Source organism: Triturus cristatus, chromosome 10 (genome assembly GCF_964204655.1).
Source record: "Triturus cristatus chromosome 10, aTriCri1.1, whole genome shotgun sequence".
In the NCBI taxonomy this organism is placed as follows: Eukaryota; Metazoa; Chordata; class Amphibia; order Caudata; family Salamandridae; genus Triturus; species Triturus cristatus.
In genome coordinates, this window is record NC_140593.1 from 822724491 (window position 1) to 822796579 (window position 72089).

The 72089-nt window shown below is 46.2% G+C and overlaps 1 long non-coding RNA gene across 1 annotated transcript; it reads left to right on the top strand.

The window, feature by feature from the left end:
* The first annotated feature begins 6640 nt into the window (after nucleotides 1-6640).
* LOC146790089 (uncharacterized) lies at nucleotides 6641-28778 on the top strand. The gene is made up of 3 exons (XR_014969895.1): nucleotides 6641-6997; nucleotides 21071-21146; nucleotides 28380-28778. It is a non-coding gene; the product is annotated as an uncharacterized LOC146790089 (long non-coding RNA).
* Nucleotides 28779-72089: the final 43311 nt, after the last annotated feature.

The following is a 72089-nucleotide window of genomic DNA, read 5'->3' on the forward strand; positions in this document are numbered from 1 at the left end:
GGCCAAGAGGATGGCTGAGGGCCAAATCTAGCTATTGATAATATTACAGGAGCCCAACCGCCAAGACTGCCTATTAATAAAATGCGCAAACTAGGGAGTATATTCTATCATGTGGAACTAACTGTGGGACCTCAACCTTTCCAGAGTCAACTATAACATTTTTATAAGCTCACAAGTGTAAAGTACCCGTTACTCGTTTTTGCTCAGTCTGTCCACTATTGGGTCCCAAGCGTAGGTTCTCTGTTTTTTCTTCTTGCCCCGAATGTGTTTTGCGAACTTCAATGCGGATTTGGCATCTGTAAAGAAGTGAGCCGTGCCGCCATGTGATACCTTGAGCTTTGCAGGATATAGCAAAGAGTAGAGGATCTGCGCCTGTAGCAATAATCATTTTGCAGGCAGGAACTCCCGGCGTGCCACGTGCACCGCCGGCGTGAGGTCGGGGTAAAACAATATAGTGTTCCCTTTATGCGTTATGGTACCTTTCTTTCGGGCCAGTCTCAGTATGAGGTCACGGTCTTGAAAGTTCAATATTCTCGCCAGAATAGGCCGCGTTGCAGCCCCCACCAGGGGTTTAGGGTCCAGGGCTCGGTGGGCACGCTCAACCGCAAATACGGCTGAAAGGTTAGGGTCAAAAAGTTCTCTGAGAAACTCCGAGATGTATACCTCCATCTTGGAGATGGCTGTCGTCTCTGGAATCCCCGTGATCCTCAGGTTATTACGTCGGGACCAGGCTTCCAAGTCCTCATTCTTGGCCCTGATCATGTGCAGCAGCTGTTCCTTTGTTTCCACCTGAAATTCATGGAAGTCTGTTTGGCAATTTTCTAGTATATCCAGCCTGGGTTCGTGGGACCCCACCTGCTGTTTGACTGCGTCAATTTGGGTAGTTAGCGCATCTAGCTTGGTGTCTATGGTACGAAGACTAGAATCTCATTTCCAGCATTAAAGTACGCAGGTCTTCTCCGTGATCTTCCATTTGTGATTCAGGGGGATGCGTGGAACTGGTTTCCGGATCTGATTCTGTGAGTCTGGTGATCCTCCTGGTTTCAAAGTTCAGCTTTGGTTGCTTTGCGTCCTGTTTACCCATGGCGTCCCACAGCTCCGCAGCATGGTGGTTAACCTTGTTGCGACTGGGACTCCTATCTCCTGGATGTCAGAGGCCCTGCGGTTGACGCAGCCGGGCCAGTGGTCGTGTTTCCGTATAACTGGACCCCTTCCTAACTGGACCCCTTAGGATGCACCCAGACTGTGCTGCCCTGTATATCTTCTCTTTGCAGGTGGGCCACGGATATATGAATGTGTCCCCCTACTACACAGAAAGATGTTCCAAGCCCCCTTGGCATTACACAATCAATATATTGCATAAGCCTAGAAAGAGTACAAGACTCCTTGTTCTGTCCCTGGGCCTATTGTAGACATTGAAAATGTAAAGATACTTTCCATCTACTGAGGAAATTAACAACCCAAGTAAATCAGGCGAATCTGAGGGAAGCCTCTTGATACTGCAGTAAAAGGTGGTTTTTCACCATACTATTAGACCACCAGCAGGTCACCCTTTCCTCTGAGAGATTGCTGCACAACAGAAATCTGTAAATGTTGACCTATGAACTGATTCTACACTCTAAAACCATTGAAATATGCAAATATCAAAAGAGTCAACAAAGGTCCCCCGAACCGGGTCAATGATTATGGGTTTTAAACCAGCAGTGTTCCAAGAGGAGGCCACAAGGTTGAAGGACCAGAGCTCCTAGGGTTAAGCTCAGGGCAAAGTGGGGTTCAAGTTAGCACACAAAGTGCACCCACAGCGGCACAGGGGCAGCCGGGTGTAGGGTGCTCTTTTGGCATCGGGTGTCCTGTTGTTTTCAATGGGGATTCTCTGGTCTCAACAAAAACCGCAGGCTCAGGGATAAAGATCTTCTGAATTTGACCACCAGTTGGAGAGTTAAGTTTGCATGTTGTGGGATGCCGGGACACCATCGGTGGGACCACCCAAGGCCGTGGGGCGTCAAGTTCGGGGATGTCTTTTGGTGTCGGGATTTTCTTACCCGCTCTGGTCGCGGTTGGGGTATCCTCCAGAAAGGGGCTGCAGGCTTCATCGGTGGACTTGAGGTAGGTCAGGGAATACCAGATCCCAGGTCAGGATCATCGGGTAGACCTCCTCTTGGTGTTCTGCCACTCCAATTCGGGCCGGTCAGTATCAGGTGCAGAGTGGTGTAGATTCGCAGATGTGGCCAGAGCCAGAGTCTTTTGGTTAGAAAATCCGGTGCTCACAGGACACAAAGTCTTGTTGAGGAAGGCAGGGCAGGTCTTCTGGGTTCTGGGGGGCCTGCTGGCTGCAGGACACACTGTGATTCTACTGAAGCAGGTCAAGGTCGGGACAGACTGGTAGGGCTGGGGCCAAGTCAGTTGGTGTCCTCCTCTTCTTCCTTCAGCATAGCTCTTCGGTCCTTCTTCTTCTTGTTTCTTATTGTCTGAGGAGGCTCGGGTTTGCCCCTAAATACTAGATTTAGGGGCGTGTCAGGCAGTGACACGTTGGGACCAATGGGTCCCTTTCTTGGGGTGGGTATGGCCCTATTATGCCACCCTCCAGTGGGAGGGGGGCATTAGCCTCACTCTGGTTGGTTGGGTCTCCTCATCTTCAAGATGGTGGGGACTGAGAGTTGTGCTTTACCTCGCCTCCCCCACCTGAGGGGTGGGGTTGGCAAAGGTGGGCACACCTCTTCCCCCATCTTGGTTTTTCCCTCTGATTATCCCACCAACTGTGGGGGTCAGAAACAGGATGTGCTTTGTTTCCAGACCCAGAGAGCGAGAGGCACTCGACCCAGGGGTCTGGAAACATGTCTGTGGGTAGCAGCTGGTGAGTAGCCAGCCAGCTAGGATACTAGAGTTATATCATTTTTCAGGATGCGTCTCTAAGATGCCTTCTGAGTGCATTTTTCTTTAAATCCTACACTGGCATCAGTATTGGTTTAATGTGCTGAGAAGTTTGATACCAAACTTCCCAGATTTCAGTAAAGCTAGTACGGTGCTGTGAAGTTCATAATGACAAACTCTCAGCCATATATTATTTATGGCTTTACTGCACTTACAATGTCTAAGAATAGATTTATGCACCTGTACCCCCACCAGAGGCATAGTGCACCCAGCTAGAGTGGTGGCTGACCTATGCCTTAGGTAGTGGGTTGTAGGCATGGCACACAGGGATGTGTGCCATGTCGACTCCTCACTTTTCTCTGCACCAGATCACTCAGCCTGCAATGGCAGTGTGTGGGTGTTAAGGTACAGGACCTCTAAGAGTGGCATAGTAACTGCTGCAGCCCTTGGAGGCCTTCTCTGGTCACAGGGCCGTTGGTACCTAGGATACCTTTTATAAGGGACTTACATGTGGCCAGAGATTTGCCAATTTGTGGGTACACAGTACAGGTTTAGGGAAAGAGCATAGGCCATGGGTACCTGGTTGGCAGGAACCCAGGGCACACTCAGTCAAAGAGCATCACCATCAGGTAAAAAGTGGGGGACAACCATGCAAAAGCAGGCACTCTCCTACAGTTGGTAATTGGGGAAAATAACTGCTAAATTCTTTGAAAGAGATCTGGCACTGGGGATCTGGTTAGTAGGGACCCAGTACACTTCCAGTCAAAATCACATCCAAAACCAGGCAAAAGGTGGGGGAGACCATATCAAAAAGGGGCACTTTCCTAAAAGTATTCACTAGATTGTTTATAAATAAATAAAGCAAATTACATTGCGCACGCTGCAAAGCCAAATGGCGATGCAGCGCGCGCAATGTAATTTGTTTTATTTATTTATTTACTTACCTCCGTTTGGCCGTATGCCACAGTTTACTACCCCCCACCCTGCCCCTCCCCCGCCTCACCGCCCGGCAGCACTCCCTCCAGGAGCCGCTACTGGTCAGGGGTAGTAAGCACTATATAAATGCAATTAAAATACAATATAATGCAAGAGAAAACTTTCTACTCATCATTGGAGAAATGGGAGTAAAATGTCTGTGATCATCCTCATTAAGTCACTCTCCACTGTTAGCAGTCTGGGGCAGAGTCTCCGAAGGATTTGTGGGGATATTGGAGACAGATTTGGTGTATATCCACCCGTTCCAAGGGGAATTGTACTTTAGACAAACATTAGTAGATGCCAAACAAGATGACTAACCCTCCCAGGCAACTAACTTGTCAGCCATATCCTGGGATCCCAGCAGAATTTCATTATAGTCAAAGTTGCCACCTGGTGCGTTACAACGGATAACCCTCACAATGTCTGAGCAAATTATCGAGAAGCATTTACGTACATTGCAGGTCCAGTGGATCACTTTGTTGGTCAATGAATCACTGCCTTCTCTTGCCCCACTGGAAAGTATAGGCACCCTATGCATATATACAACCCCACCCAGGCCATTTCTACAGGCCCATATAGCATTAGGGGAGGATTTCTTAAAGGTAGAGAAAGGATTAATGCTGTGGTTTTTAGAACACTAATTAAAAAGAATAAACCTGGAGGGAAAAAGTGAGCAGTAGGGGATAGGCCTTCTACACCTCTAATGTAGCTCAAAAGTCACTTTTGTATCATAGGGGTGCATCATAATCACGAGTAGTATGCACTTACATATACTTCTTTGTTGTATTAACATGAGACAATAGAATTTGAACTGTAATGACATGAATTGTGATGTATTAGGGACATTTCTAAGGAAACGTGAATAGATTAACATCAAATTCACATGTGTTTAGCTGAAAACATTAACGTGCAGAAATCATGTATACTGCTGACAATTATTTACGTATTTGATATGCTTATGTAACGTGTAAATATAGAAGTGCTCAGTAAGAGTGTTAATTTATATGTAAGTTCGTACGGCCTGTGTGCTATTTCTTATTTTGGCTGAGATCTGTAGGCCTCAAATGCATTTTCCCTGGAAGCTCTTGCATTGGGTTTGATAGTTGAATTTTGAGTACATGTTGGATTTGTTCTTTCTCACTTTTCTGTTGCAGGTGAAAGAATCATCCTTGTTAGTTAGAATAATGTCTTTGTTTTAGGAGTTAGGCTTAGGGAGAAGAGGATACATTGAGCGTTGATACTGATAAAGGAGAACTGTTGTACTTTCTCATCAGAGCAAGCCTGGGAATCAAGGTCATCTCTCCAAAGCTTGGGAGCATAGCTGTCTAATGTAAAGCTACCTACGAGGAGGTGACCTGACTGGATGGCGTAATTTAGCAAAGCACTCTGGGATTTTACCTGTGGTATTAATGTATTGTAACTAGGGAAAGTGTTGAGAGAGAGCATCTTAGAACAAGCTCTGTAGCTTTATGCTACTTGACCCAACAGATGTGAAGAGACTTCTTAGGAAGGCTTCACACGCTGACACCTTAACTGATCTTGCCTTGGGAAATGCTATGTAGGGATGTTACGGTAATGCTAGTGCAGAGAAAGACTAATGCTTTATACCCATGAACTTCCAATAAAGGGGGATCTGGATGTCTGGTCGATAATCTTTGTATCCTGATTCTCGAACTAATCGTTTTGTGCATGTTGCACCGCCTTGATTTCATCCATAAATTTGGATTTGGATTGGTTCCAATGTATTTCTACATCCTCACTTTAAGGTGCCTGTATGTCCAGTTGTTCTTGACTTTGTAATAAATCAGCTAAACTTAATTAGGAGTCTTTGATTCCTAAGAGTTATAGTAAATTGGAACTGAAATGATTGATCTGCTAACAATTTCTCACCCCCACGCTTTCACACTGATAAAAAGTACCATCGACATCAGGTTCCAGAGAGGATCTAGAACATGGAACCCGACACCTTCACCTCGTAGCAGGCGAGTGTGGTCTTTCACAGAAAGCAAGCGGGATAGGGTTGGATAAAGGCATAGCCAACCTTTCTCCAGACTCAGAGTCTCCCCTATTTGAAGAAGAAACAAAGGTTGATACTTGACTCCGAGGGATAGATGGTTGCTTCCCTCCAGAGCTATTCAAGAATGCTCTACAAAAGGAGCATGATTTTCATAGTGCATGGGGTTTTTGTAGTGAAGATTCAATGGAACCAGATGCTGTAAGAGAGGAGTGATTGATGAAACATGCATTGTTACTTGCATCACTTGCTCCGTAGGTTCCCCGAGTTCAGTCTTTAGGACGTTCACCACCTTGTGCATACCCCAATTCAAAGACGTGCCTTTTGCAGGGCTATCGGGGATCAAAGGATGATAGGATGACCACTGGAACTAGTCAGTTCCTGATCCGCCAGAACAGAGAAACGATTCTCACATGGCACCAAGACTTTCCCAAGAAGCCAGCACAAGGGCCGATCCATAAGTTGCTTCAATCCGGAGTGGCTCCATCAGAACACACACACCCATTAGTAATACTGGAGGAGTGATTAGTCTAAGGCCCCAAAAGCTTGCATGGCTTTCTGATTTTGTTGTAAATATTTTCACTACAGGCTTTCCTTTTGCTTTACACTTAGTGGGTGAAACAGAAGAAGATGGTGTTGGCTCAAAAAAAAGACTGGGCAAGGCAACGCGCTATCTAGCGCGTGCCGCCATTATGGCGGTCGCGCCAGACCCCGGCAGTGAACCGGAAGCACTTTAAGTGCTTCCTGTTCACACAAACGCCGGACGTTGGTGAAGACTGGTTTAGACCAGCCTGCCTGGTGGTCCCACTGCCCCCTGTTAAAAGGGGGCAGTGGGCACAGGAAGAGTCTCTTGTTCCTTGCGCCCCCACCGGAATGCACCCGGGCCATCGGCGGCCCGTAACTTGTTTTCTGCTTTGTTTTTTAGGTGCAGTTGGCGGAGCCTGAGTCCGAAGCTGAGGATCCGTGTTCGAGCCTCTGTCAGGAGGAGAAGCATCATCATAGGTGGGGAGCCGGTTTGGGGCTGAAAAGCCCTGGAGAGCAGCAGAGGAATTTTGTTTCTTCATCGGTGGGCGTGTGCGAGCCGGTTTTGGAGCTGCGGAGCCCGGGAGAGCAGCAGAGGCCTTTTTCAATTGAGTTAAGTCAAGCGATCACGCTTCATGGCACGGTGCAGCCTGCTTAACACATTGGGCAGAGCATCAGTTTCGTAATGTCAATGTCCTGAGCTCGATTCTCTAGTAGGACTTTGAGAAATAGCGCTGGAGCTGGAGCGTGTGATGATACACAATAATATGGTCTCACAGAAATAATGTTCAAATATTGATTGGAAAAATATCGCTCAGTTGGATGTCTCTATTAATTTCTCCAATAAGGTGATATTCTTGAAAATAATATTTAGGGCACAATAATTAAGAGATCCGATTTTGGGCTACGATATTCTGATACCAAACCAGTGTATCCATATTGTATGTGTGTAATCCTATAATGCTAACAGCCTTTTGTTCTGAACTGTATTTCACCTACTGCTCCCTCTGTGCCCTCTGAGGAACAGCACCCAGTGCATCCATCAGGCACATGACCCAGTGAGCCTCTGACAGGCCTCATTCGGTGCTTCCTGTGAGATGTGTGCATCGACTTTGATCCCTTAGTGCAACTTGCTCGGTGCTATCATGGTGCATATCAACCTATGGCCGCCTGGTGCACATCGCCCAGTGACCCATGGTTCCCTGATACACGTCATTCGTTGCCCCCTACTGTAAAGTGGCTGGGTCTGAGTCTTATACATATTTCTCGGATTGTGGGCATGGCTGCTTGTACGTATGTTCGATTTTCGGGAAACAGGTTGTCAGTAGCGGTGATTGCCTGTGTGCAGGTATGCATTATCCATATGTGCCCGTGTTCGGAGCATACAAAAGCTATGTTTGTTGGCTTTGTCAGTGCTTGCTGTTTTATTAAGCTAATTTCATGTATTTATGACCAAAACAAATGAGTCGACTATGATTTGCCGTATCAATATCTCTTCACAAATATCATTCACAAATTAAAACGTCACCTGCTGAACGACATCCACGCGCGCATTTAGATTAATGAAGGCCTAGTCTTAAAAGGTTGTGGTTCGTGTCATGTCAAGAATACCTCTCATAAAGGCGAGATTATGATGGATTAAATGTGAATCAAACCACGCATTTCTGCGGGGCAGCTTGTTACTATCTGAAGCTGCACAGTTGGAGACTGTATTTACTTACGCTCTTGATGCCTATGTTGCTATGGTATTGTTTAAAAATCCTATCATACATTCACAGATAAGATATACAATTCTAATCCTCAAATTGCCCCAAGAGCGTGTCTGGCATTTTACACACGGCGTTTTTATTAATATGCAAACGCATTTAAAAATAAAAACCTGTCACTTCTGTTTAGTTGCTTAGGACCAACTTGGTTCTCTGTTCCTCTTCAAGGAAGGAATGCAATATTTTATTAAAGACATATTTTTCAGTTACTTGTACTGCAGCGAAGCAAGGAGAACAAAGACCCTTTCCTCTGCTCACGCTATTGGGGTCTCGGTGACACCTTTGTGAATAGGTTTGCAGGTGGGGAAAACCCTTTCTGCTTTAGGTTTAGTGAAATTTACACCCTAAAACAATTTCATCTGTGACAGCAAGTGTTACCGCGTGGGTTTTTACCGCGTTGGTGTTACCACGTGGGTTTTACCGCGTTGGTGTTTACTGCTTTTGAACTTTACCGCATTGGTGTGTTTACCGTGGGGGTGTTACCGCGTGGTGGGTGTTACCGTGTGGCTGTGACCGTGTGTTGCCACATAGGTGTTAACAAGTGGTTGTTACTGTGTAAGTGTTGCCACTTAGGTGTTAACAAGTGGTTGTTACTGGACGAGTGTTGCCGTGTGTTATCAAAGTGGCTGTTACCGCATGGAGGTGGCTGCAGGGATGTTACCACATGGGCGTTGTTGGGTATTACCACGTAAGTGTTACCACATGGGTGTTAACAAGTGTTACAGCGTGTGTATTACCGTGGGGTGGTTACCATGTATTATCATGTCCATCTTAGCACGACTGCATCGTATGATACACTGGAGTAAGGCCGGAGTTCACTTAATCTCCCCGTGCCTAACAAATATGAATGTGTCCTCATATAATGTGATTGGGCTATGTTAAGTGCTCTCAACATAATGTCGAGTCCCTCAGCTAATTGTAACGCAGAGAGTAACTAATAGCAAAAACATGGAAATTAGAATTTGACCCGGCTAGATGGCTGTCATAAATCACTGGTGATAATGCATAGCGAACTGAGGTTCCGATATATGGGATGCCATTTCGTGACCAATTTGTCTGATTGTGATTTTAAGGAGGATATGTTTGCTGGTCAAAACAATAAGGTACAAGTTAGCAGTCAGAATGCACACTGCGATTCGGCGCAGATCCTGTGATCCAGCCACAGTTTGCATTAGGCGCGAGTGGACTTCAGCCTGTCATGGCCAGAATTCAATGTTCAGCAGCTAACGCAACTGGTGCTATGCTAAGCGCTCTCATTTGCAAGTACGATTTCAATGTTCCTCATGTAAGGAAACAGGTACAATACTTAGCACTCTCAAAGTCCCTCTGAAAATCTGATGTCAAATGTTCTTCATGTAAGACAACTAGTGCTATTCTAGGCGTTTTTTTATTTGGAAATTTTGAGTTCAATGTTGCTCACTTAATGGAACTGGTGCTTTGCTAGGCGCTCTCATTGATAGTTTGATTTTAGTATTCCTCATGTAAATGCAACTGGTGCTATGCTAGGTGCTCTCATTGAAAGTCAGATTTCAATGCTCATTATGTAATACAACTGAGGCTGGGCTAAGCGGTCGGAATTGAAAGTCTGTGATCAATGTAAAGTATAAAAGCCCTGCTTTGGGTAAGCCAACAAGGTCTATATATGGTATATTACCTATTATTCGCATTGTAGTTCCACAAACGAATCCTTCCGGAAGCGAACATATCCCTGCTTGCTAAAGAGTGATGACAGCCTGGTTAGCTCGCTCTACGTTCATGACACATTTTGTTGTAGAACTTACTCGTGGAGTAAGAATGTGTCTGGTCAATCTGAGCGCGAAGAACGCAATGCTACGCATCCATGGGGTGACCATTATTTGCCACGGAATGGTCAAACCATTGATGTTATTCGGGTTGAAACATGACTGCTTACTATTGGCGTCACATCAAGACATTCCAAGCCGTGGTGAGGTCACATCAATATATTCCAAGTCTTTAAGATCAGTCCTGCGAGGCGCCTGCCTCTGTGATGTCACTTACATACATTATCAGTACTTGTGATGTCATATTAATACATCCCAGGCCTCGTTGGCACAATTTCGAGAGTGCCATATGCACGAGTGTGCCGATACACACATGAATTTGGAGTCTGTTGTCAAATAGCATCTATGCACCCATCGCAGGTACACGTATGCATTGGAAAATGGTTATGTCACATTCTACCTCTGCACCTGTGTGCTTGTACAGGTATGCAATATATGCCTGGGGATTGTCACACAGTACTTATGCACCCTTGTGCTCCTACACTTATAATAAGTTATGTATTTATCACACAGTACCTCTGCACCCTTGTGCCTGAACGCTTATACATTGGATATCCGTGTTTTGTCACACGGTACCTATGCACCCTTGTGCTTGTGCAATCAAGCGTTGTATGCTTGTGGTTCGTCACACCCTTGGGCTCGTACACTTATACTATTAATGTATTGTGTCACACAGTACCTCAGCACCCTTGTGCCTGAACACTTATGCATTGGATGTCCGTGTTTGTGTCACGGTACCTATGCACCCTTGGGCATGTTCACATTAAACAGTCCATTCCTGTGTTGTGTCACACTGTACCTATTCCCTGTGTGCTTGGGCACATTTCGGCATTAGATGCCTACGTTGTATCAAACAGTACCTATGCACCCTGTGCTTGTACATTTTTGCACTCAATGCGTATGTGGTGGCACACAGTACCTATGCATTGATTTCTTGCGCATTTGGTGGTCCTCATTGTGTCACACTTTGCCTATGCTCCCGGGGCTGAGGGTGTGGGTGAAAAAGGGGGGGTACAGTCTCATGATGTCGTCAATGGGCTACTCCTACTACATGGCAATGGGTCACTCCGCACTATCTTTCAGTTCAAAAGAGTCATGGGTTTGGCCACCCAAGACGCCGGTCTGGATTCAGCTAACTTTGGGACCCACTCCTTTAGAACTAGGGCGGCCAGCGTGGCAGTGGCAAGGGGTCTAAGGGAGGAGCAGGTCAAGAGGATCGGCAGGTGGTCCTCTAACTGCTACAAGCGCTGCGTGCAGCTGCACATGCTTTAACCCATTGGTTCCATTGCACATTTAACTGCAAGTTCTTCATTCTGCAACTCAGAGAGAAGCTGGCGTAGGTACACGGTTACTTAGTGCTACGTGCTCTTGTGTATGTGTTAGCCTGCCAGTTGGGCAGTGCACTGACGATTGTTCTTTTCTTTCTATAATCTTTATTTCGACTACAATGAGTCATAAAAGATAATACAGGGTAACATAAGATTTCACAGTTATAACACAAGGTAACATAAAATTTCACAATTGTTACGATCAAAAGAGGGATGAATCCATCATACACTTTATAGCCAAGAAAAGAATACCAATCAAGTTAGCAAACACAGTTGATACCACTTGCCAAAAAATCAACATAGCAGAAAAAATGTGAAAACTAGATAATATCATGTTTACAAAAACTTTCTCCTAGTTTTCCACATTGCGTCTAAGAATTTGCTAACAGCGAAAACGGTTAATGGTGATAAATCCGTTTTTAGTATTCGATAAGCCTCCATATATTTTCTAAAACCCCATTTTTTGCATAGGGGAATAATCCACTTTCTTCTAGATGCTATATATAGAGGACAAAAAAGAATTACGTGGAGATCATTTTCAGGCTGAGCAGTGCAAAGGGGACAATTAGCAACAGTTGAGGGGTGCCATCTGTTCGTAAGAGCACGAACAGGGAGAGAATTATATCTCCATTGGAGATAAAGTTTTCTAAGAATTGGGGGATAAATATCATCCAGCACTATCTCAAACTTATAATAATCTTTCATTAAGATAAATGAACTTGTCATGGAGCCCAAATTATCAGAGGTCAGCCAAACCGACCGATTTCTTTCATAATACATTATTGCCAGAGCTTTACGCGATATGGGCTTGGATGCAGATTCTGGAGAACTCCATAAAGAGGGGCAACCCAACCTATCAAACTCAGCCTTGATATACCTTATCCAAGGAAGATTTTGTATAGTTTGGAACTTCAATAAATCCAAAAATTCTAGTCTGTAGGTATTAAGTTCAGGGGTTGCCCATAAACGTCGCCAAAAGGTTAGGGGCTTTAAGGCTAGTTCCTCCTTAATAGATCTAATTCCTAGATCCAACCTAAGGTGGAGAAGAGGAGTACTGGAGGGTAAAGATGATAATTGTCGTAGAAAATTATTTTCAATGACCATAAATGGTTGGAGGCAATTATTGCCCCACAGTTCCGCCCCATAAATTGCTGCCGCTCTGGCCTGCACCGTATAAATTTCTAAAGATGGACCAATAGGTTTTATGTAGGAGTTTTTCCAAAGTTTAACAATCGCCCCAATTGTCTGCGTTAATTTTAGTTGGGATTTGGTTTGGTGTTGAGTCCATAGGAAATTTTCATTTATAGTCACTCCCAGGTACTCAAACACCCAAACTCTCTCCAAACTAACTCCATCAATAGTTGGATTTGGACGGGATTTTCTTGGAGGATTCAAAATCATAAACTTTGTTTTTGATGTATTAATTTCCAGACCCCTATCCTGACAGAAAGAGACAAACCCATCCAGTACCCGCTGGATACCCATGGGGGATTTGGCGAGTAGCAAGGTGTCATCAGCAAACATAATTGCCGAAATCCCCACCCCAGCGAGCTTTGGAGCGTCTCTATTAGGCACCATATTTAGATAGGGGTTAACTCCATTTACATATAGGCAGAAAAGGGTGGGAGCCAGGACACAGCCCTGGCGCACACCCCTGTTGACAGGGAAACTAGATGATAATTTTCCCTCTCTCCCACATCTAACCTTGGCGAAGTTATCAGTGTGTAATCGAATTATAATGTCAAGAAGGGGGGGTGGAATTCCTAATTCACGAAGAACAGCCCATAGCTTGGTACGTGGGACCAAGTCAAAGGCTGATCGAAGATCTACAAAGACTGTGTATAGGGATCCACCCTCAACCATGACAGTTTTCCAATAAAGCATATTAAACCTAAAGATCTGGTCAATGGTAGATACAGATTTCCTGAAGCCAGCCTGGTAATGGCTCAGGATCTCCTCCTCATCAATCCAGTCCAATAGGCGATTGATTATCAACCTAGCAAAAAGTTTTTGGGCTACATCAATAAGGCTGATAGGCCGATAATTGATTGGGAGGAGAGGCGATCCCTTCTTATAGATTGGGACCACCTCCGCACCCAGCCAAGTAGAAGGTATCTTCATACCCCTTGCAATTCCATTGTATACAATTAAAAGATAAGGAGCCCAGACTCCTGGTTCATGTTTATAAAGGTCACCAGGGACCTTATCAAGACCAGGAGCCTTTCTCGCGGGGAGTGCAGCGATAGCAGTCTGGACTTCGAGTATAGTAAAACTAATTGGGTGAAGAGCAGAGTTATCACTCAACGGTAATTCAGATAAAAAAGGAGCTGTGCTAGGGGATTGATTGTTATACAAAAGAGTAAAATGGTCCTCCCAAACTTGCGGGGCAATATTCGGACTAATAGCGGACACCATATCAGATGAACCGGTAGTCACAATTTTCCAAAATCTAGAAGAATCTCGATCCGCCAAAGCAGATGTTAGATCGGCCCAGTTCTGACTGGCCCACTCAAGTTTAGCATGGTGGGTCAGATAGCGATAAGTGCGTCGTTTACATTTAATGAGATCTCGGTCAGCGTTTGCCTTTAATGCAGTCATTAGTTCGGCTTTTGCCAGTCTACAGGCTCGATTATACCATGAATGTTTCCTAGATTGGTATTTCTTTGAAGGAGCTAGAGGATTCAAAATATTTCCTAAACTTGCATAAAGTGCATCATTATGTGCGGCAATCTCTCTATTGATGTCCGGGGCTAATTCAGACTCAATAAGGTCAGCCATTCGGTCCAAGGTTAAACTAACATTCCCATAAACTCTGGAAATGTCCTCCGGGTTACTGACCAATTTCGACCATTTCACCCTCCATCTGTTGTTAGAGAGGGCAAGAATATCAGTTCTGTCTGAAGTCAGCGCGGATTCAGTGGGGCCCAAACCTAATAAAGCGTAGTCCAGGACTAGAGGATTATGGTCACTTTCTCTCCTGGGAAGCACCACAAAATCCAAGACTCGATTCCATTCCTTGCACTTGACAAAGATGTAATCGAGGTGGGCCTCTCTGCCTGATACATTAAAGGTAGTCTTTGGGGGGTTATCCGATTTGGATCGTCCATTGCAAGCTCTAATAGAGTGAGCCAATGATAAAGAAGTAATTTGAAGAGCCAATGGGGTCCATGATCTTACAATGGAGCCAGCTACTTGTGGAATTTCCCAAGAGTCATCCTCCTCTTGGTTTATGGCATCTAATAGTCCCTCTAGGGGTTCAAAGTGGGAGTTAAAATCCCCACCCACCACTAAAGGGATACCCTCTGGTAAATCCGCCAATACCATAGATAAGACATCCACAGCCCTTGATTCTGCCGATAAACTGGTCGGTCTAGAGTAAATATTAATCAGGGCCATTTGTGTCTTAGACTGCCATTTCAATATTATGGCTTGAACATCATCAGATCCTGTACTCAGGGCGGTAGCGGTACAGCCCAAATGGGTTGCCACCCAAATGGAGAGGCCACCAGACGGTCGGCCCCTACCTCCCCAAATTGCCGGAAGAAAAAAGGAGGCAAAACCCACTCGATGATGGTTAGTTCTGGCCCATGTTTCCTGAAAACAACATATGTCATGTTGATCTATAAAAAGGCCCCATTCGGGACAATCAAGCTTATTATGGAGGCCCGCTATATTCCAGGAGAGGATCTTTAGTGAAGAACGGACACAGGATGGGTCAGCAGATGTACCAACATTATCTGAGATGGATATAGGGTCATTGTAGATGATGTCATTTGATAAGGTCGCCACAGTCTGTACTGATACTAATTCACACTCATCTACATTGAGATTAGATCCAACTTGCAGTCAATCCACCTCTTCAAGAGGGCTAAACCTATTTTGGCATGGGACATCGTGAACAATAGGCTGATATAACCAGGAATTATCACGGTTCCGAGAGCTAGAGGAAAGAGGACCCACCCTTGTCCAGCCTTCTACGTTCTCAGCATGTACATTATTGTTTAATGGGGGATAAAAATAGGAGAGTGGTAAAGGTTGAATGCAAGTCTTTCGCTGTTTCCCCCTCCAATTAAGGATATATGATACAATATCAGGATCTCTAAAATTCACCAGAACACAATCGCCCTTATAGTGTTTAAATGAATTACACAGCCAATTAATCCTCCTAACCATCAAAATAGCCGCAGTTACAGATGGCGGGAGTGGCCTATGGATATTTAACCAACTGGTGACTTTGTTTTTAAGAGAGTCATAAGTTTCTAAATCAGAGTTGGTACACTTGGGAATTCCAGCCAAAACTAGTACATAGGGGGCCGCCTCGGGGGGGTAAATTAACCACATCCTTCCAGCTTAACTTCCCCTGAGTATTAGTGTTGGTTCCCACCTTGGTACTATGGACATTTAATTCACCAACATTATCCATAGGCCTAAGTTGGACAGATGAGCAATTCTGTATTGGGTGAGGAGGAACAACAAAAGCCTGTTGGGAGTTCAAGGATCGAGACAAATCCTGTGACTCGGAAGCCACCCCCACTCCTACATGTTTGGGGGGGGCACCTGAACTAACCACACTCAGGGACGAGGACTCTGGGAGTTGTATTTGAGGGACATTATCCGTTTTAGATATAGAACTACCTTTTTTTATTAAACAATTAGTAATAATTCCTGTTGCTTTTTTTATTTCTATGAGCGTCTCCTTAATAGAATCAAATCTAGCCAACAGAGGGTCGAATAAGAATTTTAGCGCATTTACTAAGGCGCTAGTTAACAAATCAGTCTCTCGCCCTGGTCCGGCAGCACTACTGGGAGGGGAAGGGTGTTGAGAAATTTGGTTACAACTTGGGGTGGGTGATAGAGTATAAGTTTCAATAGTGCCTGGTAATACGATAGGAGGAACCTCAGTATCTAACCTGGCCTTTTTCCCACCCTTCATCTTCCTCACACTTTTCCTTTTGGATATCGCCCCCTCCCGTGAGCCATGAACTGATCTTAAAGGTATATCCTTCCCCAACTCCGTAGCAACATCTGGTACCAAGGTTGAGCTAGTTCTTAGATCCTGGAGTACAGAATCAATCGTTTGGTCAATACTGTTCATTAAGGCAGTATGAGAGTTATCCAATCTCTCCGGAGTTCTTGCAGATGCGAGTAAGCCGAGGGAAGATCTCCTAGCACTTTCGATACCTTCCGAGAGTCGTTGCTCCAACATTAACAGCTCATTATTGACCACCGAATTAGCCCTAATAAGAAAATTGTCCAGTGTACCTGAAAGCATCGAAGTTGATGCCTGTGTTTTCGACCGTGTGGCCATTTTTCCTCTACAAAGGCGGAGCAGGAAAGAGAAGGGGCCCGGTCCGGTCTTGACCGTGCTTGAACGGGCTTAAACGGGCCCGCCCTTTGCCCGGGCTTCGCCCCGGACTGCGCCCCGCACGCGTCCCGCTCACGCGTAGACTAGTGTCAATTAAATAGCGGTAGAAGGTGTGTCCGGGAAGAGGATCAGGTGCGTTCAATGATTGTAAACCAAGGCACCCTGGGCCTCGCAGTCCCTGCACAGTAGCAGCCTCCCGAGATGACCACGCTTTTCAGTCCCCCCCCGCAGTTCCAAAGCAGCTCCTCGGGGATGGGTGCAGGTAAAATTAATTTTTTAAAAACCAAGTCCGCGCCTACGAGCGGCTCCCGCGAAGCGGGGGCCGCGAGGCGTTTTATGGCGATGCAGTGGGAGGTGTGTCCGGGAAGAGGATCAGGTGCGTTCAATGATTGTAAACCAAGGCACCCTGGGCCTCGCAGTCCCTGCACAGTAGCAGCCTCCCGAGATGACCACGCTTTTCAGTCTCCCCCCGCAGTTCCAAAGCAGCTCCTCGGGGATGGTGGCAGGTAAAATGAATTTTTAAAAAACCAAGTCCGCGCCTACGAGCGGCACCCGTGAAGCGGGGGCCGCGAGGCGTTTTATGGCGATGCAGTGGGAGGTGTGTCCGGGAAGAGGATCAGGTGCGTTCAATGATTGTAAACCAAGGCACCCTGGGCCTCGCAGTCCCTGCACAGTAGCAGCCTCCCGAGATGACCACGCTTTTCAGTCTCCCCCCGCAGTTCCAAAGCAGCTCCTCGGAGATGGTGGCAGGTAAAATGAATTTTTAAAAAACCAAGTCCGCGCCTACGAGCGGCACCTTCTTTTCTTTTCACGTTTGCGTGTAGTTTCTTCACCCTGTAACTCAGGGGAGAAGTCTGCACCGGCCCATCATCGTGACAGGAGGAAGTCACCTTGTCACACATATGGACGGCGATCAACAGTTCAAGAATGATCAGCTCAGGTGATGGCCCAAGTGCATTCCTGGGCCCCGGAACAGCAGGAAATCTGGGTAGACGGTCATTCATATGTCCGTCGTTAAAGGAAAATGTTTTTTGAGAAGCCCGCGAGGCCAGGGTGCGTTAGTTAGGAACAAAAAATAGTGTTTCATGGATAGGGTGGATTGTGGATGGGGCAGTTCAGGGAGCTGGTGAACCGCACTTTACGAGAAAGTAAGGGACCACCAGAAATCTGGATCCTGCACCTAGGGGGAACGACTTATCTACGGTACTCATGGAGGAGATTCTCACTGAGGTGGGTTGGTTGGCAAAGAGGTGCCCGATGCCGTAATCGTCGGGTCTCACATGAAACCAAGTTTCCAGAAGGAGAGGGGGGGGAGTCAGTGCAGGCGCTGAATCATGCGGTAAAGCGAATCAACAACAGGTTCGATAAGCTGTTCTGGTCCCGAAACTGAAGTCAATAGGGCATAGGTACATCCGGGAGAGCATTTTCTTTTCGCAAAACGAGTTTTCACTTATCATCCAAAGGGAATCAGGCATTTATGGAAGACATCTTAGCATGGTTGGAGAGCATGAGACGCAGGGCATGACCTCCTAGTGAGCGCAGGGGGAGGCCAGATAGTTGGGCAACTATGCTGACCTGTGGCGGTAAGGTCATGATTGGTAAGCATAGTCTTCAGCCCTTAGCGGCCAGCACCATGTAACACCAGGGGCAGTGACAACCGGTCAGTAGGACGTCGGGGTGCGGGGGCCAGGGGAGTCACTCTTTCCAGTAGGCCAGTGGTCACCATCGCAAGCAAAAAGTAAAGTATCTACATTTGTAGATTACGTTAGGAGTGGAATTTGTATTAGAGCATGTTAAGGTTAGACAAGTGACATGTATCTATCAATGTATCTGGACTTTCTGCGTAAAGTGTACATATTAAAAATTAATAATCAATGTTTTTAATATGTAATAAATACGTCCGGGGGGTCACTCCCCCTAATCCTAGAACAGTGTGGTTTGAAATGCTTGCCCTGGGGGGGGGTGGGGTATCCATCCATCCAAGGGCGGATTTGGGGGTTTCTTCTATAAGGGGTCTTAGGCAAGTACCAGGCCATATTGGCTTCATCATTTGATTTTTTCATTTCTTTCAGCTTGTTGGTATTGGATGGCTGATTTGTTGATTTCTTTGAGAGCGACATCCCATGTGGAATCTCTTGTGGCTTCCTTTTCTCATTATGATGCAGGGAAGGGAGGCAAAAGCTTTACACTTTAACCCAATTTGTGATAGCAGGGGAGGTGTTACATGTAAAAGAAAAAGAATATAGAATACAGAGAGATTCCGCAATGGCCGGGAAGCACTACTGCTATTACACCACGTACCTTTAAAAAAGGATAGCAACTGCCAGTCTGTGGGCTAAAAGGGGTGGCCTGGGCTGTTTTGGACGATGACGAGTTGTGCCCGGTCTTTGTCCGGGCACATCCCGAGCTGCTGAGGTGAGTTCCAGTAGCGGCCTGTGGAGGGAGGACCGTGAGGCGGTGGGTGGGGGTGGGGAAGGGTGGGAGGTAGTAAATTCCAGCGCACAGCCGACCAGAGTAATGTAAAAAAATAAATCAATAAAACGAATTTCATTGCGCGTGCTGAAACGCCAAATGCTTTTCAGCGCGCGCAATGAAATTCGTTTTATTTATTTATTTATTTACATTACTCCAGTCGGCCGTGAGCAGGAGTTTACTACCTCTGCCCTGCCCCGCGGCACTCCCTCCACGGGCTGCTACTGGGTGAGTTCCCACTAGAAGAGTTCCTGTGGCCCTCCTCTAGGGCAGGTCCAGTCTGGACCATGGAATCCACCCGCAAACAAACTTCCAAAGTGTTGTGCTCATATAGTTGACTTTCACAGTCACTCTGGTCAATTTGGCACACACTGCGTGGCACAGGGGGCAATGTGCTTCAAGCCTCCGCGAAGTGTATACAGTACTTGGTAAGAATAATTGTGTGTGAAGTTCAAAGGCAGCATAAGTGCAATGCAATTATATCAACTCATTATTTTTCCAAGGAGAACTTTGAAGAAAAATATAGTGAACATTTTTAAAAATGGTTAAAAACAGAGGCATTATTATTTTTAGGTATTCACAGAAGTTCATGTGTTATTTACATTCACATTGATGGTAATTGCAAGTGCAGTTTGTGATGGACGGACCTGCAGACTCACTTTAAAATCAGACCATTTGGTGTTAATGATGACGCTTCAGTTAAAATTTCCTGGAGTTGTAATACAGGAGCATGATTGTGTGATTATCAAAGAAGCAATATTGGCCAAAAGGTAAAGTATTATGTATTCGGGTTTCTGGAGTCTGTTCTGCACTTTTCTGATTTTTGGGTGCAGGTCTCTCTTATTTTCCCTGAGTGTTTTTTCACTTGCTGAATGTAGCCTGTTTTAGGTAATGTATTGTATTCATAAAATACTTTATATTTTGCACGGTTTGCGCTAATTGACAGGTCGCTTCCAACAAGGAACTTTTTCAGAACTTCCATTTAGAATGGAAAAATACAGTAAGGTATAAGCAACTACCGCTATGGGAAAATGTGTTCATGCATAGGGCTCTAAATTGTTTGTTTTTTAAAGAATGTAAAAAGCACAATAAAGCCACGTCCAAAATGATATTTAGAGGTCTGAAACTTCTTTGAGTTGGTGGAGAGTTGCTTCTACCCAGCAGCCAACCCACACCCACACGTTTGACGTTTCAGCCAATAGATCTGAGAGTTAGAAAAAGCTTGCTTTGTAACAGCATTTAAAACTTTCCGAGCAGGTACATTCATCATTGGTCGACTTTTGTAGAAGACCTCTGAAGTAAGGACCAACGCTTTGGTTACGTTTAACTTCTTTATTTAGTAGCAAAGTTACTGCAACCTCAGCTTGCTTTTCGTGCTAGCACATCCCCTGCGAAGTCAGCCACATCAACATTCAAGGCAGCCTTCGTGTCAGGGTTCTATGACCGTACCATTATGCGAGCATGAGGGAGGGGTGCTGGGAACATTCCAAGTGGGGAGATTACAACACATCTTCCTCCCCTTAAAAGGCCAACGGGGTGAGTACCCCAACAAGTGGAGGAGAAGAAGAAAACATTAAAGTCTCCCGCAGGATCCCGTGCACAGCTGAAACCCCGGAGTGGGTACCTATAGTTTAACATGAGCCTCCCATACTAAAATCCTTGTGCCAGATCGGAGCGTTCTTTTGCCGGCACCCTCTCCTCGTTAGCGCGTTCCCCGACCCGGCCCCCTGTCCCTGAGCCTTGTTGTCCTCTCTATGGGACCCATCCCTCACATCCAGCGCCACCCTGTCCATACTCCATTTTTTCCCATCTTCCAGGATTACCACATTTCTTTTGAAATCCTTTATTCTTTCTGGAGAGTAGTATTTTCCCCCTTTGCCACCCAAGATCTCTGGTTTCCTGATTACAACAACCTCATTGTCATCCTACAACACCTGCCATTCTATTTACAGGTGATGAGAGGAGAAACATCCATGACGTCTGGAGCAAAGCTCATGCTGAACAAATACGAGGTACATTTCTTGAGAGGTAAGCCAAAAGCCTGTGAATACGTATTTAATAGAACTATTGTATTGACCAGAATCTCTTTCTCTCTCTCTCTCTCTCTCTCTCTCTCTCTCACTCTCTCTCTCTCTCTCTCACACACGCACACACACATTTATGCCATGGTGGTGAAAACAAATGTAGGCAAATAACACATTATTTAGCTGTTTACCCTGCCCATTGAGCTCAGCCCCGGCTAGCCGTGGTTGTGCATTACATAACTATGCAGGTGACTCTCAGCTCGCCCTCTTGATTGAGGGTACTTCCCAATACCATCAGGAATTTCAATATACCCTTAGACCTGGATGGGCACTACCGCCCTCAAGCTAAACTCCGATAAGAATGAGCTGGTTATTCTTAATCACAGTACGGATCGCTGGGCTAACACCTACTGACCTTCTGAATTTGTTGCCCCTCCTGTTCCGGAGGCCTCGGCCAAGAGCTTGGGCATCAGGGTAGACCATTGATTGTCCATGATCCTCCATCTCAAGGCTGTCACAGCAAAGTGGTTTGGCCTATTGAAATCCATTAGGAAGGTCACTCCACCTTGGCCACTAGCAGCTTTGAAAGCAGCTACTGCAGTTGTAATTAAGTCTCACTTGGGCTATGCAAAGTTCCTGTATTTGGGTCGCCCTGCAACATCTTTACACAAACTACCAATCATTCAAAACACAGCAGCAAGGATCATCTGTAAACTGCATAGACATGCACATACCTCTGCTGCCTTAATGAAGCTTCACCTTCTCCGTCAGAGACCTTTTCTTTTAAAACGCCTTGTATTATTTACAAATCCATTCCTGCCCAGGCTCTATCTTTTGTAGCAAGCAAAATTAAGAGTTATGCTTCTGCTTGAGTTCTCAGATCCTGTCTTGCCAACTAGTTGAGGATCTCTTGGTTCAAGCAACAGAGAGCAGGTGCTGGAGCTTCTCTCTCCTGGCCCCCATTTTATGGAACTCTCTCCCTTTCTCAGTCAGGCTGGAACCTGACTTCTTGAGGTTCAGGAAGCTTTTGAAGGCCGGGCTGCTGAATCAAGCTGTTCATTAGCCTAAGGCCTCTCTCTTTTCCCTCCTGGTTGTCACAGCTCCAAGAAACCCGTGGGTGTACATGTGCTCTATAAGTTTTCCTAACATATCATAGCACAATACAACACAATACAACATAACATAACTGTACTAATAAACGCACATTCCCATATTTATTACCACAGTGCAAAGGTTTAATTCCAGTTCATTACCAGAATACAGCAAAACTGAACAACGTTCTTGAGGAAAGCACTGTTTCCTGCCTCACTGATTACATGCCATAACTACTAAACAGAGGGAAACTACTCTCTCACTAGCCTTTAGGATTCCTCTGTGTGATTTGACTTTACTGAATTGTAGTTTTGAGTATATATGCTTTTAAAAATACACAAAACACTGTACACATATGCAGAGTGTAATATGCTCTGCATCACCTTAGTTGATGGAGGGGCGGGGCATCATGACCCACTTGACGCTTTGACTCTCATGAGTCATTGTCCATCCAGGACTCATTAGAGGTAATAAATAGCATATTACCTAGTTGGTTAAAAAACACAATAAAAATGCAGTTATGGCTATGATATGGAATCGAAACTCCCTCCACAAACTGTAGCATGCACATGTACCATTCAAACCATAACTTACATGCCGAAAACTATACTATGGAGACACAGCAGCACTGAAATAGCACAAAGAGCAATCAATCAATCAGGGGTTTGTATAGCGCAGCTACTCACCCATGAGGGTCTCAAGGCGCTTAGAATATGAAACTTATTATTGATTTTTAATAATGCTTTTGAGAGGTTTGTAAAAAATTCTGTAAATGTCAGCAGAACCCTGAAATGGAATTAGTTGATAGTAATCATGATTCATACTGCAGACTATTGGTTTTTAATATTTTACCTGACATGTCTTTCAAATAAGAGCATTGAAAGCAGAACTACAGATTTTTATAATATAGCATACTAATTTATGTATAGGTTGAGGCTTCTCATTGGTTAAAAATGAGAATTCACATTTGTTTTATGGGAAAGTTCTTTTTTCCATTTCCACAAATTGTGGATTGAAGCAATAACAAAAACCAAACACGTTTTACACAAAAGTAACTCACAAACATACACATAAGCAAACATCAAGAAAACACTGTAGGCTGCAACTCACAAGTAATATAATTCTTAAAAGCGTAATTCATAAACTATGTCACAGTCATAAGTTAAAGCCTTTACCAATGTATAAAATAGATAGATAGATAGATAGATAGATAGATAGATAGATAGATAGATAGATAGATAGATGCTGTTTGCTCTTCTATTTCAAGATTTATTAATGCCAATCCATGGACAAAGATATACTACAAACCGTTCAGCAATATTAGACACACGACGAGAGGCAACAGAAACAAGTATGCATGTAGAGTCAGGCATGAGACATCCAAAACACAAAAAGCACAATAAAATGAGAAAGTCCTTTGCTTGTGTCTCTCTTTTTAATCATGTTCTTCTCTAGGAAAAATCACACACACATGCAGCCAACATGTTTCGCACAATCAAGGTCTTCCTCAGGGCAGAAATGTCAAGGGCAGTATTTTGGACGGATCTGAAAAGAACGGCATCACAACGGAAAAAACTATTATTTGGAATGTACTTCTTGTACGATTCAGAATATAGTAAGTCGTCAATATTGCAAAGTGGTCCAGGTCACATAATCGTTCGTTTTGTTGCTGACTACAATTTTTTTCAAATATCTTGAAGGTGATAAAGTATTGCTTCTTTAAAAAAATAAGTTAATGAACATTGAATCTCAGGGAGGGGCGACTTAGGAAGAGATTTTGGTATTAGATATTTGTAGAAGATTTTCTACTGAAAAACATAAAATGTCTAAAGTGATTATTTAGAGGTGTTAGGCTTCTCTGAGACTTTTTTCTGTCCAACAGCTAGGCAACGCCCACAGTTTTGACATGGAAGCCAATAGATATCACAGGATAACTGGGTGTGGCTTGCTAACAACATTTAAAGCACCCTGGAGCAGGTACATTGATAATTGTTCTACTTTTGCAGAATAAATCAGTGTATTACTGGTGCCTACTGCTGCTGGTTTCTCTGTGAGGACTTTTAATCATCATTCCATGGATAAACAAATATTAGGAATCTTTGGCAACCTAAGTATCTGTGAGGCGATCCTGCACGACCCCATTACTGCTCCACTAGGTACTGAGTTGATGCAGTCTATTATTGTGGCAACCAAACACCTGGATTAACAGAGGAGATACTATGCCGACAAGAGTCAGCGTTGGATTGGCAGGGCGGGCATTGCCCGAGGGGCCTGAGGCAAAGACCAGCTGGTGGACCGTTTTTTCAGCCTTAGATAAAATCACATTTTCCTGCACCGGAGCTTAAAGATCATAGCTTCTTATAATCAAGTACAGAGATTGGCTGGCTCATTGTCTTGTGGGGGAGGACAATGTGCCAAACTGAGCAGGCACAGCATGTCATAGGTCTCCTCCCATTCTGAGTCTCTCAAAGTGACAGTGAGGCCACTGGGAGTGGCTGGGCTCTTTTTGAGCGTCGCAGCCAGCTCTAATGTTACCTGAGGTGGAGTGAAAGGGGGCTGTGCACAGTGAAAGATGAAATGTGGCGGCAATCTAAAAGGCTCTAGTTTCGTTTCCAGCAGCAGCACTCTGCCACCTTGTTATCTGGGAGGGACTCCGGTTCACCACTGAACAAAAATAAATATTAATGCATGCAAAAAAAATGAGAAAAATTAAAAATAATGTGTGATAAACGTTCATTTGGTGCTAAAGAACAAAGGGAAGGGGAATAGACATGGCAGGACAGTAACAAAATGGAATGAGTGAGGAGAGCAATGTGAAGAGAGACAAAAGGAGAAATGAGACAGCAGAGTAAAGAATGACAGATATATGGGAAGGGGAAGAGGAAATCAAGTGAGGAAGAAAGAAAAGGTAGAGGAGAGAGTGGTAGAGATGCAGATCGATGGAGGAAGTGAGGGGGAAGAAATTAGGGAGAAGAAGTGATAGAAGGCAGTGGAGAGAAGGGCAGAGATTGTTAAAGATAGAGAGAAAGTGGAGAAGGGGAAGCCAGGAAAGTGGTGATGGAGAATGTGGTGTAATGGCCAGAGCTGCTGACTTTGGAACTTGAGATCCAGGTTTGTGTCTTGGCATCGGCTCAACATTTTGTGATTCTGGGCATTTCACTAACCCAGTGACTTAAAAAAATGAATGAGTACATGTAAAGCACTTATATACCTTAGGGTAGGGTGTGAGCTATATAAAACTACAAAAAAGGGAATGGCGAAGGAATTGATGGAGAGGAGAGGAAAGAAGACGAGGATGTCAAATATTTCCTGGTCTACGAGAAAAAAGGAAGGATGGTTACTGCTCATATGCACCATCCTAATTATCTCCCTCAGTCTAAGGCTTATTTTAGAGATTGCTGGCATTCCAGGAGGCAATGCTAAATGTAGGCTACACTCCACCAGTGGAATTACCTTCATCAAAGGGATGGAATGGTAAAGGAAATTCCACTTGTGCATTCTCCTTTGGTTTAAACGCTGCCTCCAGGTACATGAGGACTTTCTGTTACTGTCTGCAGCAAAGCAATAAAGGGCACATATAAGAATACAACATTAAGTATAATACAAAGAAATTCATGGAGCAGAGAGATGTAAATGAGGCTGACAGGAGATAGCAAGACAGGAGATAAAGGAAAGGTTTGCAAGACAGAGAAATGAAATAAAACTTAAAGGAGAGTTACAAAATGACAGGAGAAATAAGGTCCTGAGAGATATCCAAATAACTAAACAAGAGCCCACAGGGGAGTCAGGAGTGGGAGAGAGAGGGGGATTTGTAGACAGAAAGAAAGAAAGGAAAAGAGAGAGGGGAAATGTGAGAGACTGAGTGAAGCACATATGTAGATTGAGAGACATCTAGGAGAGGAACATAAATATCAAAGAAAAAAGAAGAACGTGGAGAGGGGCAAAAACTGAAAGGGAGAATGAGAGATGTGAACACAGCAAATAAGAAAGGGGTATGGAGAAAATTAAAGGCATTTGAGTGAACTTTTGCAGCTTTTCCAGATGCAGATCAAGACTCTACCCACAATACAAAAGACATCAAGTATGAAGTTGTTTGCAATCACCAAATACATTGCTTGCAAAGAGACTCCTGAGTGACAACCAAAAGAGGAATACCCCTGGTTCTTTGAAGGTGAACAGAAGCCTCCAGACACAGCGGGTGCGGATGGTTCTCTGACTCATGGCCTGATTCAGGTCTCTTTAGGGGAAGCACAGACCAAGAGACCAAGAGGTGAATAACACATCCAGACACCCAAAGTAGAGAAATGTATAGGCCTGAAGATCAGGTGAGGAGACCTGCAGGTCAGGTGCAGTGGAGTAATGGTATATTTAGTGGTGCGTGTAGTCTTGGCCAATGCTACCAACCGCACAAGCTTAGAACGCTTAATTTATCAGAGATTTCTCCCAAAATTACTCCCGATACTAAGCAATGTTTTATCAAAGGTCATTATCAACAAATGTGGGCCTAATTCTCTTCCCATTCCAACCTTGATGAGAGTTCCAATGCTTATGCCATATTAACTGTAGATCCAAATATTTTACTTTTTATTGGTGTTGCTTTATGGTAGCATTTAATTTGTATGCTTTCCATTTAGTGTGGCTAAGCTACTGATTTGTGTTAATTTCTTTATAAATAAGGTCCGCACAGGTACGTTTTATGTGTGACTACAGCTGCACTGATGCACAAAGAAGCGCATGCTCAAACTAATGCTTCCCTGTTGGCCATCTCGTTTGCACCTTTTGGTGGCATCTCTAGCATTGTCCTGGTCAAGACCTCTGGTGAGGGAGTAGTACACACCTCAGAGGCAGGCGGCTGTTGAGAAGGTCCTGCGACAAGTTGGCAAAGGCCTTACCACTAAGTACATAGGTAATTTATAAGGAGTCCGCAACTATAGGACGAACACCATGAGATATGTTGATCAACGTACGTGAATTCAGTATTTTGTGTTGATGTGGAGTTGTACTTGTAAGAGAATAACAAGCAAGCAATAAAACAAACACTGGCGACGACGATAGTTTAGACCTTTGTATGGTGTTTGACTGAAAGATCTAGAAATGCTCTCCGATCTATTGCCTTTCAAGTGTTTTATTGGCTTCCTTACTGCTTCTGTGAATCGAAGATGCACACTTGGCACGAGGAACGTTAATGCTGCTCAGTTTGGGGAACACCGGGGCTGCAGTGAGCAAGCATGCATATGTATTTATACGTTTGTATGTGAATTCACATCTGCTCACTTGGAATACCTTAAGCATGGCGAGCCATACTTGAGCACAGGGTGGTATAACCAGTCATATGAGACTGCACTGATCGCATGAGGCTACACGTGAGCATTCGGAGTGAGCCTGTGGCTATGTAGAGGTACAACTGACTGTTTTTGGCAGCACTCAAAAAATGGGTTCTGCCTGTACATAGAAGTCTTTATCGGGCATGCAATGATTAAGTCTGCCAATGTTTGCCCACCGCTGCCTTTAGAGCTTTAAAGCTGCCCCTGAGTGTTTGAGGCTGCACTTGACATTTGAAGCAGGGGATGACAGGGTATGTGACAGTTGTGCCATGGCTTTTGAGCTTGTGGCTTGGCGTTTAAGGCTGTGCATTTGCATGGGAAAAGGTACCTGGGTAGTTGGGGCTGTACCCAGGCATTTGAGTGTGTAATTGAGATTTGAGCCTGTAACAATGAATTCTAAATGGTCAATTGGCAGTTGAGGCGACACATCATCACTTGAGGCTCTACACAGGCACTTGACACTGCACTGTACATTGAAGGACACATCTGGCCACCTGCACATGAGATTGTAGTTCTAATCTCTGGTTCCTCACTTCAACAAGCTGTCAAACCTCTGGCAACTCACTTGGTTCTTCCTGTGCTTCCTTTCTCTCCCTTTCTGGAATTAGGAGTTGAGGGAGTGGGTGCAATGTAAAATAAATGTGGTATTTGCTAATGAAACAAATAACCTTTTTGAGGGCTCTCTATTATGCTCCAGCTTAGTTGTAAGGATGCAAGTTGGTCATCTAGGTGTTTTCTTAGGACCTAATGAAAAAGGAGCAACATGCAAAATATTGTTTTCATATTGTGACAGCAAAATTAACTTATATGTTCATTTTCAGTTTCATATGGATACTATGGAGAAATGTGCTCCGTTGAGAAAAAACGCTCAGCATAAATCCTGTTCAAGTCAAAAGAAAGAGACTTTTAAATACTGCACCAGCGGAGGTGATATCTCTCACTCTACCTGAACTAGAAAAGATGCCAACAAGGTTTCTGCCATCATATGTCAGACTGCTGCCTATAGGTGTGTGGAAATATACTGAAAGATCCCAGGATGCCACCAGTAACATCAATGTGCGCTCCAATGTTACAGACCAGCATGGGTGCTGCATATGTGCCTGCAAGGGGGAAGATATGGTTGACATTCTTTTTAGTGATGGTTGCACTTTGAGAAGAGTCACTTTATGCAAAGCTTCACTTGTTATAATTCCTGAAATGTAGTTATTAACAAGGTACTGTTTGTGGAATAAAATTAATGTTAGTGTCCTGCAACCATTGTATGAGCTCTGTCTCAGAACCCCATAGCAAGAGGGACCATAACTCGTACTCAGTCACGGGGTCCCAAGACACATGTGGTCATTACCTATATCCTAACATAGGGTCTTGTTACAGTTTCAAATATTACCCAAGGCTTATCCCAGGCTCTGACAACATCTAGCATAATCCATGTCCAGCCTCCAGGCACTATAACATCCATGATCGTCACACAAGCTCTACATTAGGACAGCACTTGCCATGATCATTTAGTGTCAGTTTTAGGGTACTGTATCATCATTATCCAAGCTGTCTGAGGCTCCCTTGATCTGTGCTATACTCAAGCACAGTGTCTTACAGGGCCACAATACCCTTGATCACCACCCAAGAGCCTAGAAAGGTAGTCACTGCAACAAGCACTAAAGCAGAAGACAGAGCTCAGCTACAGTACATCCCATATCATCAGAAGTAACTCTGCAACCCCATCTACTATTTAGCAGCTTCTGATTCAGAGGGACTCAGGATCTGAGTCAACTCCTAAATTCACCTCACTGCGCACCAGCCCGGATTGCCTCTCCCAGCCACGTCTAATCAATGGCAAGACGATTGGGGGAAAGAGTTGCCTGAAGATGTCCGATCCTATACCCATCCGCTGTCCGAAGTCAGTTACAAGGTCAGTTACATCTACATGGGCCTAAGTCTCTAAAGGTTCACTTCCAAGAGAGTAACAAAGAGAGGAACAAGAGAAGTGAATAGTGGCAGTGAACAATACAATTAGAAAGAGAGGGAGCCTGGGAGTGTTGGTGAGACACATGCATGATGGGAAGGACACAGAAAACTCTTGCAAAAGGTTCTGAAAGTGTCTTGAAATTAGCCAGTCATTACTTACCATGGGTTAAAGAATATCCATAGATAAAGTGCTGTATGAGTAACATAGCACTTTAAATATTTGGCTTGGAATCTGCCTTTAACCCCTTGTGTGCCACGCCCTTTCCCCGCCCTGTGCCGGGCGTTCCATTAGCGGGCGGGGTTCATGACGAGCTGGACTCGTCATGGGCACAGCGCAACCGCGGCCCATGACGAGTCCAGCTCGTCATGGGCACAGAAGGGGTTAAAGGCATGGCCTGAAACATGTAGGTAGACCCTAATGCTTGGCAAATACACATGCATATTTTTTTTGTACAGTGAGAATAGCAAAAATGTTATCAACACTATATGTTACTGTTAGACCTGGCATCATTGGCATGAGTCTCTCCTCCATTTTTTTCTGTTTGCCTCCTCTGTTTACGATGTTTTTGCTGGTTTATTGCTTTGGGCACTGTGCCACTGCTGATCAGTGCCACAGTGCAAGTGCTCCCTATGTTAAATTGTTACATTGATTGGTGTTACCATGATTGGCTTGGTTGACTTACTGTTCAGACCCTAGTCTAGTGCACTGCGTGTGCCAAGGGCGTGTAAGTTAACTGCTGCTGGTGGGCTTGCAGCACTGGTTGTGCCACCCACAGAAGCAGCGTGTAAAATGTGTCTCAGGCCTGCCACCGCAGCGCCTGCGTGCAGTCCCTGACTGCCATGTCGACTTGGCAAGGAAACCTACTTGCCAGTCTCTAAACCTTCACTTTGCCACATTTCAGACACCTCTATGGTAGGCCCTAGGGCAGGGTGCATTGTTGGTAAAAGGTAGGTCATGCCCTGATGTGTGTGGCATGACCTAATAGTGAATTACAGCCATTTTCGTTTTTCACTATTGAAGGGCTACCTGCCTCCAATAGGCCAGACTGGGCAGACTGATTATTAACTCCATTATAATCTATCTGACTCAAGGAGCATGGTAGCAAGTCGAGTTTAGTATCCCTGAACTCAGAATTTAATAACACACCCTTTAGGATGGATGGTTTTTAAATTCTATGTTTGAAAATAGCCCTTTTAGAAAGTGGCTATTTTCTTGTCCAACTATCCACCGGTCTCTGCTGGTTTGGTGTGTGTGTCAGGGGCTGGGTGGCTCCAGAGGTCTGAATGAGTCAGTGTGGGGTGAATGAGGCATTTACACATAGAGTGAGGGAAGAGTAGCCTGCCCTGCCTGACACAATACTGGCTCCACCTCCTGCTGGGCGACTGATAGCCCTGCTCCTGCCAGTGACAATACGGGCTCCGCCTCCTGCTGGGCGGCTGAGGACTCTGCCCTGCTCAGTGAATAGGCCAGGTGCCTCTGCCTGGCAACACCCACAACGAACCTGAGATGGGGGGAATTTCCCTGCTTGGACAAAGGGAACAAAGGAGAAAAGGGGTATAAGAGAAGGACCCCTGAACCAAGAACTCAGATCACTTCTGACAAGGAAACCTGTACCAAGGACAAGAAGCCTGCTGATCTAAGGACTTGCCTCCCCTTTCTGCCAGAGTGCTGTTTTGCTGTGGAGGAACCTGAAAGCTGCTTCTTTATTTTTGCCAAGGAACAAGGAGAGAGGAACTTGGTGTGTACTCTCTGAACACTTGCTAGGAAATCTCCAAGGGCTGGAAGAGTGCCAGTCTCCTGCTGAAGTCACAGGGCCAAAGGAGTTCACCATTTGCTGAATTGCTGGAAAGTGTTGTTTCCAGTACACAAGGGAAAATCTGCAGTCTCGACGCCGCCGACGCTGCCGAATCCAGCTCGACATCGTGAGTAACTGCTCCAGTGTCCCGAGCCTTCGACGCCGGCCGCCGGGCCCGATCGACGCCAGCAGCAACGCCAGTGAGCAGTGGGTATCGGCCCCGGCTCCAAGTGACCCCGTCTCGACGCCGGTATCGACGCCAGTGAGGAGTGAGTATCGGCTCCACCTCCAAGCGACCCCGTCCCGACGCCGCTGCTGATCGCATCGACTCGACGCCCTTCTCGACGCCGTGAGCGCTGCTCCGGCCCGACATCCCTCGACGCCGCTGCAGATCGACCCGACTCCGAGGCACGATCGACGCCGACCTCGACGCCGACATCTCGACGCCGTGGATCATCATTTTCTTCATTTCTCAAGGTACTGTACTTGTGGGGTCTGTTGCAACTCCAGGCTCGACGTAGCGCTCCTCGCGGTCGACGCCGAACCTTGGGAATCCTGTAGACTCGAAGTCGTGTGACTCCTGTGGGGGTTACATTGTTGCCAAAGAACTGTGTTTCAGAAGAATACTTAATTTCGTTGCTAAAGAACTATTTGCCAAGAAGAAACCTTACTTGAACTATTATTTTTCCTTCCAAAGAGTATTTATTAAGACTGTGGTATATTTTTGTCGTTATTTGGTCTTGTGCTAAACCTTATATAAAAATACTATTTTTATAATAACTTCTGTGTCGTGTCCATCTGTAGTGTATTCACTTTATTACTGTATGTGGTCATAAATGCTTAACACACTGCCTCTGAGATAAGCCTGTCTGCTCTGCCAAGCTACCAAGGGGGTAGCAGGGGTTATCTGAGTGTGTAATCCCCTTTCCCTGACTAGAGTTGGTTGGTCCCTATTTGTCAGAAGTGTATACCTCTGCCAACTAGAGACCGCCGGTTCTAACATTGGTGGCAGCGGTGGGATTCGAACCCACGCCTCCGAAGAGACTGGAGCTTATATTTTCTTAATCACTGCCAGTTTTGACCATGGAGAATGCCGGAGCTGCTACACCTGTGGAGATTGTTGTGGGGGAATTTGATAAGGAGAAGATAGATTCCTACACGCTAAAAGATCTAAAAGGATTTTGCAAGCAGTTTAAAGTTCCTACCACAGGTGTCACAAAGAAAGACGGCTTCCTCAAAGCGCTGACGGCCTGGTTAGAGGCCAGAAATCCCTCTGATCCGGTGGTGGTACCGGAAGAGGAAGAAGAAGAGGAAGAGGAAGAGCCCACTGGTGGGCCAGTGTCATCTCCAGGCAGTAGTGCGTCCTCTAGGAGCCTTTCCCCTGAAGAATTAGAAGACAGGGAGAGGGAGAGGGGGTACAAGTTAGAAATGGCAAAACTTAAATTAGGAGGGCAGTTGGAATTAGAAAAAGCAAAGAGCCTGAGAGAAGCTGAGATGGAGAGCAAAAGATTAGATTTTGAGAGAGAGAAGTTAGCATTTGAACGTGAGAAGATGTTGAGGGAGATGGAACTTAAAGAAAAGAGTTTAGAGTTGAATCCCTCTGGTGGCAGCGCTCCATCCGTGCCTGCAGAAAGTAGGTTTTATTTTCCTAAAGATGTGATCAAAGATTACAGTAAGAATGAAGATATTAGCCAATGGTTTAAAGCGTATGAGTTAGCATTGTTGGCCCACGGGGTCCCTGAGAAGGATTGGGGAACGGGGTTGTGGAGCCGCTTTACAAACGAGGGGAGAGATACCTTGTTGAGCATGCCTGAAGAAGAAAGGGCGTCTTATACTCATATGAAAAATGCTTTAATGTTGAGGTATGGCTTAACTCCAGAAAAGTACAGACAAACCTTTAGAGAATGTAAGAAGTTGCCTGGTACTACGTGGGTTGAATATGTGTCTTTTTTTTGCAGAGCCATGGATGGTTGGATAAAGGGTAGCAAGGTTGATAGTTATGATGCTCTTTATGATTTGTTTGCTTGGGAGCACTTGTCTAATAACTGTTTTCCAGAGCTACGCCAGCACCTTGTTGATAGCAAGATATCTAACCCTCGAAAACTTGCTGAGGAGGCGGACCGCTGGGTCAGTACCAGGGTCCACAAGGGTCCAGTGGGAGACTCAGCCAAAGGTGGGCAGGGTCCCCAGCAGAATAGTGGGGGGGACAGGGGTAAACAGAGGGAGTTCCAGAAAGGGCCCCAAAGTAATCCCCAAGGGAACCAAGGGAAGGGTTCCCAGCCTCCCCCTGTAAAGAAGCCAGAGGCCCCGACAGGTAAACCTGTTCCAAGGGGCCCCATGACCTGCTACGCTTGTAAGCAAGTGGGACACCGTTATTATGATCCCCAGTGTCCCATGAAGGATTCCAATGCACCACCACGTGCACCCCCTCGTCAGGTGACGAATGTAGCCCTGGGAGGGAATGAGATGGGTGCCCCCGGTGGGTGGGGTCCCGCAGAAATGTCCCTGGTCTCTTTAGGAGACGTGGAAATGGTCCCTCCAACCCCTCTGCCTAATAACACTAAAAAATATAGGCAGTGGGTGACCATTAATGGCCATAGGGTGGAAGCTCTCAGAGACACCGGAGCGAGTGTGACAGCTGTCAAGTGTCACTTGGTGTCCAGAGAGCAGGTGGTCCCTCATGCATTCTACCCCGTTGTAGCTGCTGACAACTCACAGAGTCAGTGTGAGGTAGCTCAAGTTCCTTTTGAGTGGGGGGGGGGTCTCAGGTACTCTTCAGGTTGCTGTGAGGCCCGCCATGCCTGTTGATTGTCTCCTGGGCAATGATTTGGAGGACTCCCCTTGGGCTAAGGTGGAGAGAAAATCGCATCTGGAAATGTTGGGTCTGCCTGAGTGGGTGTGTGCGACCACCCGGTCCATGTCAGCTAGTAAGGGTGTTGATGGGGCCCTGGAGCCTGAAAGTATGGCCCAGGTCCCAACCGTGAAGAGAAGAGGCAGGGGGCGCGGGAAACCGTCCCCCATCGTTCCCGCGGTCCAGGAGGGAGCAGACCCTGAGGGGGATGCCCTGGAACCGACAGGAGAACAAGTGGCCGAACTGGGAGACCTGCCCGAGCTGACCCATTGGCAGCAGGATGGTGGTCCCTCCAGGGAGGAATTTTGTGCTGAACAGAAAGTGTGCCCTTCTCTTGTGGGTATGAGGCAGCAGGCCTCAGCCCAAACGACAGGTGATCAGTCAGGGTCACATTGGATTTACTGGGAGAACGATCTCCTGTATAGCGAGCCTAAGGCTGCTGAGCCTGGGTCAGCCCGTGTGCTGGTGGTACCCCAGCGCTTCAGAGCCTTCCTACTGGGGTTGGCTCATGACGTTCCGTTAGCTAGACATCTGGAGCAGGACAAGACCTATGACAGGCTTGTCACCCATTTTTATTGACCCCAGATGAGAAGGGATTCAGATATCCATTGTAGGACCTGTCAAACTTGCCAGGCAAGTGGGAAAAGTGGGCGGAAGCAGAAGGCTCCCCTCCAACCTTTTCCCGTCGTCAGTACCCCCTTTGAGCGAGTGGGAATTGACATTGTGGGGCCACTGGACCCCAAGACAGCCATGGGCAACAGGTTTATCCTGGTCTTGGTGGACCATGCCACCCGGTACCCGGAAGCCATCCCTCTCCGCACAGTGACGGCCCCCGTGGTGGGACGGGCACTGATGGGTGTTTTCTCCCGCATGGGGTTCACCCAGAGAGGTGGTGTCAGACCGGGGCACCAACTTAATTTCGAATTATATGAAGTCTCTGTGGAAGGAGTGTGGGGTAACCTACAAGTTTACCACTCCTTACCACCCTCAAGGTAATGGGCTGGTTGAGAGATTCAACCGGACCCTCAAAGGCATGATCATGGGTCTTGAAGAACCGATGAGGCGTAAATGGGACGTCCTCTTGCCATGCCTGCTGTTTGCTTACCGTGAGGTGCCACAGAAGTCTCTAGGGTTCAGCCCATTTGAGCTTTTGTATGGTCACCCGGTAAGAGGACCTTTGAGTCTGGTTAAAGAAGGCTGGGAGCAATCTCCCAGGAAACCTCCCCAGGATGTATATAGCTACATGCTGGCCTTTAGGAACCAGACTCGGCGCTTCAGAGATCTTGCTCAGGCAAATCTGGAGGCCAGCCAGGAAGAGATGAAGCGGTGGTACGATCAGAATGCCACTCTGGTTGAGCTTCAACCTGGTCAGAAAGTTTGGGTCATGGCCCCTGTGGAACCTTGTGCGCTCAAGGACAGGTGGACTGGACCATTTGAGGTTGTGGAGAAAAAGAGCGATGTCACCTACTTGGTGGACTTGAAGTCTCCCAGGAACCCCTTAAGGGTCCTGCATGTCAACCGGTTAAAGCCCCACTTAGAAAGGTCCGAAGTGGGCATGCTCCTTGCCACAGATGCTGGGATGGAGGAGGAGAGTGAGCCTCTTCCTGACCTCCTGTGTGCAAAAGAAAAAGATGGGTCAGTGGATGGTGTTGTCCTCTCTGACACAATGACCCCTGAGCAGCAGCAAGATTGTCGCCATCTGTTGGTACAATTCCCTGATCTGTTCTCCTTAATCCCTGGTGTCACTCAGTGGTGTGTCCATGATGTGGACACTGGGGACAGCACTCCTGTGAGGCACAAGGCCTACAGGGTGACTGACAAGGTCAGAGCATACATCAAGGAGGAGGTCTCCAAGATGTTTGCCTTAGGGGTGGTTGAGTCCTCTAGCAGTCCTTGGGCCAGCCCAGTGGTCTTGGTCCCAAAGGCTGCAGCGCCTGGTGCTTCACCAGAACTTCGGTTCTGTGTGGATTACCGAGGACTCAATTCAGTCACCAAGACTGACGCGCACCCCATCCCCAGAGCTGATGAGCTCATCGATCGGTTGGGGGCTGCCCGGTACCTTAGTACGTTTGATCTAACGTCTGGGTACTGGCAGATCGCCTTGACTGATGGGGCAAAAGAGAGGTCTGCATTCTCCACACCAGATGGGCACTACCAGTTCCGTGTGATGCCCTTTGGGATGAAGAATGCCCCTGCCACATTCCAGAGGTTGGTTAACCAGGTATTGGCCGGGCTGGAAGATTTCAGCGCCGCCTACCTGGACGATATAGCAGTGTTCAGCGCCAGCTGGGAGGAACACGTGCGCCACCTCCAGGAAGTGTTGTTGGCCCTGCGCAGAGCAGGCCTCACAATCAAGGCTAGTAAGTGCCAGATTGGGCAGGGTTCAGTGGTGTACTTGGGGCACCAAGTAGGGAGCGACAAGGGGGCCCCCCTGCAACCCAAGATAGATACCATCCTGGCTTGGGTACCGCCCAAAACCCAGACTCAGGTGAGAGCCTTCTTGGGTCTCACGGGTTACTACAGGAGGTTTGTCAAGGGGTATGGCAACATTGTGCACCCCTTGACCTCGCTGACTTCCAGGAAGCAGCCGAGACTTGTGATCTGGACTGACGCCTGTCAGAACGCCTTTGACACCCTGAAAACTGCAATGTGTACAGCACCGGTCCTCCAGGCACCCGACTTTTCAAAAGAGTTCATTGTCCAGACAGACGCTTCAGAACATGGTGTGGGGGCTGTTCTAGCACAGATGTATGAGGAGGGCCGAGACTTACCTGTAGCCTTCATCAGCCGGAGGTTACTTCCCAGGGAACAAAGGTGGAGTGCGATAGAGCGTGAGGCATTTGCTGTGGTCTGGGCGCTGAAGAAGCTAAGACCCTACCTGTTTGGGACTCACTTCCGGGTTCAGACAGACCACAGGCCCCTCAGATGGTTAATGCAGATGAGGGGTGAGAACCCAAAGCTGTTGAGGTGGTCCATTTCCCTACAGGGGATGGACTTTACGGTGGAACACCGCCCTGGTACAGATCACGCCAATGCTGATGGTCTGTCCAGATTTTTCCGCCTTAGTGATGAGGACTCCCTGGGTGAAGGGTAGTTCTCCCCACATTTCAGCTGGAGGGGACACGTGTTAGACCTGGCATCATTGGCATGAGTCTCTCCTCCATTTTTTTCTGTTTGCCTCCTCTGTTTACGATGTTTTTGCTGGTTTATTGCTTTGGGCACTGTGCCACTGCTGATCAGTGCCACAGTGCAAGTGCTCCCTATGTTAAATTGTTACATTGATTGGTGTTACCATGATTGGCTTGGTTGACTTACTGTTCAGACCCTAGTCTAGTGCACTGCGTGTGCCAAGGGCGTGTAAGTTAACTGCTGCTGGTGGGCTTGCAGCACTGGTTGTGCCACCCACAGAAGCAGCGTGTAAAATGTGTCTCAGGCCTGCCACCGCAGCGTCTGCGTGCAGTCCCTGACTGCCATGTCGACTTGGCAAGGAAACCTACTTGCCAGTCTCTAAACCTTCACTTTGCCACATTTCAGACACCTCTATGGTAGGCCCTAGGGCAGGGTGCATTGTTGGTAAAAGGTAGGTCATGCCCTGATGTGTGTGGCATGACCTAATAGTGAATTACAGCCATTTTCGTTTTTCACTATTGAAGGGCTACCTGCCTCCAATAGGCCAGACTGGGCAGACTGATTATTAACTCCATTATAATCTATCTGACTCAAGGAGCATGGTAGCAAGTCGAGTTTAGTATCCCTGAACTCAGAATTTAATAACACACCCTTTAGGATGGATGGTTTTTAAATTCTATGTTTGAAAATAGCCCTTTTAGAAAGTGGCTATTTTCTTGTCCAACTATCCACCGGTCTCTGCTGGTTTGGTGTGTGTGTCAGGGGCTGGGTGGCTCCAGAGGTCTGAATGAGTCAGTGTGGGGTGAATGAGGCATTTACACATAGAGTGAGGGAAGAGTAGCCTGCCCTGCCTGACACAATACTGGCTCCACCTCCTGCTGGGCGACTGATAGCCCTGCTCCTGCCAGTGACAATACGGGCTCCGTCTCCTGCTGGGCGGCTGAGGACTCTGCCCTGCTCAGTGAATAGGCCAGGTGCCTCTGCCTGGCAACACCCACAACGAACCTGAGATGGGGGGAATTTCCCTGCTTGGACAAAGGGAACAAAGGAGAAAAGGGGTATAAGAGAAGGACCCCTGAACCAAGAACTCAGATCACTTCTGACAAGGAAACCTGTACCAAGGACAAGAAGCCTGCTGATCTAAGGACTTGCCTCCCCTTTCTGCCAGAGTGCTGTTTTGCTGTGGAGGAACCTGAAAGCTGCTTCTTTATTTTTGCCAAGGAACAAGGAGAGAGGAACTTGGTGTGTACTCTCTGAACACTTGCTAGGAAATCTCCAAGGGCTGAAAGAGTGCCAGTCTCCTGCTGAAGTCACAGGGCCAAAGGACTTCACCATTTGCTGAATTGCTGGAAAGTGTTGTTTCCAGTACACAAGGGAAAATCTGCAGTCTCGACGCCGCCGATGCCGCCGAATCCAGCTCGACATCGTGAGTAACGGCTCCAGTGTCCCGAGCCTTCGACGCCGGCCGCCGGGCCCGATCGACGCCAGCAGCAACGCCAGTGAGCAGTGGGTATCGGCCCCGGCTCCAAGTGACCCCGTCTCGACGCCGGTATCGACTCCAGTGAGGAGTGAGTATCGGTTCCACCTCCAAGCGACCCCGTCCCGACGCCGCTGCTGATCGCATCGACTCGACGCCCTTCTCGACGCCGTGAGCGCTGCTCCGGCCCGACATCCCTCGACGCCGCTGCAGATCGACCCGACTCCGAGGCACGATCGACGCCGACCTCGACGCCGACATCTCGACGCCGTGGATCATCATTTTCTTCATTTCTCAAGGTACTGTACTTGTGGGGTCTGTTGCAACTCCAGGCTCGACGTAGCGCTCCTCGCGGTCGACGCCGAACCTTGGGAATCCTGTAGACTCGACGTCGTGTGACTCCTGTGGGGGTTACATTGTTGCCAAAGAACTGTGTTTCAGAAGAATACTTAATTTCGTTGCTAAAGAACTTTTGCCAAGAAGAAACCTTACTTGAACTATTATTTTTCCTTCCAAAGAGTATTTATTAAGACTGTGGTATATTTTTGTCGTTATTTGGTCTTGTGCTAAACCTTATATAAAAATACTATTTTTATAATAACTTCTGTGTCGTGTCCATCTGTAGTGTATTCACTTTATTACTGTATGTGGTCATAAATGTTTAACACACTGCCTCTGAGATAAGCCTGTCTGCTCTGCCAAGCTACCAAGGGGGTAGCAGGGGTTATCTGAGTGTGTAATCCCCTTTCCCTGACTAGAGTTGGTTGGTCCCTATTTGTCAGAAGTGTATACCTCTGCCAACTAGAGACCGCCGGTTCTAACAGTTACCCCATGTCTCCGTCTCGCTGAGATGCTTGTTTTCCAGACTGGACTTGTCGTTTAAAATCAATACATTCTGGGAGTTGAAGTGCCACTGTAGGTACAATTGCACCAACTGGACGAACACAACTGAAAACAGTGTCTGATCTGGGGAAAGCTTATGACTGAAAAAGTTGTGTCCGGTGACACGGAGGCATTAGATGACCCTACTTCTCTTAGTTGTGCTGCTTCCTATATTGTAATCAAATCCACACACTGGTACACAACTATCAAATGATTGATTGTTGCTTGATGCTTTGAAGACAGTGTTTAATTTGTGCCAGTGGTTGAAGGTGTGGGGGGGGGGGGGGTGGTCGCACCAGCACTCGTTATTAGGAACCATGACTTATTTTTCATCATCATAGTTTCACTTAGAGCAAGGGTTTGAAAAGCAGACAGGAGAAAAGAGAGGAAGAAGAAATAGGAAAACAGTGGTTAAGGCAGCAAAAACGGATGAAAGAACCTACAAGGGAGAGCTGGGGAGACATGAAAAATAGGGAGGTGGAGGTAAGAGGCTAAAACTAAAATCAAATGTAGGCAGTATTTTATTCAGCAATGCCACCACTTGGAAGTGAATGCAAAGGGCTCATATGAAAAAAATGCGGCCCTACTGGTTAGAGGGTTATAACTGAACTGTTGTTGCTTCTTTACCTGATGCTTTCTGAATCTGAAATGTTACATCATGTGGGAGAGGATTACCTTTGCAGATGTGCTTCCATTAAAAACACACCGAAGAAGGCGCACAGGGCCTGTTGCCTTCTGCCCTCACATTGCTACGTTTGGCTGTAGTGTTGAGAGAATATGTCCCACCTACCCCTCTCCGCCGCCCAAGGTGTGGTTCTCCTGCGGCATGAAGGCCCAACCATTGGCACACAGGTCTATTCCACACTGCTCATGGAGCCCTTTAGGCTTGTCTCACTGCAGCAAAGGATCAGACTGTGAGATCCTCCCAGTGAGTAGAGTGGAAGAGGAGGAGAGGGTGGCAGTGGTATTTACTTTGGCTCCCCTTCTTCTGACCCACACATCACTGTAAACACCTTACTGACTACTTAGCTGAACCTACTGCAATGCCAGGCAGAAGATTGTATGGAGCTCACTTCAAAAGGTTTTTGTGGGGTGCCACCATGGCTTTTAACCCATAAATAGAAAAACATGTTGTCTGGGAAAGGGAAAAAATACCATGTGTCAGCATTTACTGGTTGTGTTAGCTGCCTCATCATGAATGATCAGATCAGGTCTGCTTTTTTTTATTATTATATACATTAATTTTATTGAAGGAGAGCTGGGCTGATGGCAAGGATCCTCAGTTTCCCTCTGCTTGTGAGGGCCCACCGTGCTGCATTTCTGGCTTCCTAAAGCGTTCAAGGCACTGGAGTCAGCAGACTGTCCTGCTCGTCAGAACACTGTACCATCCCAGGCAGCCCAAAGGCTGGATTTGTGTCACCTTGGTCCATAGGAATTATGCTATGGAGAAAGCAGTTGCACAGCTCTACTTAGCTGGTGTTCGCACCAAAGTGTACAGGAACTCCATATCAAGCGACTTGTGTTGGAGGTCATGGCTCTTTAAAACACCCAGCACACACACACTGTGATAATGGACACATGCCTGTTTATACATAGCTGAGACTATGAGCACTTTGCCCAGACGACACTCAGCAACTTTCTTATGATGAGCATTGACTGACAATTCTTCCATTGCACGTCATCGAGGATAGACATAGAGGGTCCACTAAGGGCAAGTTTCAGCCACCATGGTTCTTCTTTGCCTTCAACCTTATATATCATTTTCTTTTAACTTACACTGGTAAGTGCACTTGGGAAGCTGTGGATTTATCTTGGCTCTTCAGTGGACCACTTGGAAATAGGTGATTACTCAAACAAAAGGATCAGCTGGGTTTTCTACTGATAGTGATATCAAATTGTTGTCATTACCACTACGTTCCTGATCTGGTTACTCACCAGGCATCAGTTCTGCTACTGTGGCTCAGGTAAGTGGTCTCCTACATCCATTCATCTGTAGCCTCTGAAGTCAACATTTAAGTTGGTCCCACCATTAGTTTCACTGCTCAGATTTTGTACTGCAGTTGTGTCACCCACACTATTAACTCTTCAGGGTAAAAAGAAAAATGATAGCATGTACTTTAGTACCCAAATTTACATTTCCTCGCACCTCATAGACATTAGGTGGCTTCTCTGGAGAAGAGATGACTTCCTTTTTAAAAAGTTACCAGCCATTGAAACAATTCCGGGTTGCACCCTAAATGAAATCTCAGACCATATTGTTCAGAACCTACACTGCCACAGTTACAGCCGTTTAACCTTGTTGTCTACGCTTGGCAGATGGTTTGAGAGCCCTGTACCTAAATAGGATACCCAGGAGATAATAGGATGACTATAAGGTAGATAGGGTAACTATGAGGTGTTTGCATGGAAACCTGGAGCATTATGCTTCAGATGTATGCATTTGATTGTGTTTTTTAACTGTGTTCCTTGATATCACTTGGAAAGATCATGAACCCAAAAGCATGGCTCTGTGTTTCTACTCTGGAAATAATGTTGAGGGGGCGCTAGGTTCAACTTGTGAGCCCCCTTACCTCATTGTTCCTCAACCGTTTCTAAAAGTAGCCATAGCTGGTCATTCTCTTGAAATTATTAGGAGGTATTGATAATAATATAATCAAAATATAGCTTGAATGCTTTGCATTCCCTATCTACAGTATGTGCTCCGTAGTGTGAGACTTGTGTTATCTAGCAGGGGTCAGTAGAGTGGTCAGTTAGCTGAAATGTAAACAATGCAGAATCTTTTAGATAGTGGCAATACATAATTTGCTTGGTGTATTTATAGAGAGAACTCTATCAGCTTGATGTAGAGGAAGGTGGACACAAAACATCTGTCAAGAAATGGTAGATTCTTCAACCACAGCTCTGCTTCTAAGTGTCTTAATATTGCAGATTTGTCCCCTGCTTCACCATTAGGTTTGCAAAAGTCCACACCTAACTCCACCATAGACAATGACTGATCAACAATCCAACCTTGAGTCACAGTTATTATTATTATTATTATTAATCGGACTTATAAAGCGCCTGGTTACACTAAACAGTGTGTCCCCGCGCTACGGTGTGAGGCGCTATGGCAATCTACAGAAACCTATCCAGGAGGAAATAGATGAGTCTTCAGTTTCTTCCTAAATATGCCCTCTGTGGGCTCCAGACGAAGACTCACTGGAAGTTTGTTCCAGAGTTGGGCCGCCAAAAAGCGGAAAGAGCGTCCACCCATCCTGGCTTTCTTTACAGCCGGGACACAGACCGACCCTCTCCCCTCAGACCTCAAGCGGCGAGTTGGGACATAAGGGGTAAGGAGGTTCAACAAGTAGACAGGCGAGGTCCCATGAATAATGCGGTGGCACACACACAGCGCCTTGAACCGGACTCGTTCCCGAATCGGTAACCAGTGGAGGGAGGCGAGAGCCGGTTTGGAGGGAGCTCTCCTGGGATGCATCAGGACCTACCAACATACACAGTTACATAACAAGACAACTATTAAAAGAGTGGCATGATTGCAGAGCAGAATAAGCGTTGTTTTGCTAACAGAACAAGCTGAGAAACACTGCCCAACATTTTAAGGAAACCAGATAAAGGTCCTGCTTTAGTGCTGGTGGTTACCGGTGCGACTTTCTTTTTTGGCACAACCCTCCCCATTACCTCCTTCTCCACTAAGTCCCTCACCACCGTTCTTCAACGATGCCCCTCATCTCTCCATAGCCTCTCACTGACATATGTTACATTTTTAACAGAGCTACTCATAATTCACTCACACAATTCTGTGATCTGCATAATACACGTTGTTAGCAGCAGGCACATTAACCCTCTGCCCTACTTTATGATGAGTCAAAACTGCCCCTAGACAAAATACCCATCTCTCACAAGTAGGAACATTAATCACCAGATTTATCTTGGCATTTTTATTGCTGCCTGAAAATTGCTGGATGCACAAGAAAGTTCACATGCTTTTAAACCCATAATTTATTTATAAACCCAGCACCCCCTACCAAAGTCAGCCCCAGGTACAGCTGCACCGGTTGCATCGCCCTGAAGCCGGCCCTGACCAGATATGTGGAGACTGACAAAATACTTGTATTATGGAGGGATACATATAAGGTCAGATGAACTAAGAGACATGTCACAAGTATTGGTCACAAATGGTGCACCAATTATTTGCAATTTGTCACTGATTTTCCAGGCAACTTATGTATTAATAGGTCAGTTAAAAAAGTCTTCAATCGCAAGAGGTCTCAAAATAACCTGAATAATAAATAATCATTTAGCAGGTCGCTCTTTGAAATCTGCTGTGGCTGGCAACAAATTCAGGAAAAATGGCCTGCAAAGAACAGCAGATTACCACCTCTGTGTTTTAATTTTCACATAGAAAACATTTTATTTAAAATAAAAAAAAACTACCCCTGATCTTCAAAGGAGCAGTTGCTACTTTGATAAAAAAAGAGGTTCACATTCAGTAGCTAATCGGTTTAGTAGGCTGTGGATCACTCCCAAAGTTGCCCCCTAGGACACTTCTGCACCCCCAAGGGCTGCTACTAGGGGGAGGGGTTTGACATTTGGACAGGGGTTGACATTTGGACCACCTCCCATTGGTAAATCACTTACCACCTCATGGATGTGTAATTAATTAATTGTTTGAATCTACAATTGCAGCCATAAGCCACTGATACTTTCCTCTTTGAACTGGAACTAAGAGAGCATTCCTTCAATAGACACTCCTATTACCTCCTTGGAAAGAATGATCAAAGTTCCTTTATGTGTGAGAAAGAATTTTCTGACCGTAAAAGGACTTTGTATATTCCAGAAAGTATATTCTCAATCGTGAGTCTTGTGATTTTGCCAACTGCAGGGATTGCGATTGAAAAAAGGACTTAAAGCCTTCTTTTGAGTCCACATTTGTGGCTTGCATTAAAAACATCTTTTGTGTTATGACTTTGGCCATTCCGGAAGGAGACATTTCGTGGAGCAAAATTAATTTGGGTAGTCTTGAAGAAGGTTATTGCTTTCCAGGAACTTGCCGATGTGGCTCTAAGCCTTTCTACCCATCGGTTTTCCTAAGCTTATGGGGACTGGTCTGTAATTGGCAGATTTTGGTAATTCTAGAGTCTTCCTCTTCTTAATAGAAGCCTGACGTAGGATATCTTGAGTTTCGAGAGTTAAGTGTCTGATTGTAGAGAGATTTTAATGAAAGTCCTTACAGGGATGAAAGTAACATTGAAAGGAGGATATCTTTGATCTATAAGAAGTACAGGGGTCAGATGGTGAGTTGGCTGTGCTTCTTTTCTTGACCACTTCCTTAGACAGAAATGATGAGAGTTGATTGGAGGAGGCATGTGTCTGATATGGGTAAGTGCTAAAGTAATCTACACCTTGTAGACAACTCCTAAATACACTTCTCTGTAGAGGGTCCAGGATTGCCTCATCCAGTCACATTTACTCACTGGAGAAAAGCTAGAGGGAAATGAGTTGCCAGAAGATTCTAAATCCTAAGCCAATCTGCTGTCAGAAGACAGTTACATGGCCACGTATGGGGGATCCCAAGAACTCACCAAGATGGTGCAATCTTTATACACACCCACATACAAATCTCGCCTTGGAAAATCCTTGCAGCTCCGGAGAGGTCTACGGACCTTTTCCACTGTAGGCAAATTAGAGCTCTTTCAAAACAATTGAAAACATCAAAGACATTTGGTTTTTGGCAATTAGTCAATGATGAGAGGTTGGTGAAGGTTTCAGAAACCTTTGTTTATTGTAAAGTTAAAATCGCTAATTATCTTTATTCAGTTTAATAAGTTTGCAGAAAATAAAATAAATTTAGTTAGAAGTCAGTATTAGAAAAATACACCATTTTCCTTAAAGAAACTCAGTATGCTAACTAAAGGACCTATTCTAAATAGAGCCCATAAACAGCTCTCCTGGAGAAGAGTGAGTAAGAAATAAACTTCTCATAAAGAGTAGTTCTGGAAACCCAGCCACGTTCCTTACAGTTGCAATACCAACTGTAAATAAAAGTGTGATCCTTGCAGTAGCATTGATCACTAGTAATCCAAAAAGCAGTCACCTCAGGGAAATAGCTAAGGAAATCAACTCTCCAAAAGGAAGACTCTCAGGGCAGGGAAAGATCCAGCCACATGACCACCGGAAAAGTTGAGGGAATAAAGAGGTAAAAATGAATGAAAATGAAAGAGTAAGGGTAAGTGTGCTAGCTAGCTAGGAACACTCATTAATATAGGTTCATACTTTCACAACAATTTTGTAGGCATCTTCTGTCGATATCCCATGAAAATGCATCACACAGCGGTGTCATCAGTCATACGGTACTTCTTCTTCCGATTCCCACAGTCTGCTCCTGTCACCATGATCAGTACAATTACTACAGCACTTGTTACATGAGGGAAGGTTCTCATGAGAACTCTCTTACCTAAGCTAAAGGATGCACCATGAACTCGATGTGTGAACAGTGGCAAGTCAGTTATATGAAATCAACTATCAATGTTATTTGGAAGCAGCATTCATAAAAGTATCTAAGACATCATTTATCCTGAGCAGTTTTAATAAGCTCTTTTTATTCTTAAAATGATCTAACATGGGGTGAGGAGCTGGATGAACACATTGTTATAGTCAGCATATTTCTAAAAGATGTCACCAATGGTAAGCAATTTTACAAAATGTCAAATTCATGTAACTGTGGGCAAGAGTCAAGTTAAAAGACTTTTGGGCTTAGTTATTATACACGTTAAGAAATGGTTGCCTGGTGCATAAAAGTTTAAACGCATTAATTTGCTAAACATTCTAGGAGCATTCTTAATCCTACATGTGATTAACTAATATATTTTCACAGTTTTTACTAGGATTCTAAACATTACGCGTTTACACTTTTTGTCTACAAGTCATTTTCCAACATAAACATTTGTACTGCAATTAAAGCATTCTAAAGTGCAAGTCGGCTTTCTAAATTTGTGCTAATTTCTCCCACTTACATCTGCACTGACCTACGTCTCCCTACTACTTCAACTCTTCCAAGTGCGCTGCAAAGAGAGGAACAATGGAAGTGAACAGCAGCAATAAAAAAAATTATTAAGGGACAAAGTGAGACTAGGAGGGATGCTTAGGCACAAACATGATGGACAATAAACATTCTTGGAAAATGCTATGAAATGGACCACCCAGTGCTGTTGGTAACATGAAATAAGTGGAGAATCTCCCTAGAAGGATAACTAAGGACTTTAAATATGAGGCTTGGCTTCTGTAATTAAGGTCCTGGCCTACAACATGGGGGATTGTAACGCTGGGTAAGGTCATAACCATATGTTTTCTCTTTAAAGAAAATAAAAAATGATCAACGCAATATGTGGGCAGATGACGCTTTGTAACTGAGATAAGCATTTTCCAGGCTTGTCATTCAACAAGTCAACGTGTTTATGGGAGTTGCCGTCCAGTGCTAGTTAAAATAAAATGCACCTAATGTCGCAAAATCAGCTCTGCAAAAGTGATGCTTGCTGTAATAAAAACAGTGTTTGATGTTGGTGTCACCTGCACTCATTTTTGGAAAATCACATTATCGGGAGAAAGGCAGAAAAGAGAATGGAGGCGGAAACCACAGATAGGAAAGCAGTGCCAAAGGTTGGAAGCAAGGGCTAAAGAGAACCTACAAAAGAGAGCTGAAGAAACAGGAAGTACAGAGCAATAGAAACAAGCATTTGCAATTCAATCGGTCTAGCCATTGGGACCTTCTAAGTGTTTAGCCAGAGCTATTGGCTCTGCCAATGTGTTTAGGTTATGTTATAAAAAATGACTTAATTTAACAACAGCCCACAACCCACTCTGTACAGACTTCCCATTGCAAGGGCTACTAGAATTATATGGCAAATATATGTAAATAATCTGACACGGTTAAGGAACCTTTTTAGTGCCGACTGCCGGCTCATTGACATCTAGATTGGTCTATTTTTTTAGTTATGCTGGAATTTCCACATTAGGCATGTCCACAGAGTGTTAGAATATGGAGGAAGTGTGTGAAAATGGATATACCTGCACCGCCGGGAGTCAGGGAGTTATGCACCTCTCCACATAATAAGTACACATTTTTATTTAATTCCAAGTGTACTAAATGTGATTTAATACTTCACCCCCCAGAAGCCTGCTTGAAAATCACACACACCCTACAGTGAACATTTAGACCCAATATCCATGTACATCCCACAGCACTAACACAATGCCAGTTGATAGAATATCATGGTGCCCTCAACACAGACACCTATACAGCCAGCAACACTAGAACTAGCCTACTTCTAACTGCGGCACAAAGGGAAAGCTACTTGCCTGGGAGACAGCTGATGATGACACAGAGACCTACCAAAGATGGAGCAGAACACAGTACCCAGAACATATTATCACGATAATATTATAGGAAGACTCAGAGTCTGGTTTGCAAAGGAAGCCCCGGAATGGTGTGCTAAGGCGCCATCCAACAGCTATAAGTACATACTAATGGCAGATGGTGCACTATACAAATTCTCAAAAGCATAATACAGTACTTCCTGCGAGGTGCTATGGAACTGTTAAAGAAAATTGTGATGCCCTCATGTACCATGTCTGCTGCTATGTAGTCCGCACTTGCAGGAGTGCGATTTAAGGAACCCATTAAAATCAATTTTAAAAAATCACATTTGAAGCGCAGATGCTCCCAGTGAGATGTTTCCCTCTTGTACGGATCACTTATCCAAATCACACGTACAATTGAGTAGATTTAATAACTTGTTTAATTCCATGTTCGTTTAATTGAAGCCCAAAAACATGGTATTTTTTTGACGAAGTGGAACCTTACAATCTTTTGCACGTTATCCTGAGCTTTAGCGTTTTAACTCAATGACAACTTGCGCAAACAGAAAGCAGTAGCTGAATGGAAACGTTTTAACAATCCTTAGAATAGAAAATAATGAGAAAATAAAATGCAAATATGTCAGCTCAATCAAGGTGCTATCTCGTTTTTTTTTCGTTTTAACACAGGATTGCTCAAAGCCACCTATGTATGCAAACACAGAGTTATTTACTGATATACTAATATAAGAAACATACACAACCCAAGAGGGGTTGAGGGAGTTGTAGCGCTGTGATGACGTGAGTAGTAGTATGTCAAAGGCGGACGGTTTCACTTGTGTAACCAGAGATTTCATAACACATATTTTGCTGGCGTCCTCTACCAGTCATCTGCTGCCTTCAGCTGGTTGCTTTCATAAGTTTCACGGAGGAGTGTGTTGGGCTGGACAAAGAGCCGGCGCCATGGCAAACAAGGATGCTGCGGATGGTAGCAGGTCGCAGGTAGCACGGACGGAGAGCTCAGGAGGGTGCGCACACCGGAGGAGAGCAGTGCTTTTATTGAGTGCAGCATGAGCATTTTAGATGGTGCTTTAGACCACTTGAATCTGTAACGCCTCGAGAGGTTCACACATACTACTAGATTGTTGCCCTTGATGTATATATAGCATTCATCATTTAACTGGTTTGTAAAGTCGTTGTGTGACATTCAGGCGCGCAACACCCATTAGACTCACAGGGCTTCAGCCCCCCCCCCCCCCCCCCTCGTCGCGTGTGGCAGCCCGGGATGAGACCGCTTCCCGGGCAGACACAAAGCCGCGCCCAGCACTTCACAGGTCTTTAAAAAGACCATTTGCATGTTAATGAGGCCTCGCTGTTGTTTCACCCCTTCTAAGAGCCCCTGCAGCTCCACTTGGCCTAGATTCAGCCCCCCCCCACCCCCGAAATCAGCGCCACTCTGCCTACTGTTTAAAGATTCAGCCCCCCCCCACATTTTTGCTTAGCCCCCCCCCCCCCCCCCCCCGAATTTTGGCTCTGGTTGCGCCTCTGGTGACATTACAGCGTCACTGCACATTAGAATGCCTTACTGCTAGCAAATGGGAAGCAGCCGTAATGTGTTAATGAATGTTGTGAAGTTTTGTTCTTTATTGGAAAAGTGGATTTATAAAACGTCCCGTTAGGCTCTCGGTTTTTGTGTTAATAAAAAAACACATTAAAAAAATCTAGAAACGGAGTAGAGAGTGACTTTGTTAGCGTTTAATATAATATTAATAGTTTGACCGGGTACTTTTCTGAACGATGTTCCCGCCCCCTCTTTAATCCTTGCCGTGTCATCCTGAGACAGATCTCCCAAAGGTGTTAAGCGGACATATTGATGCTTCTCGTCCTGATGGCAGCTCACCAGTGTGATGTGATTGACATGCTTTGTGGGTAGTGACGCTCCACACTCGCCGTTATCATTATTGTTATTGTTATATTATCTAGGTTTGCAAAAGCGTGGTTTGCTCTTTAGGGCAGCTTTGAGATCTGATCAAATGCACACCTTTTCTTCACACCTCTGCCTCGCAACACCAGTCCTGCACACCAACTTTTACCTCAGAGACACTTAAAACCCCTTTGAAAAACACAATTCCACAGTCCCACGGACCGGGTACAAGCCAGTGTGCTCTTGCAGTCTCATGACCACATTGAATGATAGTGCGTGCTTCTTCATGTCTTGCTGACACAAATTCAGAATATGTGGATAGCAGCCTATGTGTTTAGATAATCCTGGGGAGAAGGCAGCCTTTCTTTAAGGAAGGGTGTACGTGGAATATTCTGTTGGGTTGTATATTGGGCTTGCTGTATGTGACTTGTCGCCGGGTCGTGCAGTCAATAACTGCTGTTGATAGAATCCCACTCAGTGATGCTGTTTTTATGGACTTCGTAAGCATGAAAGTCTGAGTTGCACTGCTGGTATTCTAGGTTAGAGCTGCTGGCTGTAGTGCGTACACATCTGTAAAGGCTTTATCCCCTGAACCACCACACTGAACTTGTATTCACTAAACTACCACACAGGAAGCGAGTTGCAGTGTTGGGTCACACAACATTGTAATACCCACATGTTTCCTGTATTGTATGTCGTTGGCCAGGTAATGTGCGTCGCGTTATAAAAAGCTAAAGGTAATCCCAGCTCGTGCACAGATTCACTTTCACAACTGTTAAAATACGAGTCACCACAGAACCAATGCACTAAAATCTTTCGGATTTTCACTTTACATGAAACCGCACTTGCGGCGTTCAAAGTGTTCACATGATTTATGTGGATAACTACATCACCAAGTAACGACCAGTTTAGTTTGATGCTCCGGGGATGCCTCCTATGATTTGTGTCACAACTGTAAGCGCAAATTAATCCAAAAATGGCCCACACGCTCACCTGTTAGATCAGCCCGCCGGGCACTTACAGATTTCCCTACAGACCTACCTCGAGCCTGTTTGCTACTTTTGCCGGTCTTGCAAGGAAATCTTATTCCATGATGCCGGTTTTTGTAATGTACGTCCTAATCATTTTGTCTAATCTTTGCGCCGAAACTGCCCGACAGTTTATTATATATTTATCACAATCTACATACAAAGGAAAAAGCAGAAAACAATTTTACATACGCAATAAGCAACATGTAAAAGCTAAACTGCAAGCAGCTGAAATTACACTACACACTGGCAGTTTTCCCAGTACAACCACTAAAGCTGGTCCTCGGCACTGTAAGGACTCTGTATGTGAAGCCTCGGGCCCGGCAGAGCACGTATTGCGCTTGGTCACAAGTCTATACACCACTATGCAGATGAGGAAAATAAAAATCTATGAGGCCTATATGTCCCCATGTGCCCCCCCAACGCTTATGTGCACATGCATGTAACCTATGCATTTCCCCTCCATGGCCTTTTCTATCATGATACTTATGCTATAACGTGGCCTGCCATCATTCAGTCCCCCATGAGAGAAACGACAAATCTGTATTGAGGCCTACACGTTTTGCATCATGTTTTCCTGCACCACATAAAAACCCGTGTTTGTGGCTCAGCTAGACCCGAACAGAGGTTTCAGGCCTCAGACGTTCAGAAAGCTGCAGCTGCGTATCCTTGGCCTTACACACTTGGGCCTCAGCCAAAGGGGCCCTGTCACAAGGTGCCGAGACAGTATTGAGCACGGTTATCTGCTTACTCCTACAGAGCCGCATTCCTGCCTGGAGAAGGAGGGATCCACATAACCCATCAGCAAAGGAGAAAGCACAGCCTTTCTGTCTCTGTTTATGAGATTGCAAAGCTCACGCCAGTAAAGGGCCCATAGCCCCCATGTAAGGCCTCTGCAGTAAATGAAGTAAATGAAGAAATAGATGCCACATCGGCTCTTGGTGATGAGCAACCTATGTCACAAATCAGTCCCTGCTCCAGACATCAGATATCAGATAAAACAAGATGTGCTGGTCGTCCTGACACTGAAGGCCTCACTCACTGAAGGCCTCACTTCCAGACTTCTCGGTTGCATAGCAACCCTCCCCACGTCAGCTACACGTCATGCTCGAGTCGAGCACAAGTAAGGCAAAGTTCCAGTACAATTCCAGCAGATCACGCAACCCCCTCCAGGTATCCACCCACCTATGACAAATTACCCATTATCATCAAGTGGACGCCCACATGGACGCCCACCTTCACACCTACTTACACGCCCACATGCTCTTATCTCACTCTCTTTCGCTCTTTTCGCTTTCGATGTATATATACTGTGCTCTGTGAATAATGTTTTGAGAATACTTTCGAGACCCTTCCAGATCCCTTGTGGTGATGGTAATATTCTCCCTATGACTCGAGTTATTGGAATAAAGCCCTTTTTGAACCTGATACCACAGACTCAGCCTCTTGCTTTATGCATGATCTTATTGATATTATGAAATAAAGAGAGCGTAATATTTTATTTACGACATAATGGCGCCCGAACAGTTCAATCTCTTTCCCCACACGCCGGAGATGAAGGTCCAGTTTTGCCCCCTTCCACAGCTGTGACGGACTTCAAGTACGTACGTCGCGGGTTTTCCCGCCAACTCCCTCAGGCTAACGAAGGAGACGGACTGCGACCAGGCATCCATACGAGGCGGTGAGGAACGCAGATTGTCCTACCCAGAGCCCACCTGCGAGAGAGCTGTGTCCGAGGTATCTGGAGATCCACCTAGGTTACGCCATTTCCCCGCGCAGCGTCAAGTTTCGGAGGCCTTCGACTTCAAGTTCAAGTTCAAGTTCAAGTTCAAGCTCAAGTTCCGCTTCCCGGTGAGTTTTCTCATGGGGGTTGCAATCAAGACGGGTTCTCACTTGTGAGACCTGTATGTTCAAGTGCATGCAGTCAGAGTTATAGGAAATAGAGATCTCAAAGTATTCAAGGTGCACCGATATACCAGTATGAACGAATGTTATTGTCCTAGTCAGGTTCAGTTAGGTTTGAATGTGTCAGGTTTTATGTAAAGTTTGTTTTATTGTAGTTTTTTACAGCGCTATTGTGATTTTTGTTTTTGGCTACATTCCAACATGCCGTTATTTTCGAAACTACGTAAAATATGTACCAGAAAAGGTGTACTAGAGGAAGCAGTTAACATTCCTCCTAGGGACACACCTGGACATTTCATGTACTGTAAGCATGGTTTAGATGCCGTGTTGTTCTTGGAACTATGGGTAGATTACACAAAGGATTTGGAGCCAAATATAGATGGCCTATCAGGGAACGTGGGATGCGGAATGCATTATGAAAGTAGAGGAAGAGATATGGGAGAGAAAATGTAGACCTGCTCAGAAAGATGCCATTGAGTTTTGGCGCAAGGAGTCACATAGAAGGACAGAGTAAGTGTTTCACAAGGCAGGGAGAAGTAGACAGGAGTCTGAAAAAGCCGAAGAAAAGATGTTACAGGAGGAAGGGGAGCGGGTACAAAGGGAACAGGCTGGTAGAGAAAGAAATACTGTTGTTGCTGGTATTTATCCCGTCCTTTCAGAGGAACTAGCAAGAGTGGCCCCAGTAGAGAGACCAGTTAGAGTGCCACCGCAAGTACCCCGATACATATGATAATGATATAGTAGCTCAAGTGTTCTTGAGCCTCCCGCCAAAAGATCAGCGCATGGCTGGTGTTTACATGGTCCAACATTTGATTACGTTGTCGAAAGGAAATTGAGAGGGGTGTAGCTAGAGAAAGGGCAACACCTGTGATTTGTTGAGACCCCTAATGTACAAAGTGTTGACGAAAAATAATTAGTGATCCATTAAGGGTTTAGCTTGAGAAAAAAAATTGTGGGTATTTCGAATTTGCAAATTGTTCAAGAATACAGGTTTGTGTTCTTGGTGGTCCAGTGAGCCAATGTGCTGGGTCAAGACGGTAAGATTATGACCCCCTGAGAGCAAATTGTATATAAAATGATTTTTCAATTGGGCGAATTATTGCAGTTTTTATGGAATTGAGTAGACTTTTTGTCTTTGACAGCTTCAGAGTGAGGAGAAGGTGGGGGCTGAATAGAGCAGAATGTGATACGGAAATCGGAGACAGATTCTGACCTTAAAGCCAGTAAAGGTGGGGGCCGGTGAGAGGAGTGGAACAGAGGCACTGCTTAGAAAGCTTCTCTGACATCGCATCTGTGTAATGCCTGCGGCCGGAGTGCCTTGAGGGCCAGGAGTAGTTAAAAATCAAAAACAGATGGCTGGCAGCCCAGGCTCAAGCCGCGCTGAGGGGCTATTTTTAGCTTCTCTGATAAGACAGTGCAGCTGAGAAACGAAACTCAAGCCTTCATTTGTTCTATTCTGTGCAAAACCAGTGCCCCGAGGAACTGTCTACGGAGAAGATTTGTTTTATTTTTTAGCAAATGTTATATTGCTTCTAGACAAAAAGTAAAATGTTGCTCTTGCTTGAAATTTTAAGGGCTATATGCCTATATAAAAACGATTTCCAAATTCAGCACTTTTAAATTGTGGCGCAAAAGTTGCCACCAGTTGGATTGGCAAAATGATCCAAAGGTTACGAGTATGGGAAGACTCATGAGATATGCGCCTTCAAATGGGAAGTGAGGGTACATTGTGTTGATATAGATGCATTACACCTTTTCAAAAAGACATGTTCGTGTGTTCTTCATTTTTGATTATTCTTGCTGGTCCTGTGTGTCAGACTTGACACAGTCAGTTCAGCTGACAGCTGGTCATCGTTGAGATGACCTACTGTCAGATGGGGGTGTATAGGGCAGGAAAATCAGTTATTGATTATAAGCCTGACAAATTAAGCAGGCCAGAATGTTCGCCTCTGAGCTGTAGGTACGGTAATTGCGCATCACTGCTCATTTATATATGTTAACGTAATTTGTCTATGCTTTCTGTGCTTGGTATACTGATGGCTTGGCAAATGTATTTTATATGTGTTTTGTTTTTGTGTTGTATTGACCAGTCTGTTTAGCGTTTAATACAAAGTTCTCCTGTGCAGTACAGAGATGGTCGTGACGACGGCAATCTTTGCACAGCGCTTGGCTGGAACTTGTTCACAATTACTAAATTTCACGGACATGATATTACCATTTTTGATTACCTTGGAGTCAGGGTAAACAATAAGCTAAAATGGGCTCCCCATCTATCGAAAATGCTTCTTGCCCACAAGAGAGCCTCAGGGGCAATAGCGAAACACCAGAGACTCTCCTACACCAGGCCCATTGCCGCGGCAGTTAAGGTCTATGAGGGGAAGGCAATGCCAGCGGCCCTATACGGGGCAGAACTGTGGGGGTTCGATAATCTAACAGAGCTGCTTAGATCTGAGAATAAGTTCTTCAGAGACTTATTGTCGCTCCCTCTGTCTACCCCACTAGTTCCTCTCCGTTATGACCTTGGCAGACAAAACTTTAGCAATGTAGCCAGGCTGCGCCCATTACTATACTGGGCAAGGCTACGGAGAACCCCTGAACTCCTCCACTATGCATCTGCCCTCGACGAGCTATTAAAACTCGGAGCTGAGCGTAAGATCCCCTGGGTATCAAATTTGAAAAAGGAGCTCCAGAAGATAGGTCTGGAAGAGGCCTGGGTAACCCAGCTCCCCCCACCCAAACCTGTGATAAAGAAGGCTTACTGGGAATGGGTTATGATTAATACCCTAAGAAATCAGGGAGGTGAGCTAACTTTAAAATTCCTGGATGTGAAACCTGCACCTAGCATGGAACCCTTTCTGGACATTATTGAATCTCCTGAAGATAGGTCCCTTTATCTCAAGATGAGATATGGTACACTCCCACTCTCTGAGGTTCAATCTAGATGGAGCACGGCACCCGTAAGTTCGAAAGGCTGTCCCGGTTGTGCCTCGCCCTTGGAGTCTATTGGTCATTTTCTGTTTGCATGCAAAGCATACCGGCAACCAAGAGCGAGATGGTTAACACCGGTTTGTAAAAATATGGGGACCAGGTCCGCCAGGGTGGCATTGCGTATCTTGATCTATGACACATCAGTCCCTAGTGTCATCTGTGGGACTGCTAAATACCTGGGCTGGGCCTGGAGGATCAGACGCAAGCTCCTTAAGGTGCAATAAACTTAAGATATAAACTTATCCCTGTTGCCCATAAAGAATATCATTGCCAAAGGTACTGACAAATGGGGGTCTTTGTTTACACTGTACATGCATATTTATTGCCATTTTTATTGCTTTTAAATTGTATAAGGTTTAAAGCATATAGTTGTAGTGGGTTTTTAAAACTGTTTTTATATTTATTCTACCAAACTTTTATGATATGTTTTTTATATATCGAATAAAGTCACTACTACTATTACCATTATCATGCTGTCAAAATAGCAGACAACGGGTTATCAGTGTATGTCTAATTGGTATTGGAGATGAATAAAACAAAAGAAAAAGGCTATGCAAGACTACAATATGTTTCACATAACTGCCTTTCTCTTATAGACATGCAGCCTCGGTCATATGTTTCCAGATTGGACATTAAGGAACAATTATGATCTGTACACTCGCATCTTAACTCTTGAAGAGCCTGTTTTAGATAAGGACTGCCACCCCAGAGTGACAAATGAGGCTCGGTATTTAGGGTAATGAGAGAATATCTGACAGGATTTCCTTTTTAAAGTTTGCTTTAGTAAGCTCATTCTTGTAAGTGGGGGCCCCAAAAGTTGACTTGTTTTTAAATTAGGCTATTGGGTTTGGGCTTCTGAAGGGAGACGTTTGAATATGAAAGGCGAGGGATGCAGTTTATTGTATAGGTGGAAATTATTGCAAAATGACTAGTTTCTTTAGCAGATAAATTATTAATTATTAATTATCGACATTAACAACTGTTCTTAAACTTGGTTTTCCAAATATTTAGGAAGTTTAGCATTCCTATTAGGGCCTCCTAGCATTAATATTGACTTCAGGTTGGTGTAGGTTCACATGATGGGGACATTTGCATATGAGATGTCATTTGGCCAGCCTATGAGCTCACACAATGAAGTTTGTACATTTGCTGGAGGGATTTCTCTTGAATTTCAACTGCGCTGTGCATCTCCTATAATTTTGCTTACGCCCAGTTGCTACACACAGGGTTTGATAGTGTTTAACAGTAGTGGAATCTGTTTCAGATTTCCTCCTGTCAAAAGGGGGGAAGGAGGAGAATATTGGCTTTCTGCTGGCCCCTGAGGAGGTTCGCTTCCCGCTAGCCCCTTAGAAATTAGCGCCCTTAGAAATTAAGCCGAGGAAATAGGTATGGTGCTTTCCCCTTTTTCTCATGTTTTATTGTGATCTTTCAGGGGAATTAGTTGTGGGCACCGGAACGTATTCAATTGATTTCTGGTTTTTCACAGCCCAAGACACAAAAGGAGGTACGTGCATTCATTGGCCTCACTTCATATTGCAGGCAGTGGATTCCCCAGTATGCTTACATAGCCAAGCCCCTGATACAGTTAACGACACAGGAGGCAGCCTCTACTACAGTCCTCCCTTGGACACAAGAACACACTGTGGCATTTGAAGAATTAAAGAGAGCTTTATGTCAAGCACCAGTTTTAGCAATCCCTGATTACAACAAATCGTTTATGCTTTTTGTGACAGAGCGGGATGGAACAGCACTATCTGTCCTCACACAAGATCATGCAGGGAAACACAAGCCCTGTGCTTATTTTTCTAGTACATTGGACCCAGTAGCACAGGCTTTGCCTGCGTGCCTAAAATCTGTTGCAGCAACGGCCTTAGCCATAAGACAAAGTGACTCGATAGTGCTGGGCCACCCCCTGACAGTACAAGTACCACATGCAGTGGAGGTTCTCTTGAACCGGACACAAACCCAACACCTGACTGTAGCTAGACTGACAGGCTATGAGCTAACGTTATTTCAACCACACATAGAGATCAGACGATGCAACATACTGAATCCCGCTACTCTATTGCCCTCCAGTACAGAAAGCCTTTCACCACACGACTGTGTTGAAGTAATACATACCGTGACTAAGCCAAGACAAGACTTGACAGACGTTGCACTTCCAGACCCTGACCTAACACTATATGTTGACGGCTCATGCATGAGGACGGGGGCGGGAGAATTAGTGGCAGCATATGCAGTGACTACTGATACTGAAATAATAGAGACTAAAAGAATAGACATATTGTCAGCACAAGCAGCAGAGCTCATCGCCCTAACACAAGCATGCATAAGAGCTGAGCACCTGAAAGTAAACATTTACACCGACTCCCAATATGCATATGGGGTAGTTCATGATTTCGGGGTGCTCTGCCGAGAAAGAGGTTTCTTGACCTCTCATGGGGCCAAGATACAGCATGGCCCCCTTATTCAAGCCCTTCTGGAAGCGATACATTTACCAACAGCCATAGCTATCCTAAAATGTAAAGCACATACTAGAGCCACAGATACCATTTCCCAAGGTAATGATCTGGCAGACCGAACTGCTAAACAGACAGCTCAGACCCCATTAGCGAACTCACAGGTACCATCAGTGTCCAAAGCCATGACAGTTAGGGATCCTTCCAAGGATGTACAAGACATACAGACACATGCTACTCTAGACGAATTAAAGAAATGGTCGGAACAAGGAGGGGTACTGACTGATCAGGGTTGGATGACTAAGGGCAAATCCACATGGTTTCTTCCTGATTCGATGGTACAAGTAATCATAAATACCGCACATAGTCCTGCACACTTAGGAGAGAAAGCAATGCTAGACAGCTTACAGAATATATGGTTCAACAAACACCTGCGTGCAGCAGCGAAACAAAAGGTTAAAACATGTATGATCTGTTGCCAATTCAATCCAGTTAAAGGGATTCCGATGGAACAAGGTGGATTCCATCCACCTGACCACCCTTTTGAAGTGCTCCAAATGGATTATATCTAAATAAACAGATGTAGAGGTTACAAATATGTCCTGGTACTCATGAAGCAGGTGTCCCTTCTGTTAGGGTATACCTGGAAGTTTCATTGTGTGCGACATCCTGAAGCAGCAGGCCTTGTAGAAAGACACAATCAGACATTAAAAATAAAACTAGCAAAGATTTGCGCAGACAAAGGTGTAGATTGGATGGTAGCCCTGCCGGTTGCCCTCTTTTACATGCGAATGGTAGCCCATTCTAGAACAGGCTTATCTCCCTATGAAGTGGTCTTCGGTAGACCACCGAATATGTGGGGCACTCCAATGCCGAAAAAGATTACTGATGTTGATAGTAACATGCTGACAGATTACCTGGCTTCCTTGATGTCTGCACTACTCTCTTGTCGTTCGCAGGTTGCCGCCGCCTTCCCTGACAACACCCAGGTCAAAGAATACTCGATTGCTCCTGGGGACTACGTCCTGATCCGGAACTTTGATAGATCAAGTCCTCTTGAGCCGAGATGGAAGACGCCGAAATTGGTGTTGCTAACCACAAGGACCGCCGTTAAAGTCGAGGGACGGAAAGGATGGATACACCTTCACCACTGTAAACGCTACTTCGGGAATAACTGTACTTATAAAAAGAACACTGACTGCTCGGACTTTGAGCCCCCTTTACTAGAGGAGACTCCGCAGCAGAAATATAAAGCGAAACTTAGATCTCATAAGTCAGAACCCGTTTGATCGATTAAGTCCACTAGGTGGTGAAGCGGTTGAACATGTATTCTGGCTTGCATAAGATCTCGAACAAAGCGAACGAGAGAAAGAGCAGGATGAAAAGCAAATACTGTAAATTATTGCGTGGTAGATGTATAGTTACTTTGATTTTTCTATCTCTTCTATGTATGACGATAATATGTATCAGCTTAATACTACATGCTATTTTTCCTCCTATTGCTTCACTCTTACACTCCTCCACTAATGATACCACAAAACACACATTCAGTGATCTGCCATCCCATGAGTTATCGTATCGACTTGCTCTACGCAACAATACCTTTATTCAGATGCTGCACCATTCACATCAGACTAGTAACGCTACAGACTGCTGGGTCTGTGGCCGACTTCCCCCATATCAGAAGGTAAAGGGAGTGTTGCCTCTTTTCCCTTTTCCTTTCTCCCATAATGGTTCTTGCGGAGCATGGTTTGCCTTAATGACATCCATCAACGGTGATGCCAAAGAATGTCAAGAGGAGGATTGTAGGGGCGAGTGGGTATGGGGTAACTTGAATAAAGTCATGAACGAAGCATGTTTCCCAGATGAAGAGGGTTTTCCCCAAATGAAAGGTACAGATCTAGAAAATGAAGAGTATCTGCAAGGAAATGCGACCCTCGATTTCATAGTGTTGAACGTAAAGCCCCAACACATGTCAGGTCCGCCTTCAATTACAGTCCTGCCAGTAAAAGGGAACTTGTGTGTCAGAAAAGAAGGCTCAGTACATTTGGGGCACAGTGAGTGTGATACTATAATAGTATTCAAAGACAAAGGAAAGTCCTATTTCAGAGCATCACGACACACCTACTTTATTTGTGGCCAGACAGCCTATGTACAGCTGCCCTTAGACTGGGGTGGGACGTACTACATATCATTTCTTTCATTCCTAATAACGCACCGCCTGTATACAAAGCAATAACAAGGCTCCACAAGATTGCCCAAAACATACATCAAGACCCAGGCACGTGGACATGGTCCAGTTGGCTCTGGGGATTAATATCGGCATGGGGATGGAAAGTATTGACCGTCTGTGGGTTGATACTATTAATGATATTCAGTCGTTGCCTATGTCTGCAGTGTGGCCCGGCCATTTGCGGCCTATGTGCTACTGCATGTGTTGCACATCCCCATTTACAGAGCATTGAAAATGGAAAAATAATGCTGCAAGAACAGATCGACTGTCTCATGAAAATAGATGTTACATAGGGGGTTCACTAGGGAACAAGGAGGGAATGAGGAAAATAAAAATCTATGAGGCCTATATGTCCCCATGTGCCCCCCCAACGCTTATGTGCACATGCATGTAACCTATGCATTTCCCCTCCATGGCCTTTTCTATCATGATACTTATGCTATAACGTGGCCTGCCATCATTCAGTCCCCCATGAGAGAAACGACAAATCTGTATTGAGGCCTACACGTTTTGCATCATGTTTTCCTGCACCACATAAAAACCCGTGTTTGTGGCTCAGCTAGACCCGAACAGAGGTTTCAGGCCTCAGACGTTCAGAAAGCTGCAGCTGCGTATCCTTGGCCTTACACACTTGGGCCTCAGCCAAAGGGGCCCTGTCACAAGGTGCCGAGACAGTATTGAGCACGGTTATCTGCTTACTCCTACAGAGCCGCATTCCTGCCTGGAGAAAGAGGGATCCACATAACCCATCAGCAAAGGAGAAAGCACAGCCTTTCTGTCTCTGTTCATGAGATTGCAAAGCTCACGCCAGTAAAGGGCCCATAGCCCCCATGTAAGGCCTCTGCAGTAAATGAAGTAAATGAAGAAATAGATGCCACATCGGCTCTTGGTGATGAGCAACCTATGTCACAAATCAGTCCCTGCTCCAGACATCAGATATCAGATAAAACAAGATGTGCTGGTCGTCCTGACACTGAAGGCCTCACTCACTGAAGGCCTCACTTCCAGACTTCTCGGTTGCATAGCAACCCTCCCCACGTCAGCTACACGTCATGCTCGAGTCGAGCACAAGTAAGGCAAAGTTCCAGTACAATTCCAGCAGATCACGCAACCCCCTCCAGGTATCCCCCCACCTATGACAAATTACCCATTATCATCAAGTGGACGCCCACATGGACGCCCACCTTCACACCTACTTACACGCTCACATGCTCTTATCTCACTCTCTTTCGCTCTTTTCGCTTTCGATGTATATATACTGTGCTCTGTGAATAATGTTTTGAGAATACTTTCGAGACCCTTCCAGATCCCTTGTGGTGATGGTAATATTCTCCCTATGACTCGAGTTATTGGAATAAAGCCCTTTTTGAACCTGATACCACAGACTCAGCCTCTTGCTTTATGCATGATCTTATTGATATTATGAAATTATGAGAGCGTGATATTTTATTTACGACACAGACCACAGCCTCACTGACGGTGCTTAGGACAAGGAAGGAGTGGCGTCGTTAGCTCGGTGAGGATACTACAGAACAGCAGTGATGATACTACTGTTGGACATGTGCGTGCTGCGGGCGGAACGGGTCGGATTTTTACAACTAGCGCGGCATTGCTCCTGCATAGCACAGTACTGGGATCCAGTGCACGGTGTCATTGCAGACATTACGGCAAGTGTCATAGTCGCTACCACGACTGCCAAAAGTGTCCGTTCTCAGCTATGTGAGGAAAGATCCCACCACCCAACCTTTCCCAATCTGTTGTTCGTCATTTGCCTGAGGCTGCGACTGTCTTCGAAAGCCAGGGTAGCGTTGTACCAAGTGCCTCTCCCTGTTGAAGCCTCCGCGTCTCCTCCCGCTCTGGTGCTGGCGCCCTGGAAGTCACCTGGTGAGGCATCCACTCGCTTCTACTGACATCCTCCTGTAGTACTGTGGCTGCTTCTATGGAAAATGTCCTGCGACCTCCATTGTCCAACGGCAAATCAGTGCCGTTTTTTCCAATTGACTGTGGGAGGCAGAGACAGCACAAGCAGCGGCCGGGAAAATGCTCATTATCTTCTCCCAGCATTTTCCCGGCCGCTGCTTGTGCTGTCTCTGCCTCCCACAGTCAATTGGAAAAAACTGCACTGATTTGTCATGCATGCATACGATGTAAGGCATCGCGCGCATGTGAAACAAAGAGTGCAATTTGGGCCACCAATCAGAAAACATATATGCACTGAAAATGCAACAGGACGCGTATTTACGCGAGCCCTGTTGCATTTGAAACAGAAGTGCGGGCATTAAAGAAGGCAGGAGTGGGAGGGGGTGGGGGTGGGGGTGGTTGTGGTGTAAAAAATTACGGACTACGGGAGGGAAGGGTTAGAGGCAGGTGAACAAAACGTTTTTTACAGTAAAGGGGCTGATAGCTTTGGAAGAATAATAATGACGACATGGCCGTCAGGAGGCGGGAATAAGAAGCTAAAAACCAATCAGAATGCTCAATTTATAATGGAAGCCAATGAAACTTATAGATGGAAAGTGGGCGGTGCTTACCCCAGCTATAGTGTATACTGCATGCCTCACAAAGCGATGGCAGCGCTTTCGTGCTGCATCACTAGGTGAGACCTTAAAAAGAGGCATTATGTAGAATCAAGACTACGCAACCTGGCTGTTCAACAGCCCCTTGTTTTGAAGGGTGAACAGTGGTTCCTGATAATAATTTTGAGAATCAGCACATACAGTGTTTTTTACAGATTAAGTATTGTTTAATGCATTATTTATGATTGAATTTGTGGTGCCTTTTTCTCTGATGCCTTCTTGAATGTAAAACATTGTTATGTTGAAGCCAAGTGCCTCTGCTAAAGATTTACTTCCCATCAAAATTATTACAAATGAGAGGTACAGGGTCGGGCTGGCCTGAATGGCAATCTGGCAGTGCCAAAGTGCTGGTCTGACAGGTCAGTGCGTGGGCGCTATAATTGATTGCTGGTGGGCCTGCTTTATGGTCTGGTGGGCTGGTTTTTATTGGTGATATATTGATATTGCCACAGTCATTGTCTGCAGCAAACACAAATTCATGCAGTCTCCCTACCCTTGTAAAACACCTATACAAAGTACTTTTACAAGTTCAAAGCTACCCCAAAGTGCAAATGTGGTGCACTTATTTAGCTATCTGATTTAGTAATGGGGCTCACTTTTATTTTTCTCGGAACTACTTTCTGTCCTGGTCTGACCCCGCATATTTCTGGCCTTAAATTGCAGCATTTAGCTTTAGTGCTGAAGGAACATTTACAATCTCCAATTATCTTCTCCACCCAAAGTGTTGCAACTGTGCATTAACTATTCACTAGCAGGCAGGTCTGTTCAGCTCAGTTCCTGGCACTTTAGGCGGGTGGCACTGTGGTAAACATGCATACTGTGTGGTCTTCACACTGAGGAGTGAGTGGCAGAGGAAGGGCAGCCATGATATACACACTGGCTCCATTTTGCCTGACACTCAGTGCTCAAAGCGAGGACCCCACAGGCTGCCTTGCTGAACACGTTGCAAGAGTTCTCAGAAGAGTTTAAGGAGCTGGGGTCAAACACTTTTTTCAGGGCCCCACTCCGGCTTCCAATGCTTAATTGGAAAAATGTTGATCCTGTAGAGAGAAATGACAGTATTTGTCGCCCCCTAGTGATGAGGCTACATTAGCTCTCTCATCATGAATGAGCTGGCCCTGCTTTTTCCTCTACTCATATAAATGATATAGTGCTGGGCCTTTAAAAGATAAGGGCCCAGGGCAAAGATTCCCAGGTCCCCCGCCTTTGTGACTACTACAGTTGAGGACTCTCCTGCCAAATTAGCTCAAATGTAAGCAATGAAACTAATGTAGAATCTTGTTGAAAGTGGGAATACATAATTTGCCCAGTGTATCCAAAGGGATATGTTTAACAGCTTGATTTAGAGCAGGAAGGACACCAAAAATCTATCAAGACATGTCAGATTCTTCAGCCACACCTCTAGAGGTTGTAATGGCCTATTCCTGCTTACCTCAGGTGGCCGTTTAGCACTAGACGAAGAAGTTCCCAAATAATGGCTGATCAACCATCCAATCTTGAAAGGCGGTTCCACCAACATTTATGGTGCAATTAGCCGTATAAAAGACTACAGAGGAAAGGGTAACATTACTTCAGGGGAGGTTAGGTCTAGGACACACTGTCCTGCATCTTAAGGAAACCATAAGTACATGCACTTTGAGGATACATTCATAATGCCTACATTTTAAGTCAACCCTTGAGGCCTCAAGTACAATTCATTTTGCAGATGCAAACCCTGAGATTTGCAAAATTACAGGTATGCGGCCCTATCGGGGCTTTTTACATTTCTCAAAATCCTTTTATGAGTCAGCAATGTATTTACAACAAGGATCAGGGTTTTGCCACTCATTCCGATTCTCGAATAGGTAGGGGGCATTTTGCTCCTATTTGCAATTCAGAAAGGCATGTGATGGTTTCTGGTTTAATTGCGGTTGAAAATCATTGACTAGTTACTTTTCCTGAGTTGGGCTAGGTCCCTACCCTTGGCCACTCTGTCTGGAGGCCTGGTGGCAAACAGAAGAGATATGAAGAGAAAGGCCACCTTTAAGAAATTAAAGTTTAGTGCTGCTACATTTAAGGGCTTTCTGGAGAAGGCTGTGGGTGCCATTAATGCAAACATTGCTAGTGCAAAACAATCTTTAGGGTGTGGTGCCCAGCCCTTTGATTATTTATAGAATGATATTGAGCTCTCTGGCTCAAGTATGACCCATGATGTGTTTCTGTTAAACACATGCCTATTCCTGCTTCTGGCAATGCATCTACTCAGGAAATATCTACACAGGTTTTTGTAGTTGGTGCATTTTCTATTGCGTAACATCCAGGTAATTCACTGATTGACAACGGGGAGAAAGGGCTTTCTCATCATTTGGACATTTAATTTAATGCATTAAAAAAACTTGGGAAAACTATATTGAAAGTTGACGAATTACTATCATAGGGCTTTCCTTTCATTTTTAATCATCTGAAGGTCCGTAATTGTGCTAACGAGATGGATCCAATCCCTCAATTGATGGTGTTGTTCAATCCTTGGGTGATAAGGTTCTAGGGGGCACAGTGGGTAGGTTAGAGGCTGTTTGTTTGAATGAAAGAATGAAATTTGCAAAGCATGGCTGCTACCCAGCAGGTATTCTGGTGCTCATTGACATTGGGCAACTTTCAAGAGTCCTTCTGATCTCCTGGTTGTGAACCACAATTTATCGGCCTTAATCTTGCCAACACTGCTGCCTCTCCTCCGGCAGGCAACCTCCTGAGTGGGGATACCAATGTTGAGAGAAACTGTGCACTTCTTATTTAGAAGCTGTGTATTGGGTTAGAAAGCACAATTGAGCGCATAGTCGGGATCATTCTGACTCGCTTGTGGCTCATTGGCTCTCTTGGATGGGCTCAACTAAATAAAGTATATCAGAAGACTGTATTGTGTTGTCATTTTGCTCACAATTTATCACAAACATAATTCCACATGTAGCACTCCCCGCTCCCTCTGTTACAAATTACTGGCATTTTACTCCAAGGTTACTTTTATAGGTATTTCCCTTCTGATTCATGCCACCAAAGTGGTTGACAATAAGAGGCAAGATAGTAATAGTTCTAGGGATTGAAGGCCCAGTCAATGAGAGTTGGGGAGAGGATGTGGTCCGTATAGACTGCCGACTTTGGTGCTGGAAACCAGGGTTCGAGCCTCGGGGTCGCATCCACATCCTGTGATTCTGGGCAAATCACTTAATCTCCCCGTGCCTGAATGTGTATGTAATCGGTGCTCATGTAAAGCGCTCTAATACCTTCGGGTAGAGTTCGTGCTATATAAAAAATCTGCAATAAAATGAGGAGCATGTCTGTAGCAGGGGCATAAAGCAAAATGATAGGGCTTCGCCTCAGAAGGTAGTTAGGGCCCCTACTAATCCGATATCTTACTAGTATGCCTATGCCTTAGGCTGAATTTGGGTCCCCCTGCACTGCAGGGGCTTGATTGTTGAACCTGGTCTGTAGCTGTAACATTACTAATTTAACTGTGTATACGGAGAGATGTAATGCCAAGTACCGTAAGCCAACACAGAGAGCCTGAATTCCCTGCTTCTATAGCATCGGATGTTCACACATGAAGAATAGGTTTTGAGGGGCGTGGCTTGCAGCCGACAGCAATGGCCGCAGCCTAGGAGAGCTCCGCGCTCACTAGTCTCTTTCCCCCACAATCCTGACACTTATCCGCGTCCACGGCGACAAGGACCAGCTGCGCCGACTACCGGGAGGCTCCGGTGCCGATCGAGTGCCGTCTGGGAGCTGGGGGTGCCGCCGCAGGGTCAGCATCGGCGAGGCCGAGGGTGCGGCCCGCTCCCCGGGACCGCGACCGGGGCCTAGAGTACACGGGCGCGGCCGGGGAAGTGGCGCGCAGCGTTGGTCCGCTCCGAGGACCAGGACGCCGCGTGGGACGAAGCAAAGCGGCAGAGGAGCACGAAACGTGGGGGCGCCGACCGGCGTGGACCGGGGCCTCGTGACATTCAGGACCCTGCGGTGCGAGGCCGAACTGCGGGAAGAGGCACACACAGAGGAGTAGAGACGAGGTCGCGAGGCCCGGACACGAGTAACAGAGGTGAATCGCCCCCCCCCCCCCACCCCGGCGCCGGCGGATAAGGGGCCCTGCTGCCTGGATCTGCGGCCCGGAGCCCGGAAGTACCCCGGGTTGGTCGGGACTGAAAGCAGAAAGTGTTGGTGAGCCTGAGCTCCCTCGGAGCGTGGCGGGGGCAACACTGGTGATCGGATCAAGCGCCTAAACCCCCCCCCGCACAGTCCTACCGGGGTGCGGCAGGGACACATAGTGGACACGACGCACCGTGGGCTGCATGTGGTGCTCCCCGTCGCGACCTGAGGAGAGTGGGCGCGTTCTGGACAACGGTCCCCTGCACGAGCGGAGGCAAGGAGGGAAGGGAAAACCGAAAGGCCGAGTGCTGACCTGTAAGGCGCAGTCTGGCAGCGGCGACTACCGACCTGCCCGCTACACCGTGAGACGAAGTATGCACCATGGGGGGGAAAGGCCAGCGGGGGCCGCAGACAGGCAAATTGGACAAATATGCCTACCGCAGAGAGAGCTCGCAGACCCCAGAGACTCCCAGGAAGAGTGAGGACACGGTGCAGGCCGGTCAGCCCGGGGAGATTACCCTGCAGGATATAATGCGCACACTGACGCAAATGCAAACGGCGATAGGTACGATCTCCACGGACATTACACTCTTACGAGCAGATGTGTCAAAAATCAACGACAGGCTGAGGGAGGTGGAAGACACGACGGCCACCCTGTCCACGGAGACAACGCTGCTCACAAACAAAGTGAGGTCACTGGAACTGGCGCAGAAACAACTGGAGGCGAAATTGGACGACCAAGAAGGGCGCGCCCGTCGCAATAACATCCGCTTAGTAGGAGTGCCGGAGACCGTGCGCGGTCCGGCGCTGGACTTATATGTGGAAGACCTCGTCAAGAATAAACTCCAACCTAGAGGGTTGTCGGAGTTTTTCTCGGTGGAAAGGGCGCACAGGGTGCAGGTGGGCCGCCCAAACCGGGAGCCCCACCACGGACTATACTAGCAAGAATATTCAACTTCCGCGACCGCGACGCCATTCTGCAGACAGCGCGAGTCGCTCCCCCACTCCGAGTGGAAAATAGCAAAATAGAGATATACCCGGACTACACAGTGCTGGTAACGAAGCAACGCAGAGACTTCCTGGACGTGAAGAAAGAGCTACGGAAGAGAGAACTGAAGTATGCAATGCTCTTCCCCGCGAAGCTCCGGGTGGAGGCGGAGGGCAAAACCTGGTTTTTCATGTCCCCGACGGAGGCCACGGAATGGCTGGAGGGCTGGCGGAAGCCAACGGGACGCACGGGAGCGGTGCAGAGACATAGCCAGTCCGCCGGCAGGACGGAGTTATCGGACCCATTGCAAGAGGAGGCGGACGGACGACTATGACACCGTGCCAAGTACGATATGAACGTGGGGCTCGCCAGACAACGGAAATGGCATGACGACCTCTGTCGCTCCTGGAGGATGGCCGTGGGGGTTGGACCTGGCTGTCTCCCCGGGGCCTCTCGCCGGTGATGGAACAGGGGGCCTACGAAGCCTGGAGACGGCGCCATACTGTAGAAAGCTGAGGAGGAGGCTTGTACGGCCGGAGCCTGAGCCCTCTTCACAGCCGTGGACATAATGAAGCTCTGAGGGGGAGACTAAGACTGGGTGCAACGGGCATCTCCCCCCCTGGCACGCAAGTACACAGTTATGGGGACAAAGCACTCTGCTCAGTTGGGGGTGGTGGGTAGTTTGGAATCCGCCAGGCAGGGCAGCAGGGAGGTCGGGGGGGGATGGGGTGTTTACAGGGGATTTTGGTTTACAAGGTTTTATCTGCATACCGCAAGCTCAGTCAGCATCTGCATAGACTCTCCACACACCGTTCATTGTACATCGCATATATCACATACGATAGCACATGGGGCCGGACACGGAACAGACCTTAGGGACGACCGACAATCCGCACACCACTGATCACACCAGTACTGGCAAGCACCTAGTGGTCCTGTCCTGGAATGTCAACGGGTTGGGGGACAAGATTAAACGGGGACTGGTACTACAATACATTAAACGAAAGGGGCCGGCGGTAGCACTGCTGCAAGAAACGCACTTGGTGGGTTCTGCATGTCAAGCCTTAGACAGATGGGGATATAAAATGGGAGTTCATTCGGAGTTCACCTCTGGATCCCGGGGGGTAGGTATATTAATCCATAAGCGCTGCCCCCTGATAGTACAGCAGACATGGACCGATGCGCAGGGCAGATTCGCCGCATTGGCGGGCCAATGGGAAGGGAAAAGGTACAACTTCGTATCAGTATATATCCCACCAGCATTACATGGTACCGCGCTCCCGGACCTGGGCGCGTTCCTGTTGTCGCTTCCACAAGGCGCAACGATTATAGGGGGGGAGTTCAACGCCGTAATTAACACCGCCATGGATAGGCGACCCCCCAGAGGCCCCAGTAGCGCTAGTTCGAAACTTAAAGATTTTGTAGATACGGTCGGCCTCACAGATACCTGGAGAGCGAAATTCCCACACGACAGGCAGTATACCTTTCACTCAGGGGTGCACAACAGTGAGTCGCGGATAGATCACATGTTTACCCAGATGCTGGGATTGGAACGGATAGCGGAGGTGACACACTTGCCCAGGGGAATCTCGGACCACTCCCCAATCATGCTCACATACTCATCAGACATCCCGGGCAGGCGCAGACTCTTCCCGATCTACCCACATTATTTAGCGATTAAAGAGATCAAGAAAACGTTGGTCACCACCACGAAACAATACTTTAGTGAGAATGAACGCACGGTGAAGTCGCCAACGGCGCTCTGGGAAGCCTATAAGGCGGCCCTGCGGGGCCAGGCCATTTCCTCAATGTCGCACCACAAGAAGCGCCAGCGCCAACAACTCCACGCGCTAGAGGAGATCATGCAAAGGGCAGAGGCGGACTACGCCGCCGACGCTACGGAGGCGGCAACACATGGGCTACAGCTGGCGCAACAAGAATACAAGAAATTTGTATGGGAGGAGGCGACATCTAGACTACAGACCACAAGACACACAGTATACGAGCAGGGGGACAAAGCGGGGAAGCTACTGGCCTGGTTAGATAAAAAAGACAAAGCTAATAGGTGGATAGCAGAGCTGGCCACACCAAACGGCGCGCCAATCACAGACCCCCAGGCCATTGTAGAGGAGCTTGCGGCACATTATGAACGCATATACACGCCGACCGCAACGGCCACTATGGAAGAAAACAGAGCCTTCCTGCACGACATTCAAATGCCAAAGTTGGCTCACACAGCAGTGCAGGCGCTTGAGGCGGACATTACGCTGGAAGAAACGACTCAGGCCATACTCACACTCCACACGGGCAAGGCTCTGGGGCCTAATGGTATCCCGGTAGAGCTCTTCCGACACCTGATTACGGTCTTAACACCCCACCTCTTGAACATGTATAATGACAGCTTAGAAAGGGGGGAGCTTCCCAGGGACCAGCGCTTGGCCACGATAGTAGCAATACACAAGCCCGGGACACCGCCAACCAGTTGCATGTCCTACCGGCCCATATCCCTGATCAACGCAGAGGCAAAGATACTAGCCAAAGTGCTAGCGAGGCGGCTCCAGCCATGTCTGGGGTCGGTGGTTCACCCGGACCAATCGGGGTTTCTGCCGCATCTGAACCTGAGGCGAGTCAATAGTGTCATGGCGCGCAAACCCCTCATCCAAGAGGATGCCATAATTCTCTCCCTAGACGCGAAAATGGCGTTCGATATGGTGGAATGGCCGTTTTTATTCGCGGTACTTCACCACTTAGGTTTCGGTCCCAAATTCATAAAATGGGTGGAACTGCTGTACACGAAACCCATGGCGCAGGTGGTGGCCAATGGGAGGATCTCGGGCACCTTTCCTCTGGCTAAGGGAACTCGGCAGGGCTGTCCATTATCCCCTCTTCTATTCGCACTAGTGCTAGAACCCTTGGCGGCGTGGATACGGCAAGACCAGGTAATCCGTGGGCTTAAATGGGCGCCGGGGTGGGAAGACAGAATCTCACTCTACGCGGACGACATACTCCTCTATCTGGCCTCACCGGCCCGATCCCTCAATTGCCTCATGGATATTTGTGTGGCGTTCGGCCGGGTTTCAGGGTATACCATAAACTGGGAAAAATCACATATTTATATACTCTCAGGCGATTGGCCTCGACTCCCACGTAACTGTGCTGCTAAGATAGTGACTGATGGATTCATGTATCTGGGCATCTACGTCACGGCGCAGGAATCCCGCTTCATAGCTGAAAACCTTAAAAAACCACTGGAGCGTCTCCGCAGGGATGTGCAGTGTTGGCGGTCTCTACCGCTCACCCTATTGGGCAGGGCAGCCCTCTTTAAAATGATGGCGCTCCCGAGGTTTCTGTACGCCCTACAAAATACACCATTCCTGATAGCCCCAGCATATTTTAGGGAAGTGAATAGTGAACTCAGTAAGCTGCTGTGGGATGGCAAGGCGACACGTATAGCGATGCACAAACTAGTGAAAGGCTGGTATGATGGAGGGATAGCACTCCCACACATTAAGCTGTATTACTGGGCCTCACACCTGGTGGTAATCAACCAATGGCTTCATGCTGATCAGGGAGACCCGGCCTACCGTATGGATAGGCATCTGCTGGGGGCAGATAACCTTATGGGAGTTCTTTACAATAGGAATCAACACAAGCATCTTATAGGCCCTACAGCACATACAATTAAGATCTGGCACGCAGTGCAGAAGGAGATGCGATGGGAAGGAGTCATCACGCAGGCGACACCACTCTGGGACACCAATAAACTGGGAAGGCTAAGGAACACGAAGGGGTTTAAACAATGGGACTTGATCGGTATCTCAAAGGTAGGGGATGTGTGGAAAAAGGGGAACCCTGTCCCGTTTGA